Raw genomic sequence first — 72,089 nt, 5'->3', positions numbered from 1 at the left:
CAATAGTCCCTAGTAGCCATAACTAACCCCTCCCCCCCCCCCCCCCCGGCAATAGTCATTCACCCTCCTGTAACTTACCTGTACAGGGGGCATCGGGCCTGGGCCAAGCCGACTGTGCATGCCCGCACTACAAGAAAATGGCTGCTTACAGTCAAAGCGGCCATTTTCTTGTAGCGCAGGCATGCACAGTCGGCTCTGCCCAGGCCCGATGTCTGGCAGAGTGAATTCAGAGCCGGAAGACGCCGCGGGGACGCTGCACGGAGAAGACTTCTAAAGGTAGGAGAAGAACCAGCATTGATTGGCCGACTATATAACATTTGGCCAATCAACGCTGGTTCTGCATCGAATTTTGCCATTCGAATAACGAGTGGTACTCGATCGAATACTACTCGCTCATCTCTAATAATAATACATCCATTTTTGTTCCATAACTTGTTATGAGTTATCTGTATTGTATCCCTATTTCTTCCATTATACGTTGAAGAATTGACTATTTTTATGTTGAAGAAATGCAGATAATAAAATAGAACAAATACGCACATGTGAAGCATTGTCAGCATGGAACGTGTTTTTTTTTTTATTAACTCAATTGACTTCTATGGGATAAAATCGGTCCCATTGTGAATACTTTGGAACATGCTGTGGATTGGAAAAAAAAGCCATATATATGAAATCTATGTACATTATAAAATAAAGCAGAAATGTGAATAACACCATTTAACTAGCAATATTTTTTATTAAATATTTTATTAAAATTCAATTAACACAGACCCATAATAAACGAGAATGTATGAATGAAACTATCTGGATACATAATCAGCTACATAAATACACCAATACCTACACACACATTCATCCTCTTACCCTAAATTCACACGACCGTGGGTGAAAAACTATAGTAAAAAATGTCCATTTTATCATTTCTGAGCACCTTGACCTCTCCATGTTTTTCTAGGCATTGACGCTGTAAGCAATTATTTTACTTTCTACGCTTCCATTTACAATGCCGTACTGCACAAGTCATGATACATTAGTAAATTATACTTATACCTTGCCATATAACTGTCTACTTGTGCTGTCAGCTGTCATGACAGCTTTAGATGCATGTAACACAAAGCCAGGTTAGGGAGACACATCTAGGGAGATTAAAGGACTATACTAATTCAATTTGCATTTTACTGCACGTTGCAAAATGTAATATTTTTTTACTGCTTGCCGCTGCGTGTATATAGTAGCTTCTTACTTTGCTTTTCCTTCACGTTATTCAAGGTCATTTAGATTTATGATCTCAGTACTTATAGTCTTTTAATAGGACATGTTTGATGCTGATGAAAAAAAATCAGTGTAGATTTATTAATGAAATGTGTTTGACCTTTCTGCGTATGTAGCAGCGCCGTAGCGTTCCCTCATTGCTGTCATGATACAAGCTGGGAGAATTTGCATATTTTGTCTGGAGCAAATCTTACGTCTTGGTTCCTGAGCTTTCTTTAATTTCTTCACAGCATGTTGGTTATCTTTTTCTTTCAGGGGTGGGGGGGTCTTTAGGGCTTGAGAGCTTTAATTGGTTAACCTACATCCTAATTTGGGCTGCTCATAAACCTCAGCCTTTGTTGTAGGTCCAACGGCTGCATTATGTCACTGGCAACTAAAAACATTTGTAAAGTTCCGGAATGCGGCAAGACGTTTTATTGGTGGCGCAATAAAAAAAGCAAATTGAATTCACAAAATAATGCATTTCTGGGTGATTAAAAACGTACAGTGTTAATTAAAAACACTGTCTAGGTGTTGCCACACAGTCCGTGGTGATGGTGCCAAAGACTGGAGAGGTCTGCCAGACAAGCAAAAAGTTCAGTGACCTCAAAAAATTAGCCTGGACCATCAAGTTTTTGTACATTTATAGTAATATAGACTATCATTGACTTTTAACACTTAAGTTAGTTTTTTTGTTTGCTATGGTGCACCAATTCCCTGCTCCTCTTGGTGGCCCAGTCACCACTAGGTGTGATTTATGGCCCCTTCTAACCTCAAAACTGAATATGAGCCAGATGTCAGCAAGAGGTCACTAAGACACAATAGAAGCGGGAACTGATGGAGAAAAAACCCCATACTTAAATAGAGGCACATTAGTGTTGCACAGGAACTGTGATCACCACTGTATTAAAATAAGGCCTTCATCCATCCAGTACAGTCATGAGAGGTATCAGGAGAGGTGGGTGCACACCTAAAGAAAAGTGTTCCAAGTAATTGTCCATGTCAGGATGGTGAACGCATTCTTAGATTTAAAATATGGAATGGAAGGCCACAAGCCTCGTAGGGGAGGAACCGTGGTCACCGGTCCAGACTCAGAACACAACCAGATAAGAATCACTCAATGTTAATTAGTAGAACTTCACAACGCGTTTCGAGTGCTTTTACTAATTAAAGATTGAGTGATACTTATCCAGTTATGTTCTGAGCCTGTACCAGTGAGCGCGGTTCCTTCCATTCCACTGCGTTTGTCCAGTTCATTGGTATACGTTGGTGATTGCCGCCGCCACCCTTACCTTTGGTTCTTCTAGACACATGGTTGTTGGTGTTTTGACCAATTCGCAACATTCGAAAGTAGGGGACAACTGGTTGGATTTACATCCCTTTATACATTATTTTTCTAACACCTTACCCAACGGTGCTCCCCTATAGTATGCTCTTGTCTTCTGAGTCTTCACTATATTTAAAATATGAGAGGACCAGTATTAAAAAAATTGTGACTTTATTAATAATTGGGCAACAGATTTAAGTTCCTTGGGCCCTCAAGATAAAATGATTATGGGGTCCCATCTTCCAACAGCCCCTAGGAAACAGACTATAGTACCCTACACATTTGGCCAAGTCTTCTATTGGACCATTGTGGTCTTGAGCTTGACTCAATGGAAGATCCTCATATTCTCTGGAGGACAAGTTCAACACTGTCAGCAGTGAAGGAGCAGGTGATAAGACCACCAGAGGGATCAGGTTTACTATATATTTCCTTATTGAAGGCATATTGGTATGATATTGGGAGACGTCAGGCTCTGTATGGACAACTTTGCTCATACAGCTACCGTACCTATATGATAAGCTAGAGAAATTAACTTCTAAGTGTACAAATTTCAGTGTCAATATATGTGATGTTAAATACATTTGTGACAAAAGACACTTAAGTCTTCTATATATAATACCTTTATTGGTTAACCATAAAAATTATGTTATATTAGGGTTATATGAGTGAATACAGTGAATGCACTGTAAAAAAAAATTCTAGTCCCCAACAAACCTTAACCTTTTTTGTCACTGAAATCTCAAGGTATCACATTTTACACATTGTTTGGCCAGTCCAAGACTGGTTGAATTCTAGCTCTATCCTACCAACCATTTGGGTGTTTCATCCTTTTGGACTTCTTTAGTTTATACAATTTATTGTTTTATTTGATTTTTTTTTTTTAATTAACCGGTTTAATAGCCAGACTCTATGTAATAAGAGGATACACACTAACTTGTCCATAGACTTTAATAGTCAAAGATATTCCTAAATAGTATTCTTTTGACATATATATTTGTGTGGTGTATGAAGGGATCCTGATTTTAAAGAGGACCTTTCATAAGTTGGGGCACCTACAGTTTTATATACCGCTGGAAAGTCGAATTCAGCTCACTGTCAGCTTTCCCGATCTGTGCCCCCGGTGAAGAGCTATCAGTGCTGGTACTGTAGCTCTTCACTGTCAGAAGGGTGTTCCTGACAGACAGTCAGGAACATCCTTCTTCACAGCAGCGCCTATAGCGCTGTACAGTGTGAGCGGGGAAGTCTCACAATACGGCGCTATAGGCGCTGCTGTGAAGGACGTTCCTGACTGTGAAGAGCTACGGTACCGGCACTGATAGCTCTCCACCAGGACACAGATCATGAAAGACGACAGTCTGCTGAATTCAGCGCACTGTTGGTTTTCCAGCGGTATATAAAATCGCCTGTGCCCCAACTCATGAAAAGTCCTCTTTAAAAGTAAACTCAAGTCCAGTATTCCAAACCAGGGGGGATGACGAGTTTTTGACAAGTCCCAGACCATAGAATGTTCTTGCATTCATAGTCATATCCACTGGCAACTTATCAAGACAAAAGAAAACTGTCGCCAGTAACTTATAAAAAAATCTTAAAAATACACAAAATTACTCATATTTGCAAAAATGTTTAAGTTTTACTTGTCTACAAATTTAAACATAATTATGTTGATGGGAATTTTTTTTCTCAGTTTCTTCAATGACTTTTGAAACAAGACATCACATTGCAGCAAGTCATTTAAAAATCTAGATGGTCTTTCAAGATCTTTTTTCTGAGGAATACACTTAAAGATAGATCATCAATATGGAGGATGTCAACACCCATCCCCTGCACTGATCACCTGTTCGTGACTGCTGCCAGGCCCAATACTATACAGTGTACAGAGCAGGAAGCAGGTGGCTCGGTACATTTTATAGTTGCCGTGCGGCATTACATCTGCTATATTTGGAGCTGTGCGCACTTGCCACATTGTAGGGAACCATCTGATTCCAGAATATCCTACTAAGGCTGGATTTACATCTGCCCTTGCTTCCCATTTGGCGATTCCAACCCCTATTCCGCATGAAAAATACAGAGAGAAAAGTCTTCTCTCCATTTTTCAGGTGGGCCATTTGAAGAACAAGACCTGAATGTTAGTGTGAACCTAGTGTTAGTAGCAAAAAAATATGCCAACGCAAACTGAATCGGGTTGAGCGATCAGGATCGGAAAAGATCGGATTCTGATCCTGCTCTGTTTTGGCGGGATCAAAGTCTTACATTAATTCCCACAATGCTTGACTACTGGCCAATCATTGTGGGAAAGCTAACAACATGGCCAGTAGCCAATCATTGTGGGAACGAACGTAAGACCTCAATCCCACCAAGACAGACCGGGATCGGAATCTGATCTTTTCCAATCCCGATCGCTCAACCCTAAAACTGAACCACCGTAAGCCAAAAGGACTCTATTGGCAAACATTGGGTGCATGGATACTTATGGATACATTAGGAAAATGTGTTGGGAGCTTTTCCACCATACATATCGAATATGTTCACAAAAAGAAATATGTAGAGCATTATAAGACTAACCAAAGATTGAACATAAATTTTTACCGAAATTTGCTCTTAGTAATAATGTAACGCTAGACTATATCGCCGCCCATATTTATATACATGACCGTGACTTTATGTGGTATATATTTCACAAGACATGGACATGAAATAAGTGAATTCTATTCCGCTATTGACAATTGAAAGCGATACCATTCCCTATTCTTTATCTCCGGGTTATTTCTAGGTAACCTACAATTGAAGAACAAAATCTCCGGCTCTCCTCTGGGAAGGATTTGTAGTGTCTTTTGTTCTATGAACATTTGTTTTTCTTTTTTATTTTACTGTTGAAAAGTTGTTGACATGGCTTTAATATAGATTCTCATCATGTAGTGGGGAGTGATATAAGTCAGAAGCGTTCAGCAAGTAGTGGCACTCAGGACATTTCCCATAAAGCAGAGAGCATTATAACCCTCTAATACTTGCAGAGCCAGACATTTCACCACTGAGGACCAGGGGGAATCTGGTTTTGATAATTCTTTTGACAAGAAGGCTGCAGAGCCAGCAGGCCAGCTCCCTGGGGTTGCGATAAAGAAATGAAGCGCTGATTTTTCAACCTTTGACACCTACATGTGGGGCACTTAAAGGGATCTTTGGCAGGGGAGCCAGTCTTTTTGGCTATCTTTTCTTAATAAGAAGATGAAAAGTAAAGACTACAATTCCCAGGATGCCTCTGTAAAACAAATAGCAAAACAGTTTTACTGGATAAACTTCCTTTTATTGTATAGACGGAAATAAAAATCTTGAAAGTAGAACAAAGTAGAAAAATACGTATAGGTAGAAGCGATGGATTTCTCAGATTTTTAGCAATATAGTAATGTAGATTGGGACGATTCTTGTATCTGTGGGAAGGTGTTTGTATTGGAAGTGATCAAGTAAATTCTAATGTACATTATTATACTTGGGGTGGGGTGGGGGTGTTATGGCAAAATAGTTAGGTAAAGGGGAATGAAGGCAAATTATCTTAATATATTCCGGAATAAACATCTATTGGCTTTGTGAAGAGATGCCGCTTTATTAGCCTCATCTCCTTGGACAGTCCAATGGCCCCTGTCCTCAAAATGACTACTTGACTACTTTAATGGGACCCTCTTCATATGGGCACACAGTGTTTCAATGCGAGGCACTGATGGACAGAGTTTGCATCATGAGTATCTCCACCATTGGAATCTGTAGGAAAATTGGGCAGTAAGTGTTTACTTTTCCTCTTGTGCCACCACTGGGGAAACTAAGTATTACACGGTGTCCATTCAATGAGTTCTTTGTGCAATGTAGGACAGGACAGGTCTTCCAGAAAGAGAGATACTCTTTTAACATCATTCTCTCCTCTAGCCAAGAGTAGGGATAGCAACCAAAATCTTACTCCAGCCAAATGTATTACTCCTAATGCTAGGTTCTCACTAGTGTTTGGTTTTCTGTCACATGAGGACCCAAAGTTGGAGAGCCTGTTTGCTTAAAAAGCAGTTACCCACAGGACACCGATGAACGCCATAGACTATAATGGGGTCCACCAAGTTTCCGCCAGTTTCATACTGAAATGGAGGACTTTCCTCTCTGACGATTTTAGGCGGAAACTGTGACGGGGACTCCAGCGCAGATGTGAATCTAGCCTTAGCCCTTTAGTACAGGGCATACAGATACAGTGAACAATGCACTTACTTGCCTAGTGCATTGTGTACTCTATTGAGGTGCTGAATAGTCCTCTGGATGATCATGTGATCATTCGACTGAAGTGGTTAGTCCCTGATTTCTATGTCTAAATCTATGAGAGCATAATATCTGAACTTTCATAGACTATGGCCCAGTTCACATCTACGCTCGGGCCATTCCCCTCCTCTCAGTGCAAGCAGCACTTTTCTCTCCGCATTTTTTGTGTGGAAACTGAGTGGAAACCACACACAACCCATTACAATTCCTTGTTTCCCAAGGTAACTACTTTTTTTATGCAGATTAGGTTTACATTCGGGGAGTCCCCAAACCCAAGCGGGCTCCCCAAATGGAAACCCATGTGCAGATGTGAACCGAGCCTTACATGGAAAAAGTGAGTACCAGTTCTGTACCGATTACATATAAATAGCAGGTCAGTCTGCTGATCACATGACCATCCGGAGGACTATTCGTAGAATGAATGCACCTGATGAATGAGTGTACCATTCACATTACAATGGTATGCCCTGTACTACAGGGCTAAGAAGTAATGGCGTCAGTTCCGTTATAGGGTACTTTATATAAAATTGGGCTTATTAAACTGGACACCCCCTTTAAATGAACAATTTCCCTATTAAGATGATTTATATCAGTAGATGAACTCCTAACCTACCCTGTGGTCCAGACATTGACACCTCTGTCCAGTCACACTGACCATTCATCATTCTTAGAACTGCTCATTGTTCTTTGCCCCTGGAGAGAGTCCACCGCCTATAGGCAACACAATAGAGCATCATGTGGCACCAAATATTAAGACTTGTTAAATTTCGTGTGGCTAAACCCTAGACTATGTAATGCCGTATTATATATCCAATAAATACATGGACTGAATGATTGTTCTGGTGCCTCCTATCTTTGGTCCCATAAGCGTTGGGGCGTCATATAGCGCCATTTACCGCCATGCCTCTTGCGATACACATAATCATGTTACATAAGCCTTAGGTGATATTTTTTGCTGGCTCGGTGTTTGTTAAGTTGCAGGCACAACTAGATTATAATACGCCGAGAGCAGTTCTAGGTCAAAAGGCTAATAGAGCAAAGCTAGTTTTTATTTGTCATGTGGGCCAGTTGAGCGCAGTGAACAGCTGTATTTCTTGGTGCTATCAGTACCTAAGCCTAAATGGCTTGTCTCTTGTTGCCGTTAGTTAATAATGTTCCACTGCTTGGTTTCAGATCAAAATATTGTCATACTGTCCGGTAATTTATGGCTTTGCTGTATTGTGGAGCCGGATAGCGGTGGAATTGAACTGCGCTGGCAGGGGAAGTTAAAAGGCTTATTCGTAAAAATGCTCAAATTAAAATTGACAGACAAATCTTTTTTGTTTTATGAGCTGCTTGCTCGGGCAGCAGAAAAAAGCAACAGTTTGGTCTCTTTTGACCCATATTCTTCCTCGGAGTCTTTTTAAATGGGTTATTCCAGCACAATGTCTCTTATTGGAAAGATGTTTGCCTGTTACAGACTTGGCTCTGCCGCTTTGTATAAAACAGCTCTCTAAAGTCTGCTCTAAACAGACTGTTTCTTCTCTTAAAGAACTAGTAAGCCTCACATTTTCCGATAGAAGGCAGCGAACTGTATCCCGGAGCTGTATTATACTGGATTGTTTTTTGGAGATATTGTTTTTATAATAAACTCAGCTTGATCTGTATACTTTTAAAGCGCCATTAAACCAAACCTTTCCTGTAACCTGCAGGGGCTAAGGTTGTCAGAGCTGGACCATTAAAGTACCATTAAACCAAACCTCTCCTGTATCCTACGGGGGTTAAAGTTGTCAGCCCTGGACCATTAAAGTGCCATTCATGCTCCACTTGCAGTCCTCCTTTAACCCGCCATACTAAACCACTGCTAATATATAGGCTGTTTTAACCAAAGCAGGCTTTAAAGGGGTTGTCCGGCATTTCTTTTTATGGCCTATCTGATCTGTAGGGGGCCGACAAGTGGCTTTACATGGATCAGTTGTACAGGGCGACTCTACTCTACAGAGCTGGAAGCAGTTGGCTCCGGTCCCTATATGGTGGCTAAGCGCCATTACCGCAGCTCAGCTCCTATACAGGACACAACGTTGGAAGAGATCTGTTATAGTTCATCTGTGAGGCCTTAAAAAAAAATCTGATCAACAACTTAAGTACATCAGTTTGGAAGAACACTAAAGTTAAAGAGGTTTTCTGTTTAAAAGAGTTATCTGGTTTCTATCCATCATTATTAGATCTGCAAAGGGGTATAACACCTGGGACCCCCACAGATCACCTGGCCCGAGACGTTGCATTGCTCGTTTGCTGTACATACAGTTGCGGCAAGCGCTGTAGACTTAGACATATACTTCAGTAGGACAGCGCTGCAATACCTACACTCACCACTAGAGTTTATGTGTCGAGTTTTAATTCTCCTATAGCCATCATTATTAGATCTGTGGAGGACCTGACACCCAGGACCCCCGCAGATCACCTATCCCGAGACATCGCATTGCTCATTTGTGGTACATACAGTTGCGGCAAGTGTAGGTAATGCAGCACTGTTACATAGACATCAGTAGGACAGCGCTGCAATACCTACACTCACCACTAGAATTTGCATGAAGAGTTTTAATTCTCTTGTTACTGATCAGCTAGAATTTGCCAAACTGTTTTATGGCGATGACATATTTATATCTACCAAAAATTGCATGACATCAATTAATAACGGCAAATTGATACATGATGACTTTCTTCATGTTTGCCTGAATGGTTATTGTAAATACATTACTCCGTGTATTAAGTATTTCATACGTTTACCGCAATAAATATTCTAATTAATATTAATATCAGTAACAAAATTCACTATTAAACTCACAGCCGGCTGTTTCTCAAAAATCCCTAGATATGGGAATTATCAAGAAAATTACTCATATTTCTTTGTTACGCTCATTCACAGATGTCTCCATTTCATTGATCAAGATTATTGAAAAAAAACAAAACAATTGAAAGGTACATAATAATGGAAAATAAGGCATGTACCTGAACGATATATACCGATATAGATACAGTATGTCTGTCATTTTAAAACCTAGAACAGGATTTTTGGTGTCATATGAAACCTGAAATTCTAAGATTTCTTATGACATCAAGTTCCATGTACATGACTTCCAGAGATATCACAGATGGGATTGGAAACTGCATATAAACAGGCCAGTCCTGACTGTGTTTTCAATTGGAAATTTTATAGGTAGAACTGCGGCATTGTGTCGTATGAAAACTGAGAATTTCATCTTTCAAAGGACACAAAGAGCACTGTTCTATGTTATAAAATGCTCAAGATTTAACCATTTAAAGTGACTTCTGTGAGTCTCAGCTTCCCTGCATTATCCAAGAGCCGCTCCCGTTGTACACATAGTAAAAGCAGTGTATGGATTTCACTCTGAATATAGAAACAAGGGAAAGAATAAAATCGTGCATGATCTCACAAAAAGGTTCTATGTAGAGATGAACAAACACTGTTCGGATCAGCCGTTCCGAACAGCACGCTCCCATAGAAATGAATGGAAGCCTGGCACGTACACTTCGCCGGCGGCCGGTCGCCGTGCCAGGTGCTTCCATTCATTTCTATGGGAGCGTGCTGTTCGGAATGGCTGATCCGAACAGTACTCGCTCATCTCTAGTTCTGTGATTGTTAATAAAGAATTTCAGAATGTATTAACAGCACAATTGTTGCTCGAAAATCAAAAGTTGTCAGACAATTTAGTAACCCTTTAAAAGTCTAATATGAAGTACAAAGTGAGTAACAAATTTATTATGTATTTCCAACATTTGCAAAAATTTTTGCAGTGGGTGCGGTTCACATGACGTTTTCGGCCTCTATTCCCATCTTCTATCTCTCTGTCTTATCTCACCCTATAGGCATACTCATTTTTACAATAATATAACATGTTGCCAAGTTTTGATATTGTTGGTCAAGTCCTCAATTAAAACACCATTGATCATAGGAATCAATAAAGATTAGCCCGATCTTTGTTCTCGGCCGTGCTCGATAATTTTGCTCATGTCTAGTTAATCAGAGCTACAAGTACTAATGACCCTTTAGAATGTAATAAGCCAAGTGTCCTCCGAGCGGGGAAACAATGAGGACATAAATCACCCTCTTTGTGTATGTGGGTGGTAGGGCGCAGTTTTGAAGGCTTAATTAAAGAGGTGAATTGTAGATAGATCCCAAATTTTCACCTGTTTTAAACTTCCTGTACAGCAAAGTCTTATTGGAATTACTGCAAGCTGTTCTACAAGGTGCTGAAAGGAGGTTTCTTTTGGTGTAGGGTGTGATGGCCTCGCTGGTGTTACTGAGAAGAAATCCAGTAGTGACCTATCCATGACACAAGTGCAAAACTGGAAACAATTAACCTTTTCTTTCTTCACTACTTCACAAGGTATTAAGCCACATGGCAGGTTTCCGTCAGAAATTCTCATTTCAGCGCACAAGTCCCTGAGTGTATCCACTTCTCTCAAGTTGTTAAAAAGTTTATTCAGCTGTTTCTTGGTTAAAGGGATACTATCATTAAAAAGCCATTTTTTTTGTGACTACCACGCAGGAATAGCCTTAAGAAAGGCTATTGTTCTCCTACCTTTAGATGTCTTCTCCGCGCCGCTGCTCGGTTGAAATACTGGTTTTCGTCTGTATGCAAATCAGTTCTCTCACAGCCCTGGGGGTGGGGCCCAGCGCTCAAACAGCACTGGGGGTGTTCCCAATGCTGCGAGAGAACTCTCCAGCAACGCCTCCATCTTCTTCAGGAACAGGCTGTTTACGCATCTTCTTCCAGTGCTGGGGTCAAACTTCTAGGCCTTGGGCTTTGGGCAGAGCCGACTGCACATACCCGCGACCACAAGAAAAATGGTAGTAAGTAAGCAGCCATTTTCTTGTGGCCTGTGGGCATGCGCACAACCTCTGCAGACTTTCTGCTTCCATTATACCTATAGGGAGACCACCACCATCGACATGCTGCGATTTCCAAAACTGCAGTGGTAAAATATGGCCTTTATGCCATGTGGGGCCCCGGCTTTAACTTTTTTTTTCCATGCATGGTGTGAAGATAACAAACAGACATTTACATAACTGATCATCTACCCTTATGGGTATGGACTGCTTTAGCCAAAATAAAATTCGGTATTTGTCACCAGTCTTGTATTAGATTATAAAATAGGGTCACAGCAATACTGTTGCCTATGGGTTGTGCTTGGTTTTGCAGTTTAGTCTTATTCACATAAATGTGACTGAGATGTAATCCCAGATACATCTGATGGGACAGGGTGGCGCTATTTCTAGAAAACAATCAGACCTTTTTTTCCTAATTTCACACAACCCCTTTAATGGCTTTTGTGCTTGTTCAGGTTATCAGTCCTGGCCTGTTTTCTATGAGAGCTCAATGATCCTTTGTCTGTTTTTCGGCTTTAGGTTTGTGAAGCTTGAAGAACAGATCATCCAGTGCACAGAGCTGAGCGGCCGGAGACACATTCAGTCAAACAGCTCATTAAATTTATTGCAATGAAATAATTGAGTAATGTATTTACACATGCATCCGTTTGGTAAGATATCGGCTGCAACATGTTGGCCCGACCCTAAGTAAATTACTTGCGGCACATCTGCCAATTTCACCTCATTACATATTCAGATTTGATACCGCTTTGGAAAAGGTATTGTAAGAAAATAAATGGATTCATGAGAAGCAACTCAACAAATAGAACAATGGGAGTTATAATTTATAATATGTTTCATGTCTGAAAATTGAAATATTATGGCAAACCAATTTTTTTGGTTTAGCTGCTCTGGATAAGAACACTTCAATACTTTTGTTTAATGGAAATCCAAAGGAAGAAAAGCAACTGGACCTAATATTTCTAAAGTTGACCATTTTTCATTTGTACAAGCGATGCTATCATTAGTCGGGCAGCCATATGTTGGCTATGTGAACTCTATGTGTTTTAGCGGATTTGGAGTTTACTGCGCAGTGTAGACAATTTCCGAATTTCATCTGTCTTTTCAGCAATGTACAGTGTTGGCCAAAAGTATTGGCACCCCCTGTAATTCTGTCAGATAATACTTTTGTTCTTCCAGAAAATGATTGCAAGCACAAACTCTTTGGTATTGATATCTTCATTTATTTTGCTTGCAATGAAAAAACACAAAAGAGAATGAAAAAAAAAATCAAATCATTGATCATTTTACACAAAACTCTAAAAATGGGCCGGACAAAAGTATTGCCCCCCCCCCCAAGCCTAATACTTGGTAGCACAACCTTTAGACAAAATAACTGCGCACAACCGCTTCAGGTAACCATCAATGAGTTTCTTACAAGGCTCTGCTGGAATTTTAGACCATTCTTTCTTTGGCAAACTGCTCCAGGTCCCTGAGATGTGAAGGGGGCCTTCTCCAAACTGCCATCAAGAGATCTCTCCACAGGTGTTCTCTGGGATTCAGGGCTGGACTCATTGCTGTCACTTTACAAGTCTCCAGTGCTTTCTCTCACCACCATTTTCTAGTGCTGACCTGAAGTGTGTTTTAATGCAGATTATGTTTTGCTTTTTTGGCCTTTCTCGGCAAGCTCTTTGAGTAAGGATGATACGTTTGTGCCAAGAAGTTGCGCCCTGGGAAGAGTTCTAGACGGAAATCCCAGAATATGGCCCTGCACTAGCTGTAGAGTGACATTAGGGCAAAGGTGCACTGTATGGGTGATAGGCATCTGGAGTCCATATGGATTAGTCCAGTTCACCATGATACAGAAGTTTGTTGAGACCCCGTCTGTGAGTTCAGCTAGGAGAGTCGTCTCCGAGAACGCTAGAAATACCCATTGACTCATGTGAGTAAGACCCATGAAGTCTTCGATACTATTTTGTGTTCCTTATCTTGCATGTATCCACCTTAATCTAATCTTTATGGCCAGCTATAGAGTTTGTGCACTAATATATTTCTGCTCCCCATAAGTCTTTGGGGCTAAACTGTGTCTATGTAGATTTTTCTGTCGGTTTCTGAATGGAAGGGAAAACAATGTTGGTGTACTCCATTGGAGTCCCCATTGACAGAGGTATTGTACTGTATTCTACCTGAACAGCAGAGGACAGAGGTGTGCGGCTCTTTCCAATGTCATGAGCCTTTAATGGATGTATATGGCGAACCCTGGGGGGGGGGGGCAGACTTGGCAAAATCTTTGCAACACTGGGAGGACTCTATATGAGTGAACCTTTATGTTGGCTGTATTATGGCTCTATAGAACTCAATTGTACACTGAGCCTTTTTTGAGTATTCGTATCAGTAAAAATAAAAATCTGAAATAAATTTTATTTCTAGATCAATTTGGCTTCTATTTTTGTGCTTAAAGAACATACGGTAAATGTTGATAGAAGAAATACCTTCTTCACCATTCAGTCATTGATGTGGGATTTTAAGCCATTTCGTCATTCAGCGCTGATTAACGGAATGTCTGAAATCAGATTTCCAATTCTTCTCTCCTGTGGACGATTGAACAGCTTGTTACAAGTAATCTATTGTGCCCCAAATGTCTCTTAATAGGTATCTTTGTTTCTCTGATAACATATCAACAGCCTTAATGGGACTTGTTATCTGGTGGTGGTGGGCCTGCTGATCTGTAGAATACAAAAATACTAAGAGAAAATGTTTTGACTGAGAATGTGGAAAACCAATAAGGTATAGTAGCTGCAGCATAATCTATATCATTTACACTGTGTCAGATTGTAAATGAAATGTTTAATCTATAAGGCAATGGTTTCCATTGACAGTAGACCGTCTAGCAGCCCTACTACATCAGCAATGACTGTATAGATTATAGGGACTGTTGCTATAAATTGCCCATATAGTCACTAAGCGCTCGGCAGAGAAACCCATTATCCATTTACCAATCATGTTATCCAAGATAGATAAACACATTGTGTAGTTCATTATCAGTGACATTGTATCATTTGTTGCGTTGGCCATATGTTAGGGATTTTAGGAGGCCGTCTTTCTTTTTTAGTTGCTATGATTCCTAGGATTTCTCTATCTGCCATGAGCTTGTATGTGTTTCTCACGGTTGATCTGTGAAGGTTTTCATCTTGGATGACAAGTCCTTTAATTTACCTGACTAATCACAATTGATTTCTGTCATGATCTATGACCTGGCTTGGGCTTCCATTTTTGGAAAAAATTATCTAAATGTGTCCATTTGGCTGTCCATTATCTTTATGGCTCATGCACACAACCAAGTGTGCTTCCGATGTGTTGCTAGATTTTCAGGGGAATGTACTGAGATGACACTTTATAGGAACTTATGATTCATTCCCTTTGGTCCTATCCTGCTCCATATCATCGGAATTGAATGGATCAGAAGCCCGCATAGAGGTGAATACATCATGGAGGTACTCTGACACTGAATGTCATCTGAGTGCATTTCACTGCAAACTTGGCTCCACATTGGAAGCACACTTGGTCAGGGGCATGGGGTCAGACAGTTTCAAAATGATGTTCCTCTTCCTGCATTCTTTGGGTAGTAGATCACAGTGGTAAGAAGAAAGGAGGAGGGCTTGTGATGAAGGACATTTGGGGCATTTTTTGTGGTTAATGGACAATAGTGCTGATGCAAGATACCTAACTATCAGCTGTGAGCAGGAGACCTCACCACCTACCAAAGAACTACCACATGTTATCGTGATAGCTGCATATGTCCCCCACCTCTGCAAAAACGTTTCTGCCTGTTATATCTACCTGCTGTGACCCCCCTCCTCGTGTCCTCCAACCACGGTCGGCTGTATTATCAACATCACTCCGCACAGAGAACTAAATGATCCTGCAGTGTGTCTGTGTTTCTTTCTTTTTTAGTTGCTATGATTCCTAGGATTTCTCTATCTGCCATGAGCTTGTATGTGTTTCTCTCTTGTTATATACTACTGTACCATCTATGAAACTGTATCACTGAAATTTTGCCATTGTGGGACTATTAAAAGATTATCTTATCTTATTAGAAGCTTTGATGACATCATTAGCTGGGTTTGACCAAGTAATGGCAACGACACCATAATCAGATTAAAAACCCAACATCTAACTGTAGGTGTTCACATTACGCATCACATTTATATAAGCCAACTTGTATAACCTATTGCCAACTACCAATCTGCTCTGGTTGTAATATCTTCTGGCCGTAGAGACAGGGTCATATATCCATTTTCCCCTGGGGCAGCCTGGCAGGAAAGGGCACCCTATCCAGAAGGTCAGACCACTTCTCCTATATGGGTCTGCAAATAGGGCTTATGTACGGCCTAGGTCCAACAACTGTAATATGGCCATGTGGCTTTATCTTTGTCAAGCTGGCCTCACATATAACATGATCAGTTGACCAGTAGCTATATGACCAAAAAACCCCATACATACAGTCCTATGAAAAAGTTTGGGCATCCCTATTAATCTTAATCATTTTTAGTTCTAAATATTTTGGTATTTGCAGCAGCCATTTCAGTTTGATATATCTAATAACTGATGGACACAGTAATATTTCAGGATTGAAATGAGGTTTATTGTACTAACAGAAAATGCGCAATATGCATTAAACCAAAATTTGACCGGTGCAAAAGTATGGGCACCTCAACAGAAAAGTGACATTAATATTTAGTACATCCTCCTTTTGCAAAGATAACAGCCTCTAGTCGCTTCCTGTAGCTTTTAATCAGTTCCTGGATCCTGGATAAAGGTATTTTGGACAAACAATTCAAGTTCAGTTAAGTTAGATGGTCGCCGAGCATGGACAGCCCGCTTCAAATCATCCCACAGATGTTCAATGATATTCAGGTCTGGGGACTGGGATGGCCATTCCAGAACATTGTAATTGTTCCTCTGCATGAATGCCTGAGGATTTGGAGCGGTGTTTTGGATCATTGTCTTGCTGAAATATCCATCCCCAGCGTAACTTCAACTTCGTCACTGATTCTTGAACATTATTCTCAAGAATCTGCTGATACTGAGTGGAATCCATGCGACCCTCAACTTTAACAAGATTCCCGATGCCGGCATTGGCCACACAGCCCCAAAGCATGATGGAACCTCCACCAAATTTTACAGTGGGTAGCATGTGTTTTTCTTGGAATGCTGTTTCTTTTTGGACGCCATGCATAACGCCTTTTTTTATAACCAAACAACTCAATTTTTGTTTCCAAAATGAAGCTGCCTTGTCCAAATGTGCTTTTTCATACCTCAGGCAACTCTATTTGTGGCGTGCTTGCAGAAACGGCTTCTTTCTCATCACTCTCCCATACAGCTTCTATTTGTGCAAAGTGCGCTGTATAGTTGACCGATGCACAGTGACACCATCTGCAGCAAGATGATGCTGCAGCTCTTTGGAGGTGGTCTGTGGATTGTCCTTGACTGTTCTCACCATTCTTCTTCTCTGCCTTTCTGATATTTTTCTTGGCCTGCCACTTCTGGGCTTAACAAGAACTGTCCCTGTGGTCTTCCATTTCCTTACTATGTTCCTCACAGTGGAAACTGACAGGTTAAATCTCTGAGACAGCTTTTTGTATCCTTCCGCTGAACAACTATGTTGAACAATCTTTGTTTTCAGATCATTTGAGAGTTGTTTTGAGTAGCCCATGATGCCACTCTTCAGAGGAGATTCAAATAGGAGATCAACTTGCAATTGGTCACCTTAAATACCTTTTCTCATGATTGGATACACCTGGCTATGAAGTTCAAAGCTCACTGAGGTTACAAAACCAATTTTGTGCTTCAGTAAGTCAGTAAAAAGTAGTTAGGAGTATTCAAATCAATAAAATGATAAGGGTGCCCATACTTTTGCACCGGTCAAATTTTGGTTTAATGCATATTGCGCATTTTCTGTTAGTACAATAAACCTCATTTCAATCCTGAAATATTACTGTGTCCATCAGTTATTAGATATATCAAACTGAAATGGCTGTTGCAAACACCAAAATATTTAGAACTAAAAATGATTAAGATTAATAGGGGTGCCCAAACTTTTTCATAGGACTGTATACACACTGGATCATGTATAAGGGTCAATGTGGAGGAAACCACTGCCAGACTTGTTTGGCAGAAGCTTATCTGCCTGAGAACAAAATGAGCCGTATGTCCTCTGGCATCTACTATCTAAGGAGAGTTTGGAGGCCCCCATAAATATTAGGTTTGTATTGGCTCAACCTGACAATCTCAGTTGATAGAAATCTAATATGTACAGTGTGGCCATCCTTACATTTATACAGGCTCTGCCAGAGAGTAAATTAGGTCCTGCACAGAGATCAATAGGACTCCTGCAAATATTAAGCTAGATTTACACCTTTTATGGTCATTCTTGGATGTATATGCAGAGAAATGAGATATAGGGCCAAAGGGTATTAGCCAAATGTAAGACTGGGTGTTTAATCAAATTAATTTGATTAATTTGCTCTTAAGGTGTCTGATAATTCAGTTTTTTAACAGAATCATCTTGTTTTTACAACCTTAAACCGTGATCTGAGCTAAGTGGGCGCTAAGTAGCTGTGTGATTTGTGCTGTTTCACATAGTAGAGACCCAGCGGCTGTGCCCTTTTGGCTATTTTAAAGAAGACCTTTCACTGCCTTCATCAATTCATCTGTTATTTGTACTGATTCCAGCGCAGTTGGAATTTTCTCTCTAGCCCCCACCATTCCTGAGCAATAAGCACTTGTAGTTTTGGTGCCTGATGTTCTACTTAAGCACAGTAATATCAGGTGGGCGGTGTTAGGCAGAGGGTGTGATTCAGAGATCCATTCAGAGGCAACCAGTGTCAGAGCTCAGAATCACACCCCTTGTCTACTGTTGCTTGACACCGCCCTCCTGTAGTACAGAGTCTAAATAGCATATCAGGGACCAAAGCTAACAGCATTGATTGCTTGGGAACGGTGGGGGCTAGAGAAAAAATTCCAACTGTTCTGGAATCAGTGGAGCAGCAGCTATTCATAGATGTAATGAGCTGGACTAGTTGGAGGCGGTGAAAGGTCCTCTTTAAATGATCACACAAAGATATAGTTGTAGTTTCACCTAGACATACTGACATACAGTACGTTGTACTCATTGGGAAATACCAGAAAATAAAAAAAATATACTGTGCACAATTGTCTTCCAGTGTATTAGTGCACTTTTCCTTTAGCAATTAAAGTTAATGTTTTATGAATTAGCGGTATAACATTTCCATTAACAGTGTGAAGGTAATGGCTTGAAATTAAAGTTAAAAAAAAAAAAAAAAGATAATATATTGTCTGTAACATTGAGGAGACTTTTATAACGTTTCCTATTATGAAGTGAAAATGCAAATCAGATCTCTGCAGTGCAATAATGGATAATTAAAGTAATTGTTCTTTAGTCTTAAGTATGTACTTTTAGCAGTGCCGCCAATTCAGTAGCTACAGAAGTGCGAATGTAATATAAAGGTAAATAAAAAAAACATTCTGTGACCTCACTGCTTCTTACAACACAAATGACTTCTATCATTTGTACAAGCCACATTAGAGCAAACCATTCGCTCACCTACGACCACTATGTAATTCACCGGACCTAGACATCTAGTATCGGAATGGGGTTTTTCATAATGACCTTGATATCAGGTCAGTAATAATATAATAAAATACAATTTATAATTTATAATAAAATAAAATTGGCGAAATGATGACCAAAATCTAGGGTATTATCAATAGGAAACATATCATCAGGGGGACCTGTCACCTTTCCTGACATGTCTATTTGGTAAGGTCTCGTTCACATCTGCGCCCCGGGTCTCCGTTATGCAGGTTTCCGTTTCCTGCCCTGAAACTGGGCAGGATACGGAAACCTGCAGTGATTTTTCAAACCCATTCATCTGCCCAGGACCCCAGCATTGCAGGGGCCCCCTGTCGGTGGAATAATTTCCCTATTAATATAGGGAAAGTCAGTGGCGTAAAAAGGAATGGCGGGGCCCCATGGAGAACTTTTGACATGTGCCCCCCCCCCCCTCGACCGACCCCCTCCTACGTATTCCTGCGCATTTTATTATACCTCATAGTGGCCCCTTCACACAGTATTATCCCCAATAGTGGCCCCTGCACACAGTATTATCCCCAATAGTGGCCCTGCACACAGTATTATCCCCCATAGTTGCCCCTGCACATAGTATTATCCCCAATAGTGGCTCCTGCACACAGTATTATCCCTCATAATGGCCCCTGCACACTGTATTATCCTCCATAGTGGCCCCTGCAAACAGTATTATACCCGACAGTGGCCCCTGCACCCAGTATTATGTCCCACTGTGGACACCCATAAACAATTATTATACTCAGGGGTCTTTTCAGACCCCATAGTATAATAATCAGAAACCCAGGGGAATAAAAACATAAAAAAACCTACTGTTTCTTACCTGTCCCTGGCTCCTACGCTGTCTTCTCCGCTGCCATCCATCATCAATGACGTCAGACGTCACGTGACCCGGGACGCAGACCGGGTTCATCAGGGGTGAACCTGTCCCTTTCGCCGCCCGAGGCGAACTACAGAAAGCCGCTCCCCCCCCGCCGGGAGGAGGGGGCGGAGCGGAGGGGGGCGTGGTGCCGTGCAGGGGGCGGGGCTTAGCACAGTTCGCAGGCAGAGAGCAGGCACGGAGAGGACCTGCTCTCTGCCTGAGCGTGAGAGGAGGCTGCTGGAGCAGCGCTGCTCCAGTGGCCTCCCCAAACCACCGCTCGGTGCTAAGCCAGTCCAGGACAGCTTGTCCTGGACTGGCTTAGGTAACCAAAAATGCCGCCCTCCCTGAGGCCCTGGCATAGCGCCGCCTGAAGCGGTCGCTTCAGGTCGCCTCATGGGAGGTGCGGCGCTGGGGTTCATGTGATGTCAGAGACGTCAGTCAACTAGGAAGGAGGCCTGGCAGGATCATGGAGAGGTAAGTAACAGTGTTTTTTACATTCCCTTACCTCTCCCGGTCTGCCAATCATTATACTCGGGGACCCCCGAGTATAATGATAGCAGCGGTAGAGGGTGTCACCGTACCCCTAATGTCCCAGGCCCTGTGGCAGCTGCCTCTGCTGCTATGGCGGTAGTTACGCCACTGGGGAAAGTATATGTCAGAAGGATGTGTAGCTGCAGCATCGGCTAATATATTGCAGCCAGCGCTGGAGCTGCAGCAATTGCTAGAGGACTCTCCACTCAGCGCTCTCAGGAGGCTTCATTCCCCCCCCCCCCCTTCTCTGGCTGTCCTCTTCCCACCAATAATAGGGCGAGGAGAGCCCAGGAGGCGGGGCTTATTGTTATATAGAAGATGGCCGAGATCCTGCCGTCTGCATAGTGCACAGAAGAGAAGGAAGAGAGCAAAGCTCAGCAAAGTGAAAGTTAAAAAAATGAAAACACCAGGTACTTGCTGGAGTAGTAATATCAGGCATTTGGGGTGATTAATTTAGTTTTAGGAACTCCATGTGCCTCACATTAATGTCAATTAACCCCCTCATGTCCCTCACATTAACCCTTGTATGCTTCACATAAGGGTTACTAGTATGTGAGATATATGGGGGTACTAATAATGAAGATACCTTATTATTACCTCCATATGTCTCACATATTAGTAACTCTTATGTGAGGGACATGAGGGGGTTAACTGTTCTTAATATGGGGCACATGGAGTTTCTAAACTGTAATGCACAGAACCATTCTTTTTATCCTCAATTGTTGATAAAAGTATGGACTATTATATTTATATTTACATACTGCCGTTGTTTATGTGGCCGTTTTGTCCGGGCCAAATTGAAGACCTGCAAATTATGTTGTAGGTCCTATATCTGTCCTATACCTAGAACTTTCATGTCCTCAGAAATGGGTGGTATTATATACCACCATAAAGATGCAGTTCACGGAATTCACTGCACTGCCAGCTTTCACGGTATGTGCCCCTGTGCTGGAGATATCGGTGCTATTAATTTCGGCAGTAATATCTCTCCACTCTCAGAAGAGCGAGTCTTATAGCTCAGCATCATTTCTGGACTGTAAGGAACGCCTTCCTGAATGTATTCTTCCATAGTCTTGTACTGTCAGAGGGGCGTTTTCTACCACCCAGTGATGCCGCTAGGCTAGAAGGCTCACCTTTCCAACATGTGTCCTGGTATAGCGGACAGCGGGTGATGTGACAGAATGTAGTCCTAGTCCTAGTATAGCGATCAGTGGGTGACGTGACGGTATTTAGTCCTGGTATAGCGGTCAGCGGGTGATATGACAGTATTTAGTCCTGGTATAGCGGTCTTATTTTTTAGTGTATAGAGAAGGGCATCTGCCTTGTTGCTTTTGCACCTGATCTTTAAAGATAAGGCACAGAAGTAACTAGTTTGCCTTGGCAAAAAAACCTTACAAATTTACAAACAACCACTTAAAAAACATTAAGAACACCCCTGTAAGTACCAGTAATAGGCCTGCGGCACATTGAATTAACAGAATGTGACTATATTGTATGTACAAGTGGGGCCCCACTTTTAATTTTGCCCAGGGCCCCCACTTTATCTAAAACCGGCCCTGCACGGACCCCATAGACCATAATGGGGTCTGTGTGTACTGCAAGCATCACTTTTCTCTCCAAATGATTTGTGAGGAAACCACACGGACCCCATTATAGTCTATGGTGTCTGTGTGGTTTCTTAGCTAACCACTATTTAACGCGTATAGGTTTCCGTTCGGGGGTCCCCAAGTGGACTCCCCAAATGGAAACCTGTACGCAAATGTGAATTGGGCCTTAGGAATTTGTGACTGGTGCGGGTTTGACTCCCAAGAATGTGGCTGAGATGCAGTACCAGGCACAATGTATAGTTGTGACAGTGTTCTTGCATAAATTGCGCTCTATAGGTCTCCATGCCCCATGGTACTACTTAATGGTGGATATCCCATGGAGTCACATCTTCAGTAAAATTAAAATTCCATTTAATGGTTTCCCCTCTGCGTGCCCCAGTTCTGTTTTGCACCTTTCATGGTCAACTATGTATTTAAAGAGGAATATGGTAAATGTGACTATTTTGCATGACATTTTTACTGTTCTTTGCATCTTTTCCAGCTTTTCTGCTGACCTGCAGATGTTGGTGTTGAACTATTTTCCTGGTGTATTTCCAGGCACTGTCAATAGGGTGGGCAGCTGGTAATGTACTCAACAGACCCACATATGTGCAAGGAGGATGAGGAGAGTTCATAAACATTCAATTTCTTTATGTATTTCCACAGGTAGTATCCTACTCTGCCACCTGCTGTATACAGGTGGTACTGCAAGGACTACTTTTTTACTGTCATTTTTTATATCAGTGCCTGGCGGTGTATTTTTCTTTAATACTGTTGTCTTTTTATATTATTGCCTATAGTAATACTAATGCAAGGATTTTCTATCCTTCTTAGCACATATAATGATATGTTTCTAACATGCTCCATTTAATTAACCTAGCATGAAAACTGCTAATTCCTTTCTGGTTGACCAAACCTTGAATCTAATACCGGACTCTCTTATTCTGCAATGTGATCTAAGAATCATTGAAGCCGCGCAGTGTTAATTATGTGTGATCGCTCCTCTGATCCTTCCTATATACCAGCACTACCAACACTACGCACCAGCACGGTATGCCGCCTAATAAATTATTTGGAGAAAAGTTCATTAAAAGGACATCTGTGCGCCTCTTCTGCCGTAATTGGACAGTGCGGAGATTTTTTTCCTTTTAATTACGATCACCTTTCCTAGCAGTAAATTCAGGACAATAATGGTTAATGATATCAGCTCATTTAGAAGATCATTACTGTATCATGCAGACAGCAATGTTACTCCTGCTGATATCCAGAGCAACTGCTGTGAACTCAACAGAACACAATAGAAGTGATCATTTGCAAAACATCGAGGCTGTAGTTAACCAGTTATGGCTTCTGCCGAGAATTGTCCACCTGAAAAATCCATAGTTGGAAAATAATGGTGTCCCAAGTGAAGGTCGTCTCTGGTTGAGGCATCTCCTCACCTCTGATTCTGCATCAGGGACTGGGTCTCTTCTTACTCAAGATCCCATTGATCCCACAATTTATGTGATCCACAAATTGCGTCTTCTGCCTACTAAAGCTGTGGCCATACTAACATTGGTTGACCATTCGAGCAATCAATTCCTTGCAAACTGAAGTTTTCTCACTGCCGATTTATTTATTTATTTATTTTGGAGGGGGGGGGGGAGGGGGAGGACTGGACATAGATCCGACAGATTGGAAGAATGGAAATCCAAACAATATTGTGAGCCTAGTGTAAATGGCAATTTAAGCTCGGCCCAGCACTGAATTATGGACAGGGAAATAAGGGCAATTGTTCAGGGATCTCCAACACCTACCGTGTTTCCCCGAATATAAGATAGTGTCTTATATTAAATTGTCATCCTAAATATAGGACCTGTCTTATTTTGGGGAGGGGGGGCGTCTTATGACAACCGTCAGTCATCCAGCACTTCCTTAGCGGAGCTCCGGCATGACTGCCGGTTGTAGGTAGTGTAGGGGAAGGGGGATGTATCCTACTTACCTTCCCCATCTTCGTAGCAGCGCTTGTGCTGCTATTCTTCCCAGCAGCAGAAGTGGTGGGCGGGGCTTAGCTAAGCTTCCAGCGGTTGCGCTGGAGAGCCTCACTTCCCTGGCATTGCAGCCGGCTGGATGCTGTGCACTGTGCTCCATTTGCACAGGAAAGCCGGCTGCTGCCTCTGCTGTATGCTGAGTATGCACAGCGGGCATCTCCCAACTCGTCTGCAGCAGGGACAGTGGATACCAGCAGAGGCAGCAGCCGACATACCTGTGCACACGGAGCACAGCACACAGTGTTCAGCCAGCTGCAATGATTTTTTGGCATGCCTTATTTTCAGGGGGTGCCTTATATTAGGCAATTCTACAACCCCCCCCATGCCTTATTTTCGGGGAAACACAGTAGTACCTTACACACGTCCAACAATAGGATACAGTATGGCTGTGGAGTTGGAGTTAGATTCGGTGGCACACTTGAGTGACTCCAGTTTCAAAATTAAAAAATAAAATTTTTAATCATATTATACAGTTCTAGATATTGTATTATAAATTACAGTATATGTATTTTGTCATATATTTTCTTTCATAGGAATTCAATCACCCTCAGCCATCTATGAAGGGGTCAGTGCAGGAGTCCAAATTGGGAGAGAAAATAGAGGAGGTGGAGCAGAAATTTGATAGACTGCTTTGCTACCCAAATTATACAGTCCATCAAACTTAACTGAACTTGAATTGTTTTGTAAAGAGGAATGGTCCAAAATACCTTCATCCAGGATCCAGGAACTGATTAAAAGCTACAGGAAGCAACTAGAGGCAAAAGGAGGATCTACTAAATATTAATGTCACTTTTCTGTTGAGGTGCCCATACTTTTGCACCGGTCATATTTTGGTTTAATGCATATTGCACATTTTCTGTTAGTACAATAAACCTCATTTCAATCCTGAAATATTACTGTGTCCATCAGTTATTAGATATATCAAACTGAAATGGCTGTTATAAACACCAAAATATTTAGAACTAAAAATGATTAAGATTAATAGGGGTGCCCAAACTTTTTCATAGGACTGTACATTTGCACAGTCCTGAGTTTGGTGGGACAGTATCACAAACTGAATCACAAAGGCTGGGGTTTATGCACATTTGTGTATTCTATATAATTTTGGGGAAGAGATTAAATGTCTTGATTTTGGAGATGTCAATGGTAAGTATGCTTGATGTTGAAATGTCAATGGTAAGTAAGCCCACTATACATTAAATTGTCAGGGGATGTGGTTAACATTGGTGGCATCTGCCAGCGAACATCTTCATGGTGCGTGGTGACTTTGGCCATGACACAAAAAGATTGCTGTGCCCATCTGCCTTTATCGTATCTAACCTTAAAGTTACTGTGATACCATGAGGGTGTTAGGAACCAAATGCAGTATAGAACGGACAGTTAGCCCCGGGCAACCAGACTCCCCTGCACACGGAGGTAAAACAGCACTGAATATCCAACACCTTCCAAACCGCAGTAGAACCAAACCCTAGAGGCCTTTGCCAAAGCTCCTGATGGTGGAGATGGACTGGTGAATTCTGGGAACCAGTACCGCAGCCGTCCAGAGGGTGTCACAAGCACAAAGCACACCAAGTCACAGCAGGACGCAGAAACCCGTAAATCTCTCACCTAGGTGGGTGTAGAAACAGATGAAGCTGGTCAGTGGAGTTGAGTGCAGTCATAGGAGTTCGCCAGAAGATGGCAGAAGCACCGCAGAGTAGTCAAACAAGCCGGGTCATACAGAGGAGGTCACGTGGTACAGAAGGATGGAGCAAAAGGATTGTCAGGCAAGCTGGGTCATACATAGGAGGCAAACAGCAGATACAGAGTAGGAGGGCAGGAAACAAGGTCAAGGGCAACAGGAATGCAGAGTGGAGTTGATACCAGGGAATCTGAATAACCAGCGGCGAGCCAGAGTCAGACCTAAATAGCCTCCGGCTTGCTGCTTAACCCCCTTAACCCGGAAGTCTATTGCCAAGGCTTGGTCCTTCCCTTGAAGGACCTGGAAGTGTCAGACCTGGCACGCACAGACGAGTGGGCCGGCAGCCTCCGTGCACTGTAGCCGAGGCTCCGGTCCGGCTCCTAACAGAGGCTCATTTTCAACCTATTTATGTTAGTTTTCTGGCGCAGGTGAATGTAATTGTGGTGCATCTTTTATACGCGGCCCTTTCTTGCACCAAAGCTATGCTACATTGTTCATTCTGCTCCTTGCTCTCACTTTTTGTTTAAGTGAGTAAAGCGGGGTAGAGAGCAGAGTGAGCAAGGGAATGGACAACAAATTTATTATAACACACGTCAGAAAACTGGTGTGAGTTATACATAAAAACTATGCCAGCCATATGCTATTTCAATGTTGGGTCATAGAAGTGTACCTGGTTTGTTAAAAGGCCAGACATGTCTTGCAGAAGGAGGCTTTAATATTGCAGGCCTTCTGCCCTGTCTTTTGGGCTGAAACCTGATGTGGCGTAAACGCCAGGGCTTGGCTGTGGTGGAAATGCTGTGGCAAAAACTGTGCCGTTTTACAGTCCCTGCAAAGTGAATGGGATTCTAGCGAGTCCCATCCATGCATTGCAGAAGAATGCATGCACAGAGATGCTACAATTTGCAAAACTGGCGCATTTTTGGAATCACAGAGTCAAATATACCACAATTCGTTTCCACCACGGTTTTTCCTGATGAGCTTTTGTACTTCTGCCTGCTACATAGAGACTTAGCCTTACAGTCTTTAGGTGGCCAGGTAGTCTTGTACACAGACTATAGGAGGACTCCATCACTGTTACACTTTGCCCGTCAGGCGGGTGGGTACATGTTGAACTCCTGTGGTCTGTGCAGATGGTTGTGTGACCACCTGCAGACGGCAGAAGACAAATCTCACAGACAGGCAGGACCACAAAGCGAGCGGCAACAGATAAAAACCAATATCACTCTCTTCAGTCTGATCTATTGGACTATATTACCTTTATGTATATATAATGTACATCTAAGCATTTACATTATATTACAGAGATGATCACCTATACGTGTAAGCATGGACATGTGATTAAATATTGCTACATAATAGATTTTTATTAGTCCCACTAATTTGGTATATTGCAAGGTTGCAGACATCTAAACCTTCACATCCATTTTCTATATACATATACAGTCGGAGAATAGAGTAAGATGTCTTGTTTGTGGAATATTTTATTACTTCTGTATAAATGGACATCTCTTTGTGTCATGCTGTGAGTAATCGGGAAAGAATCTATTAAGTTGTATGATCAATCTTCTCTTTAAAGAATACACATACATGTTAAATATGAGCAGCGCTTTATCTCCGGATTGTTATGGAATTAAATTGTATCGGCAGGGGGCCCATAAGTGTGATTGTCCATAAATAAAGCTGGGGATTCCTGCTGGCTCCCGTACCCCATGAAATGTAATAGATGAAGGTGTAACTATTATATTTATGTCTTCGCTTTTCTCGGGGTAATTATTTGTCTTCTTAGATGTAAAAGACGTTTCCATAAATAGTTTCGGGTTGTTGAGTTCCAGGCTCCATATTTTGTACTGATAAATTGTAATTATGAATATACATGCCAGGATACAATGACGTTCCGTCGGATAGTAAAGCATATTATTAAAAAATCATTTTATGGAAATATTAACTCTTTAAAGGGTGTTCCAGTTCTAAGGCTTACAATAGCAAACACTGTATAGTCACCTCTTCGTTTGGACAGGCGTCCAGCGGCGAGCCTTCGGGCTGATTCTCATACTTTCTAAACCATGACCATGCCGGCCAGTCACTGGCAATTCTCCAATTGAATGGGCCACCATCTGCTTAAATGTGGGTCAATGGTCAGGCACATCGGGGACATAGGCAGAGCCTCATACTAATTCAGGAGCATCTTGCACTAGTGGGGGAACTGATTAAGACTACCATGGGAAAAGCCAGTTTTAATAACTTACTCCCTAAAGATAATAATACATTTCATAAATCAAAAAGTAAAAACTTATAAAATACAAACTAATTATATAACTCAACAATCATCTTGGACAGTATAATATCGTTATGCCCTCCACTAATTAGAAAAAAAAGTTACTTTTTAACTTTATTCCATTATGCTAAAAAATACTCGAGTATAGGCCGAATTTTTCAGCCCAGTTTTTGTGCTGAAAATGCCCCCCCTCGGCATATACTCGAGTCGACAAAAAAAAAATAAATTTTTTTTTAGGAGGGGGGGGGGTCCTATGAACAGCCACAATATCAATGTATAGAGTCTCCCATAAAATAGTGCAAAGACAAAAAAAAGATTTAATTTTTTTTTTTTAAATAAAAGTTCTTAATCCCTCCTTTCCCTAGAATACATACAAAAGTAGAAAATGACTGTGACACACAAACACATTAGGTATCCCTGTGTCTGAAAGTGCTCGGTCTACTGAATATGGGGATCTGCAGTGCTCCTGTTCCTTCGGGAAGGGGTTAATAGGAGCACTGCAGATACCCTATATTCAGCCAGGCTGAATTACAAGTGGGGGAAGAAAAAAACAGTCCTCAAGCTCAGGGAAGGGGCAGCTAGACACCCCCTCCCCTTCCCCAGCACCCAGCATCTACTGCACCCAAAAACTCCGACCATTTTAATTTTTGAAATTTTCCAGAAGCTGCTGCATTTCCCCCCCTTGGCTTATACTCGAGTCAATAAGTTTTCTCAGTTTTTTTGTGGTAAAATTAAGGGCCTCGGCTCATATTCGGGTCGGCTTCTACTCGAGTATATACAGTAAATAAAATACTACCACATAGTAACAAAAAATGATGCACAAGCAAAATTCAACCTAGTAAAGTACAAATAGCTTTGTAGCCTCATGCTAAGTTCACACTAACATTCGGGTTTCCCTAAGTGGACCCAATAAATGGAAACCTAATCTGCTTAAAAAGTAGTTACCCACGGAAACCCGCGGACGCCATAGACAATAATACGGTGCTCCAGGTTTCCGCCCAGATTCAGTATAAAAGTAGTAGATAGAAGGACTTTATGCAGAACTTTTCTCTCCGTCTATTTTAAGCAGAATGGCGGACGGAGTCCCTGAATCCTAGTGTGAACCTAGCGTTACAAATAAAAATGTAATGACTGGTGGAGTGCAAAGAGGCAAAGCAATAAAAAATCCTTTAGGGTCTACAGGCCAAATGACTTGGACATTAAAGGGTAAAGTATTTTTCCCATGTTCCTTTGCACAGTGGAGCACTCATGGCTTAATAAGACTCCACACACCTAAATGGTGGTCTCTCCATATGGAGTGACGATATCCCCTCAACCCTGTCTAAGCCTCTCACCTCTGCCAGGTCAGTCCTCTCTGCACCAAGCTGATGAGATGCAACACATTGAAACAGCTGTCCTTGGCTGAGAGACTGTACCTGGTAAAATCCCAACATCATTGCAAACAAAGGCCACTGAGAAGGTGCGCTTGACTGAGACTCTGTCTTCCTAATTACATCATGGAAGATAGACTTGCACATTCTCAGTGAGCGCCCTCTATTGGTGTGCATTCTTGAGGCATTGGCTTCCTAATTACATCATGGAAGTCAGATTTGCATTTTCTGCCCACCTAACATGTCCTAGTAAGTGCACCTTGTGTTCCCTAGTTCCCTTTTCTAGTCCATTATGTCAAAGTTTTCAACTGTGTTTACAAAATTTGTTTCTTGAGTACCTTGATAATAGTGACAGCTACATATTTACTTATGTATATGTATCATGTGAGCATCCGTGTGCATACACCTTGCCTATACCCTGTTAGTATGTCCTTTCTTTTAACACCTAGTTGTTTGGGAATATTTTTGTAAATGTACCTCTGACATGTCCATATGGTCTGTGACCTCAGCCAATTCACAAAGACTGTCTTAGGCCCCACATGGTGTAAACGCAACAGAAAAAAAATATGTTTTAGGCCGGCGCCCCACGGGCCCAAAACGCCACGATTTGGCCACGGCGGAAACGCTGCAAGAAAAATCGCGGCATTTTACAGTACTTGCAAAGTGGATGGGAATCATGCGAATCTTATGCCCACTTTGCGGAAAAAATTGCAGTGCAGACACGCTGTGATTTCCAAAACCATTGCAGTTTTGAAAATCACGGCATGTCAATTATATCTACAGAAATGCCGGCGGCTTTCCCATAGATATAATTGTAACAGAAAGTCCACAGAAGAAAACTCAGTGAGCTTTCTGTTCAAAGCGCTGTGGGAAGAACCGCAATGCGTTAGGTTAGGCTAGGGCCCCACGTTGCGGAAACACAGTGTTTTTTGTTGCAGATTTTGCTGCAGGTTTTTGAGCCAAAGACAAGAATGGCTACAAAAGGAATGGGAGATATATAGGAAGTTCTTATATTTCTACATTCTTCTCAATCAACTCCTGGTTTGGATCAAAAAAACACAACAAAATCTGCAACAAAAAATCTGTGTTTCTGCAATGTGGGGCTTCAGCCTAAAGCCTTATTCTGGTTTTCTCCTTTTTCGTCCTTTCCTATGTGTGATATATCCCTCTGTATCCCTATAGAAGGAGATTCTTTGCAGCCTTCCATGGGCCTATACTTTGGGAGATGTTTCTGATACAGTAAAACATCTTTGAGACGACAAACCAAGAATGCATAAAAAAATGGTCTTTAGAGAGGTGGTCTTCTCGAATAAGATGTCTGGTATAGAAATAATGTGGTCTGGGTAAGGAGGTGGTCTCATGGAGAGTTTTCAATATATATACCTCAAGAGTGACAATATGGACAGAGTCTCCAATAAGCGTATGGACACTGAGTGGATATCGCAAAAATGTGTCTAATAATCTTTTAAAATGATATACACAAAGCCATTTCCCTGTCCACGCCGCAGCCGCCGCCTGGTAATATTTCATGGTACGAAGAGCACTTTATATTTTTTTAAATGCCTCAGCCTTGAACTTGGCAAGTAAAGGATATCACAATGGCGGCCATAAAGCAAGCTGTAGAAGAGCCTGTCATGAATTTTAATGACCATGCTAATTTAACTCATTAGAAAATTGCTGACTGCTCACCTGAAGGCTCTTCTTCACTTTTGAGCAGATCAATAATGAATCAGATTCTCTTTCAGATAAATCACTCCGACATATGAAGTGATATTCAAGTTCTGGTTTTGTGGCACCATTTCAAAACCTGCAAGTGTGAATATACCCTTAAACCAATGTAACTTCAGGCCCTGTTATACTCTGGGGCCTGAAGTTACTCCATAGTATAATAACTTACTGCAATGTATGTGACAGAGGACATTTTGTTTAGGTCCCTTGCAGATGACCGTGGTGTGGGTCAGTGTGCTATCCGTGTATTTCATGAATACCACACTGACCCATTATTTTCTATGGGCCTGTAAACACGGTCCCGTATGTTCTACATCATGTAGGACAGGTCCTATTCCTGTCCTGTTTTGTAGCCTGTGCTTCGTGGCTCCTATTCATTTAATGAAAGGAGCCACGAAAGCACAGTTGGCACATGGGGACATCCCCGTGTCCACCATGTGCAGCACAAGCTTTCAATTCACGGCAGACCTTTTGCAGCACGGTCATCTGCAATCGGCCTTAGTCTGAGAAAAATTACCAATTGATCACTTTAGTTAAAAAAATAAAATAAATTTGGAATATTTGTCTCAGAATGAATCGGTTCACGCATCTCTAGCCTTCAGTAAAGAGAATGCAATGCTCATCTGAACACTGCGGCCTCTTCAGCTAGATAATCTGTGCAGTTCTGGGTGTTGGACCCTCGCTGATCACATATGGACAGGTCATTAATATGTAACACTTTTAGGCCAGGGACCCATGTGGCGTAAATGCCATAGTTTACCCACAGTGTTAACTCCACGAAAAAACTCAGTGTTTTACAGTCTCAGCAAAGTGGATGGGATCCTACCAAATCCCATCCCCATTTTGTGGTAAAATACGTGCAGTGGATATGCTGTGATTTCCAAAACCGGAAACTGCAGAATGTCAATTATACCTACGGCTTGTGGTTTCCCTATAAGTATAATAGAAGTAGAAAGTCAAAAGAGGGAACCCCTTGTGAATAAAAGGCATGGGCAGCGTAAGGGGGACAACCGTGACCCCTTTAATTAAACAAATAAGAGCCGCAGAAACAGGGCCGCAAAATCAGACAGGAATAGGACCTCTTCCATATTTTGCAGCCTGGACTGTCGGTTGGCATACATGACCATGTAGGTCAATGTAGCACGGATAAACCCAAATAGCACACTCCATATGGTTGTCTGTAACTAGAGATGAGCGAACAGTAAAATGTTCGAGGTTCGTTATTCGTTTCGAGTAGCCCCTCAATATTCGACTACTCGAATTGAATATTGAACACCATTATAGTCTATAGGGGGAAAATGCTCGTTTCAGGGGTAGGCAACATTCGATCAAATTATACTTACCAAGTCTACAAGTGAGGTTCGGGCTGGATCCTCCGAGAAGTCTTCTATGTGCAGCGTCCTCGCGGCGTCTTCCGGCTCTGAATTCACTCTGCCAGGCATCGGGCCTGGGCAGAGCCGACTGCGCATGCCCACACTACAAGCGGACATGCACAGTCGACTCTGCCCAGGCCCGATGCCTGGCAGAGTGAATTCAGAGCCGGAAGACGCCGCGGGGAAGCTGCACGGAGAAGACTTCTAAAGGTAGGAGAAGAACAAGCGTTGATTGGCTGACTGTATAGCATTCGGCCAATCAATGCTGGTTCTGCATCGAACTTTTACATTCGAATAGCGAGTGGTACTCGATCGAGTGCAAGTATTTCGAATACTGTAGTATTCGATCGAATACCTACTCGATCGAGTACTACTCGCTCATCTCTATCTGTAACCCCTTGTTCACATCTGCACACCGCTTGGCAATGTTTTTGGCATTCTGTTCGGGGGGTCCCCATGTGGTCTTCCCTGAATGGATTACCAAACACAGATGTGAACGAGGGGGTTTAAGGTGACTATCTAGTGGCTATGGCACCCAACCCTGTACATGACAGCATGCAGAGATTATCCTGCTGGGTGCTCATGATCAATAATTTAGAGAATGGGATTGGAATGACAGAAAAGGAAGGGATCCAAAATTATCGATGAGGTCTCCATGGAGTGTTTTAGGATCTGATCCTCACCTTCCATTTGTTACCTTGACGCTCTTTTGTCTGCATACATTTGCTCTTCATTCCTAAATTCATTGTATGTTATCTTGGATTGGAACTTATTGCAACTCATTTCACAGCTGCTGACTGTCGGAGACACAAGCCTTCAATCATGACTTGTGATGTGCAGTGGTTTAGTCTCCAAGATGCATGCTCGCTGACAAGTGTATTTTATTGACTACCACAGTTTGTCTCTCACATTTTATGAACGTGATGAATTTATAAATCCCTGTTTCTATAAGTAGGAATTGGTGTGGTAGTTGATGTGAGACATCATTTATTTGACAAGGAAATATGTGACTATGTCATGAATCTTCATTTAATTGAAGGAGTATGAGTTTTAAACAATAGATTGAGATATATTTTCATCTAAAATGTCACATTTTTGTTGTTTAACTTATTTGCCTAAAAGGTCCATTTATCAAGTCTGCTCAAGTGGTGCAATCCATGGCAGGTCACAAATTACGTCATCTTCCCTACTGGGATTTTTACTCCTTCTGGTAAAGTCATCTTTATGTACATGGTCCTCCAAGCTTGTGTTTCGGTGATATATTTAATGACATGTAAACTACAGTATATTTAGTTAGCAAAATATAAGACACCATTGCATTGTCCCATATGCTTGCATAGGACAATGCTGCAATGTTCATAAGAGTTGCTATAGAAAAAAGAAATATGAGCACTAAAAATAATGCTGGGAGTCTCATAAAAACAGCTGATCGGTGGGGTTGTGATGGCCAGATGACCTATCTTTACAATAGTGGATAACCCTCATTCAGGTTAAGCCAGAGAAGAAAGACCACAAAGAGAGTCTCTTGTCCTGGAGGACTTGCCATGTATGTAGTCTGATTTCTACAGGTGTAATACTTCATTTCCCCTGCGGTGGTGCTGTTAAGAAACAGAACACTTGCTACTAAATTCCCTCACATATCCTTTATCAGCTTACTTGTCAGGGAAAGCTTCAACAGCATAGTCTTATACTATACCTCTAGTATAGTAGTCTCTTCTTGTTTCAAATAGATAATAAAGGAACTTTTTATTGAAATGATTAAAACAGCATAAAAATGGATAATAGACCAGAAATCGTAGGAATGATCCTGGTGAATTATGTCTTCTCTCACAACATAATGTGGGAGTAGCTTTGTTGTGAAATCAATTATTGTATCAATTATTTAGATCTTCATTTGAAAACATATGGCATCAAAACATCAAAAAATATGACCACAGTTGACACAGACAGGGGCATACCAAGTAACAATGGAGCCCCATTTCACCATGACCACCGTCATTACAAAACATGAAAGCTGTTTCTTTTGATATCCATAATACACAGAGATAATCCACAATAGGATATTACTATACCGTGATAAAGAACACAGGGATAATACACACAGTGATGTCACAGTGCAGAGATAATACACACAGTGATGCCACAGTACAGGGATAATACACACAGTGATGTCACAGTACAGAGATAATACACACAGTGATGTCACAGTACAGGGATAATACACACAGTGATGTCACAGTACATGGATAATACACACAGTGATGTCACAGTACAGGGATAATACACACAGTGATGTCACAGTACAGAGATAATACACACAGTGATGCCACAGTACAGGGATAATACACACAGTGATGTCACAGTACAGGGATAATACACACAGTGATGTCACAGTACAGGGATAATACACACAGTGATGTCACAGTACAGAGATAATACACACAGTGATGTCACAGTACAGGGATAATACACACAGTGATGTCACAGTACAGAGATAATACACACAGTGATGCCACAGTACAGGGATAATACACACAGTGATGTCACAGTACAGGGATAATACACACAGTGATGTCACAGTACAGAGATAATACACACAGTGATGTCACAGTACAGGGATAATACACACAGTGATGTCACAGTACAGCGATAATACACACAGTGATGTCACAGTACAGGGATAATACACACAGTGATGTCACAGTACAGTGATAATAAACAGTGATGCCATAGTATAGGCCAGGGATAATAAACAAATTGATGTCATAGTGCAGAGATAATACACATAGTGATGTCACAGTACAGGGATAATGCACACAGTGATGTCACAGTACAGGATAATACACACAGTGATATCACAATACAAAGATAATAAACAGTGATGTAACATTACAGGGATAATAAACACATTGGTATATACCACTATGTATGATGGGACATACCAAGTAACAATGGGACCCCAGTCTATCATGACCTCCTTTAGTACAAAACATGGAACTAATTCTCAGATAAATCTGCCGCCGATCTGCAACATTTCAGCAGAAGGTCTGTGGCAAAGATCCAAGGGTACATATAGTCTTATAGTCTTGAAAATACACATTGTATCCTATTAATATTATAGAAAGTTTGTGAGTTTGTGGGTTTGTGTGTTTGGATGTTTGTTCCTCAATCACGCAAAACCCGCTCGACCGATTTGGCTGGAAGTTTCCACAAACATAGTTAATACACCCGATTGCGCAATAGGCTACTTTTCGTCACAATAGCGCACATTCGTTTGTGCCAGGACCCCCACAAAACCCAAACTCACACCACCATCTCTGCAATCTCACACACTTTGGACCATAGCAAGCCACAAAATTCCTATTGCCCTCTACAGCCTAGCCCCTAACCCCACACAATCTCATATACATATACTTTACCACTTTGCCCCTCACCTTAACGATACTCCAGGAGGCACTCTATAACGCTCCGGAGCAGCCATGTTTGCCGACTCCCACCGCTCTGACAATCCGCGACACCGCCCACCCATGTCAATACCCCTAGGCGGTCTAATAAATGCAAAATCAAAAACAAAAAAAAGGAAAAAAATAAAAAAAATAAAAAGTGTTACAAATTCAAATCAACCCCCTTTCCCTAGAACACATATAGAAGTAGTTAAATACTGTGAAACACATACATGTTAGGTATCCCTGTGTCCGAAATCGCCCGCTCTACAAAGCTAGACAAATATTTTGCCTTAACGCTTAACGCTGTAGCGGAAAACATACTGAAAAGTCCAAAACAGCTGTTTTTTTCAAAAATGGAGGGGGCCCGGTTTTGGCCCGCCACTGTGTGCCGGCCCCCTTGCGCCCGCAGCAGTCATTCAGGGCCGGCGTCAGCGCACGGTATAGTCGGGCAAGTGCCGGGGTCCACAGTGCCTCTGGGGGCCCCCCCCGGCACTTGCCCGCCCCAGCACTTGCTGGTCCCGATTTCAGCTCATCGGCGTCCGACGGACGCCGATGAGCTGAATACATACGCGATTAAAGCAGGAGCTGTGACAGCTCAGCTCCTGCTTTAAATGCTGCTGCCCGGCTTCGGCGTGTGTAGGCGCGATGATGTCATCACATCGCGCCTACAATTATGTCAGTGGAGTGAGCAGAGAGAGGAGCGGCGGGGGAGCGATGGAAGAGGTAAGTGAAAGTGTTTGTTTTGTGTTTAACATTAAGATGGAACATAATGAAGGGGCCCATGAAACTGGGGGGCAAATGAAGGGGAGGGGGGAACGGCATGACACTGTGGAAGATGAAGGGGGTGGGGAGAGAATGGCATGACACTGGGGCAGATGAAGGGGGGGGAATGGCATGACACTGGGGCAGATGAAGGGGGGGAATGGCATGACACTGGGGCAGATGAAGGGGGGGAATGGCATGACACTGGGGCAGATGAAGGGGGTGGGGAGAGAACGGCATGACACTGGGGCAGATGAAGGGGGGGATTAGCATGACACTGGGGCAGATGAAGGGGGGGAGAATGGCATGACACTGGGGCAAATGAAGGGGGTGGGGAGAGAATGGCATGACACTGGGGCAGATGAAGGGGGTGGGGAGAGAACGGCATGACACTGGGGCAGATGAAGGGGGTGGGAAGAGAACGGCATGACACTGGGGAAGATGAAGGGGGGGAACGGCATGACACTGGGGCAGATGAAGGGGGGAGAATGGCATGACACTGGGGCAGATGAAGGGGGGGAGAACGGCATGACACTGGGGCAGATGAAGGGGGTGGGGAGAGAACGGAATGACACTGGGGCAGATGAAGGGGGGGAACGGCATGACACTGGGGCAGATGAAGGGGGGGAATGGCACGACACTGGGGCAAATGAAGGGGGGGGAACGGCATGACACTGGGGCAGATGAAGGGGGGAGAATGGCATGACACTGGGGCAGATGAGGGGGAGAACGGCATGACAATGGGGCAGAGACGGGGGGACATGAAACTGTGGGCAGTTGAAAGGGGGAGAACAGCATGAAACTGGGGACAGAGATGGAGGGGGGGGACATGAGACTGGGGGCAGAGGAAGGGTGTATATGAAACTGGGGGAGAGATGGAGGGGAGGCATATAATTTACGGGTGACTGTAGGAGGATTATACTGTGTGGGAGCACATGAAAAATGAATGAGAATAGGCGGAGTCAACAGGAAAGTAGGCGGGGCTAAATTTGTTGCGGCGCGCATTTTATCCCCCTTTCTCCTCTTCAAAAGTTGGGAGGTAATACATAATTGGTATGTCACAAAATAAAGTAGTTTTAAAATGGCGGGGGGGGGGGGGGGGCAGACACTTAGGCTGTATGGGGCCCCAAAATTCCTGATGGCGGCCCTGACTGAGAGCCCCGCTGTTGCAGGAGCATACCTGGCCCTGGAAGATCTGCCCACTCTTCTGGGACATCGGAAGGTCATCCCTTTTTGTAGGAGCCTTCCCGACATTTCAGGACAGTTGGCTGTATATTGGTATGTGGAGTATTTTCCATAGTTCATGTAAAAAACAATATGTTTCATCATTCTACTTCATTTTCTTCATCAGGACAGTACAGAATTTGCGCCTATGAGCTACTGCTGGGCTTCTAGATTGCTTCAGTTTAAAGGGAAAAAAAAGTACCTAGCCATATATTAAATGTTAGCCGAAATATGTATTATATTGTTTACTGCTTCTTGCTAAAGAAATATCATTTCACGCTGATAGTATTTCAGAGAATATGCTGTTTCTACTTGGGATGTTATAAAAGAGATTGATGACCTGCCCGGGGGCTAAAAGATGTTTTTACATTTTTTTTATCTCGTAAAATTACTTGTAACTCGATTCCGATCTGTACATTGTATTGGCTGCTGCTTTTGCATTAGCCAATAAATCATCTAGGGTGGAAAACTTACCATTTTATCCAGTCTGGTATTATTAAATCGCTCTGGAATATATTAATATGTTAAGTCTATTGGAATGTCCAAGATAATAGCTGTAGGTACTGAGATGATATATTAATTTATGTAGCAGTGTGTTGGGAACCTTTACAGGTATCCTCAGGTGTGATGAATGAATATTGGAATGTATATTGGGAATCTTGCTGTTTTACTTGCTTAAAGGTTTAATCCAATTTCAACAGTTTCTATATATATTGATATAGCACTAGCATATTCATAAGTGGTGTACAGAGCATGCCCTCACTCCCGTTGGTCTCCATCCCCAGTGCATACCTCCCAACTTTTGAAGAACTGACAGAGGGACAAAATGTGTGGCGCGCGTAGCGTGCCGCGGCAAATTTAGCCCCGCCCACTTTTGTGTTGACTCCGCCCACTCGTTAATTTTTCATGTGCCCGCACACAGTATAATCCTCCTACAGTCACCCGTAAATTATATGTCCCCCCTCTATCTCTCCCCCAGTTTCATATACACCCTTCATCTGCCCCCAGTTTCATGTCCCTCCATATCTGCCTCCAGATTCATGTCCCTCCATATCTGCCCCCAGATTCATGTCCCCACATCTCTGCCCCCAGATTCCTGTACCTCCATCTCTGCCCCCAGATTCATGTCCCCCCATCTCTGCCCCCAGATTCATGTCCCCCATCCCTGCCCCCAGATTCATGTCCCCCATCTCTACCCCCAGATTCCTGTCCCTCCATCTCTGCCCCCAGATTCATGTCCTCTCCATCTCTGTCCCCAGTGTCATGCCGTCCTCTCCTTCATCTGCCCCCAGATTCACGTTCCACCTCCACATTAAACTTACCTTCTCCTCCGCTCCCTCGCCGCTCTCTGCCCGCCTCTCTCGCTGACACATGCGGCTGAAGGAAGGAGCTGACACAGGTCAGCTCCTCGCTTCGCCGCTGCCCGCCTCTCTCGCTGACACATGCGGCTGAAGCGAGGAGCTGACCTGTGTCAGCTCCTTGCTTCGCCGCTGCCGCCGGCTCCTGGCTTGTACATCGCGTCTACAAGCCAGGAGCCGGCGGCTGCAGCGAAGCGAGGAGCTGACACAGGTCAGCTCCTCGCTTCAGCCGCATGTGTCAGCGAGAGAGAGACGTAGCGGCGACGCGAGCAGCTTCAGCCGCATGTGTCAGGGAGAGAGGCGGGCAGCGGCGAAGCGAGGAGCTGACCTGTGTCAGCTCCTTGCTTCAGCCGCATATGTGTTCAACTCAGATCTGCGAGGACGCAGATCTGAGTTGAAATCAGGACATACCTCCCTCCAACCGGGACCGCGGGACATGTCACCCAAATCGTGACGGTTGGGAGGTATGCCAGTGGAAGTCACAATCTAATGCTAGGCTCACACTGGCATTGGGCTCTTCACTATTCAGGTCTGCTGGGGGGACCCAAACAACTGAGAGCCAGACCTATGGTTCAACAATTGACGGCATCGACTGTAAAGGAGTCTACCAGGCTTCTGTTGGGTGTCCAAAACTAAAACAAAGTATGTTTTGGGTGAATAGGGGATAACTGGAGTACCCATAGATAACCCATGCAAACAGAGATTTAACGCCTCCCTGTCACTCCAGTATCTGCCACTCAGGTCATTTAAGGGTTTGAGACCTCTGAGACTGAAGTGATGCAGATACAAGGCAGCCATTTCCACCCTTCCCTGCCACACCCTGACTTCAGGTTCACACCTGCATTCAGGTTTCTGTTCGGGGGTCCACTTGGGGACTCCCAAAGACTCCCCAAGTGGAAACCTAATCAGCTTAAAAAAGTGGTTACTGACGAAAACCCATGGACCCCATAAACTATAATGGCGTCCGCCCGAGGAGAGAAAAGTGCTGCTTGTAGGACTATACTCTCCTTTTTTAGAGCGGAATGGGGAATAGAGTCCCCCAGTGAAGACCCAGCACAGGTGTGAACCTAGCCTTAGGAGGGCCAATGCACTGACCTCTAGTGACATTTCCTGCTGTCCTGAGTTGTCACCCTGAGCAGCTGGTGGGCACTATGAAGGAAGTCATCAGCCACAATAACTGGCCAAGGTGAGTTACAAATTCCCTGGAACTAAGCACGAACATGGAAGGTAATAACTAGGTCATCCGTCAGAACTGAGGGAACAGGGTACAGGTGACCCTACAGAAAAAGTTATGGATCCTCTCCTGTTGTCTTGGACTTTCTGGATGATGACCAAACTCCATCTATCTAAAGTAAAAGTAGTGTATGTGTATGTATTTTAAATATAATGTGTGACTTATGTATTTATGTACAAGGGGTAGATTTATGAAGACTGGTGTTTTTAACGCCAGTCTTTGTAACCCCTGAGCTACCGGAAGGTGCGTCTCATTGATGTCGTGGTGCTCAACTCCTCATTTACATTTCACCTTTCCTGGCCTCCTCTGTGAGTTGTCCAGTTCATAAATAGAGCTCAATTCACATCTCTGAGAACACTTACTGTTATCTGCAGCAGGATGTTTGTGTTGGTGTCATTTATCTCCATATTCACTCTGCTTTTCTTCATCTTCCACTGTTCTCTCTCCATAGGCTTCTATAAACTGCAGGAACTGTAGGAACCAAGTCTGATAAGTGGAGAAAATTGTGTTATTTTCTGAAAAAATACATTATAATTTTTTTTTTACATTTGGCTGTACTGTTCTTTTCTGAAACAAACTGAAACAACAGTTTAATACACAGTCTTACATAGAAATTGGCACACATTCATAAAAAAAATCTGAGGTTTGTTCATCACTACACTACTACACTTTCAAGGCACCATGAATGGAATGGCCTCAGGCCTCAGGCAGAGCTAACTGCGCATGCCCGGGCCACAAGAAAATGGACACTTACACTGTAAGCTGTGTAAGCGGTCATTTTCTTGTGGCCCGGGCATGTGCAGTCGGCTCTTCCCGGGGCCTAGATAATTGAAAAACCAGGATGGAAGAAGATGCGCAAAGAGGCAGGTTCCTGAAGAAGATGGAGACGTCACTGGAGAGTTCTCTCGCAGCATTGGGGATGCCCCCAGTGCTGTTTGAGCGCTGGGGCCCGCCCCCAGTATTGCGAGAGAACTCATTTGCATACCGAAGAAAACACGGTTTTCTACCGAACAGCGGCACAGAGAAGACATCTAAGGCCGGGTTCACACGGAGTATTCTGGCCGCAGGAGGATTTGCGGGCCGTATACGCTCCCATTGTTTTCAATGGGAGCCGGTACCGTAGCCGCGGCGCTATTTTGGTCTACGTACCAAATGACGAGCCAGAATACTCCGTGTGAACCCGGCCTAAAGATGGGAGATGAATAGCCTTTCTTAAGGCTATTCCGACATGTTATTGAGAAAAAAGGGGTATCCAATGATAGGATCCCTTTAAGGGTACCATGTCCACAAATCAAGCTCTGCCTGAGTCTGCTCAGACTTCAGGACTTTGTAACACAGACCCATTCAGAGTTCTCCTTCACAGTCCAATTCTGGGTTTAGGCGGGGTATTTAGACTTAGTATTAACACTAGTCATTTGCCCGAGATTGTTTCTGCAGCTGGGCTCCCTTTGTTCATGTATTTACTCCCTGTACCTCTCCGTGTCATTGATCATTTTATGGATTTGCTATATCAGCCCCAAATTATAGTAAACTAAGAGCAAGGAAGAGTGTTAAACATACCAAAAAAAAATTAGCAGTTGGAGTCTTTTGATCCCCTTCTTGTCCACCATGTCATAATTGAGACTTATGATTGGTCACAGTGGTCACATGGGGAATATGAGCAACATTGTGTCCCAGTGCTCTAGAACCATTACACCAATGTCAACATAAAGATGTGGGAGCATTAGAGTGAATTGATGGCCGTCATTTTTCAGAATCTGAGATTTTTGGGAAATTCATAACACATTTGATTTGTTAGGAATAGACGCCTTCATCTCTAGTCAGAGCTTTAACCCCACCCATTGATACATGACTAACATGGTGAGAAACACTCTATAGAGGCACATGCACATGATCCTTCATCCTTACAAGCCATACACAAGGAAGCCAGATGTACTAGTGTGAGATTTTGGATATTGTGCCTGTGAAGTGAGACCTTCGGTGTCATGCCAATCACACAACAATGGGCGTGATTAAAGCTCTGAAGCTACAACTGTTTGATGCTGTGGACCCGCCTCAATGACTAGATGGGTAATGATCATGTTGGACAGAAGTGTTTTTGTACTGATTTTGACAATTGCATGACTAGATACGTGTTGCAAGTACCGTAATATCTCACCGAAATATTTTTTATTGAAGAAATGTATATTTTATTAATTTCAATTTTTATTTTTCATTTTTTATTTTCAGGAAAAAACCTAGATATGCAGCAGCTCCTATGGGCTGTCTCAGACAAGTGTTGTCAAACAAATCAGATGCGCCAATAATCCACAAAATATAATGTAAACCAAAAGTATAGACATAAAAATGCTGAAACATAAGAATCCTTTGTCTGGATGGAGCTCAAGTAGGTAGAAGTAGTTCACAAGAACACTGATGCTCCAATCACATGGGGACTTTAGTTGGACTTTTGGTCTTCTGTTCTCCTGATCACTGGGAGACATAACATTGGGCCCCCCAGCAATCTGACTCTTATCCCCCATCCTGTGGCACAACCCTTTGAAGCAATGTATAGTGGTATTTACTTAGTAGACAACTGTTTTGATATCTGGCTGTCCAATTTTTCTAAATCCTTCTCCCTGCTCTGCTTACTGAGATTTATGATGGTCTATGAGAAGTATTCTGTCATTGGATCTTTAACCCTTTAATGAAAAAGTAACAGTAACTCAATATATAGTCAAATAAGGGAGGCTGTGGAGAAAAATGTAGCTGAAGGGTTGACAGTATCCTTCCTGTCTCCTGGACTAGTGGGCTCTGTAGACAGCGGTGAGCACGCCATTGTTGCAATTGTTTTGTGATTTTTTTAAATTTTTTATTCTTTTCACGCTTTTCCATAAAATATTAAGTGAACATACATCATGTGATGTCTACAAGTCTACAAGCACTGACCTTCTTTACCTTGCTTATGTTTTTTGGAACGTGATCAATTCTGACATTGATTTTTACGTACGCCTCTAAATTTTGCTTTCCTTTTCATGCACTAGAATGACTAAAATCACTTTTAGAGAACCTAAAGGGGTATTTTGTTATCCTTTTAGGCATGCGATACTATCACAGTAATGATTTGGATATTGTACCTGTGAAGTAAGACCTTCGATGTCATGCCAATCACACAACAAAGGGTGTGATTAAAGCTCTGAAGCCAGGGGCGTAACTACCGTGGTAGCAGCAGTAGCAGCTGCCACAGGGCCCGGGCCATTAGGGGGCCCGGTGACAGCCGCTACCGCTGCGGTTTTTTTCAATAGGCAGTTACGGGCCCTATTCACTTGCCGATCCTGGCTGGGCCGGGATCGGCAAGTGACACCGCGGGCCCCACAGAGGCTATCATTATACTCGGGGGTCTTTGCAGACCCCCGAGTATAATGACCAGCGGATCGGGAGAGGTAATAAACATAAAAAACTGTTACTTACCTCTCTGCGATCCTGCCAGGCCTCCGTCCTACTGCTGTCTGACGTCTCTGACGTCACATGAACCCGGCATGCTTCCCGGGTCATGTGACGTCCGACGTCATTAACGAAGGACGCGAGAGGAGGACAGTACAGCACAGGAGCCGGGGAACAGGTAAGAAGCAACAGTGGGGGTTTTTTTTAATGTTTTTATTCCCGATTTAGTCTCCGATTATTATACTCTGGGGTCTGAAAAGACCCCAGAGTATAATAATTGTTTATGGGTGTCCACAGAGGGACACTATTGGGGTTAACACTGTGTGTGCAGGGGACACTATAGGGGTTAACACTGTGTGTGCAGGGGACACTATAGGGGTTAACACTGTGTGTGCAGGGGACACTATAGGGGTTAACACTGTGTGTGCATGGGACACTATAGGGGTTAACACTGTGTGTGCAGGGGACACTATAGGGGTTAACACTGTGTGTGCAGGGGACACTATTGGGGTTAATACTGTGTATGCAGGGGACACTATTGGGGTTAATACTGTGTGTGCAGGGGACACTATTGGGGTTAATACTGTGTGCAGGGGCAAGTAAGTAAGGGACATAATAGAGTGCGGAGGAGGGGGTCAGTCGAGGTCTTCGGCGTCAGTTGGGATGGGGGGGGGCCCCATGTCAAAAGTTCGCCACGGGGCCCCGCCATTCCTAGTTACGCCACTGTCTGAAGCTACAACTGTTTGATGCTTTGGATAGGGTTGTAGTACAGGGTTGCAGTAGGGTTGTAGGGTTGTAGTGCAAGCTGCCGATTTCCCTGCATTCCTATATCTGTATCCCATTGTGTTGTCTGTTCTTTGTACCCGACACCTCTCCTTCTCTCCTGCCAGTCAAACCTCGGCTCTTAACGGTTCCTAACAGGCTCATTCCACGATTACAACCTAAAACTGAATAAGCAAACTACATGTAAAGTGTCGCATCAATTTTACTGCAGAATAATGCATTTTATTGATCTGCAAACCTGATTAAGACATGTCACTTATTTCTTTCCTCCGGCTTTGCTCTTCCTTTGAGATCTGTAATGGCGCTGCTTAACATTTATTAATAACTCTGTTTCATGAATACAGATGCCACCGTTTATGGAAGTCGTTGACAGAGCAATCATATTGTGAGACACACCAGGCTTATGTAGTAACAGCTGTTGTAGTCATACATGCTGCTGACATCCACTGGGAAAGTGTGTTTGCTGCTATCTAGGGTACACAATAAATGAGAGGCTCAATAAAACACAAGCTAACATTTTGAAAATTCCTGCAACTCCGGGAACTTTATTGCAAATTGCAAGTCCTTTGATCTCTGGCCAGTACTTAAATCTTAATTATTGGACTAATTGCACAGCCCATGTTCATTTTCGGCGGTAATCCTTTAGTGATTAGCTTCTCTGTTCAATGACGGACCGATCCTTTAATTAAAAAGGCTATTAACCTTAAGGTGACTGCAGAACACAAATGACCACGTTGTAGGTGTAATTCATTGAAAGCATCTATGAGATAAGTTTCTTTTTATAGTTTTTGGAAGTATTTTTTTGCAAATTCCATTCCACAGGATGGAGATCTATTATTCTGCCAATTGATGTCTTCGCCTAGGGAATCTCATCTCACCGGCCGACAGCTGGTCTCCGCTTTATGGGGTTCTCTGGGATCTTATAAATGCTGTTTTGGGGAGTCATGTCTGTCTAGAGGATGATTTTGTTAATTCACATTTCCTGTGGGATTGATTAGGCATTTCTGATTGCTATAAGGGGGAACCTATAGCTGTTCTGTATGTATCCAAGACAGCAGGTGCGACTCCCGAAGGGGGCAGTTAGAATTAAAGCTGGCCATAATCCTTCATAACATCATTCTATAAGACAGAGTAATTAGGTTACAATTACATATTATTAAATATTATTAAATTGTTTTTTTGTAATAATCATATATTTTTTCATATTTTTTATTCCAATACCAGCTGAACTTTACAGATAGCCTTTCCTGTCTCCCCAGTATTCAGGTACCCCCAAGACTTGCACTAGGAACAAATTGTGTAATAGTAAGACAGTCACAAGAGAAAGTATATGAAATACATATTAGCATAGCAATGAAAAGATAATGGAAGGAAAAGGAAACTTATCATTAGGCCAGGAAACCCATGGATATGCTAATGGGCGAAGATGTTTTTTGGCAGATGGAGCAGACTAATGATAAATTGACAGGCAACGTATGCTAACCCCCCCCCCCCCCCCCCGAATATGTAACTATATCTATCCCTAAGCTCTTGCACTAAGGGTCCATTAAACAGGGAATTTTTTGGCGCTGATTTTGAGGCTGAATCCACGTGGAAAAAAAGCCTCCCATTGTCTTCAGAAAAAGTAACTCATTGAAGTCAATGGGAGGCTTTTTTTTCCACATGGATTCTGACACAGATTCAGCGCCAAAAAACTCCATATGAATGGACCCTAACAGTAGACATCACTGATGCTAGGTTCACACTAGCATTTGGTTTTACGTTCTTCAAGTCCGCTTGAGGACCCGAAAAATGCTTAAAAAGTGGTTACCCACCGAAACCCTACAAACTTTAATGGATTCCAAAGGGTTTCCACCAGAAATCCATGGAGACAAAAGTCCTGCTTTTAAGCAGAATGGGGAATGGAGTCCCAGAACTTTAGTGTGAACTGACCCTGAACCTTCTGATCCAAAGATGAACATAGCTAGTACCACGGTCCAAGAACACAAACATAGCAGAACTGATGCAATGACTTACACAAAACAGGTACAATATACTAGAATAAACTAGAAAACATGAAGACATTGTGTTGTATCTGAAGAAGAAGACTGTTCACCCTGAAACATGGAATAAAGCATTGCCAATTGAATGAATTGGTCACCATTGTTCAATAACCGATCCTCTTCCATCTCTTGGTGCGGCCTCCACTCCTCTGTTGCTTTGAGGTCCCCCCTCACTTTACTCTTCTCTGGCCAGTAGAACCTTTCCAGTGACTTGGGTGAGCCAGCTGCAGAAGACATCTTTAGATACATAACACAGTGTTGTGTCTATCTATCACCATAACCTAAAAGGAGAGTTCCCACTTTGGAGTTTGTAGGATGGGAGTTCACCTATTTTCCTAGGCCATACTGAACTACTCCATAGGAGCGCTGTCTTTTTGTTCTTTCTCCCTAATCTGGAAATACCAGTAACAGTATGGCAGGCCTCTGCAATCCTGATTCTCAAGATCAGTAGAGTCCGATAGCTGGCATAAGTAAGTTGTCATCTTGGCATGACCATTTAAGCCTTGCCTTCAAATTCAACACTGAACATAAATTACATTTAAAACTTCCTGATTTATTCCCAGTACAATGACAGGGAGTTTGTAACTCACAGCCTTATATGTTATCTATGCCAAGAATATGGGCTTCTAGAATACCGCTACATTATGACTTTGGTATCAGAGGGGTTTTATGATCATGGACTGTATAAAGGGTGCCGAGTTACAGCTAGTAATGGATTATAATATGACTGTAGTCATCCCATAAGCAAGGGTACAGCATCCTAACGGCATATGGTGCCCCCTCCTATACCCTGAAATAAAAAGGCCTTCAGCTATACTCACCTGATCCCTGGGTTTGGCAGCCTCCAACACCTATAGATGGGAGTCCTGTTATAAATGTTGATATGGGGCCCAGGAGCTTTACCTTACACCTCCGTCTCTATTATATCCTTTTAGGTTTAACAACCTCAACCTACAATGGAAAACATTAGCAGGTATTGTCTTGCATTCAGCTATTTAAAGCCATGAAATTATAGTTTAATCCTCCTCTAAAATCCAATGGAATCTGGAAAACAAATTAGAACTAAGGATAATGGTAAATTCTCTAAAATAACAAAAAGGTAACATAAATACCAGGAGCTGAAGACATGAAACCTGAAAACTGTCCAGCAAAATAGCCTCGTAAAGCCAAAGCCGGCAGCACCAAGCCCTGCGGGTTAAAGACTTGCCACGACGCCAGATGCCGCAGTAAGTACTACTCTATATCTTCAGTATTTGGCATCTGGGTCTTACAAAGAACATCCATCCCCAGTGTGTGGCCGGGGCGATTGCTTTGTTTCGATACTTTTCTTATGGAGGGCAAAAAAAGAAAAAGAAAATTGATTTTGCTCTTTCATCTGCACATAAAGTCATGTCCCTTGGCAGGCATTATCCGGGTGCCGAATAAGCTGGCCAAAGCGTATCCTTTTTTTTTTAATAGCCTAGCAATGATCTCAAATGCAGATGTAGCATAAGTATATTGTAAAGTACAGAATGGCCTTCATTTGTCTAAGAATCTTCCTGTTGTGTAAATGTGCTCTGGTGCGCTACTGTCAGCCTTATAAAAGTCCCAGCAATTCACACCAGTCTGGCTAATGGACACCAGCCAGACACCACCATTATTTCCAAATATCCAGGGGCCATCCGTAAGGCCTAAGCGAGGTGTCTGCACCGAGACTAACGCGTTTTACTCATTTCCTCTGCTTTCATTATCCTACTGTAAGTGGAAAGGAAATCAATTTAACTCGTTACTAAGAAATATTTGTCATTATTAGTAATTATTTGTTGTCTTTGTATATTTATACATTCTCTTTTATCTCTGTGCTTCATATTTGCATGGGTTATTATAGGGTATACATACATTCCCTATGGATATTGTTATAATTTTTTTTCTATATATTATATATTTTTCCAAGTATTTTATGGGTTTTTTTTACATATTTTGGTAGATTGGAGCTGATGAAAGGAACGGTATACTCTACAAACACATCACCTGTATAAAGTTGTGACTTTATTCCGCCATTGCATCAGCTCTTTTACTCTATGCCTGTATTTTTCACTGATTATTAGTTTATCCGACTATTGGATTATTAATGATTAGACGGACATTACTATGTAACAGGATGGGGTTGGTATTATATCCAAGCTTAAAGGGGTTGTCCAGGATTAGGGACATTATGGCCTGTCTTTAGGATTAATTGGTGCGGCCCCTGCGCTGATCAGCTGTAAAGGGCTTCTTCCACTGCCAATATTATACACAACACAACAACTTTCTCTACCACTTTCCTACTAAAGTGAGATTGTTACTATGTTTTATGGTTTTTCAAAAAGTTACATTTGATAAATCCGGTGTACAGACAGTTAGATAGGCTGACCACACTCACCTTTCCACTCACATTGCAAAAGGGGTGACATGTTAACAACTAGGAGTCCTGATCTGAGGTTGCAGAATGTCAACTAGGGTTGACATCCATTTTAAGACTAAGGCCACATGTTACGGAAAAGCTGCTTTATCTGCTTTGCAGATTTTGCTGGTTTTTTGAACCAACGTCAAGAGGGGCTTGAAAAGGAATGCACTAATACTTCTCCAGTCCGATAAATTCACTCCTGGCTTTTACTCAATAAACCACAGCAAAATCTGCAACAAAAAAAAGCAGCTTTTCAGCAACGAGGGGCCTCAACCTAAAGGGGTTTCTGGGATAAAACTTTGATGTCTTAGTCCGTGCAAATAGTTTCTTCAGATACTGAGTTCTGTGATCACTAAGGATATAGGAAGGAACGTGTATTAAATGCACATTGGGGGATCAAGGAAAGGATATTATCACCAAAATATGATCGAATCATGTGCATTATCTTTTGACTAAGGAATTGCTTTTTTTTTGCACTGTTATAAGCTATGATGTGTTGATTATGACTGTGCACAACTATGCATTATTCCTGAACAGCGACATCATAGTGTATGTTGTACCTGTAATATGACATCACATTGTATGTTATCCCTGTACTGTGACATCACTGTGTGTATTATCTCTGTACTGTGACATCACTGTGTGTATTGTGTCTGTACTGTGACATCACTGTGTATATTATCCCTGTACTGTGACATCACTGTGTGTATTATCCCTGTACTGTGACATCACTGTGTGTATTGTGTCTGTACTGTGACATCACTGTGTATATTATCCCTGTACTGTGACATCACTGTGTGTATTATCCCTGTACTGTGACATCACTGTGTGTATTATCCCTGTACTGTGACATCACTGTGTGTATTCTGTGACATCACTGTGTGTATTATACTTGTACTGTGACATTACTGTGTATATTATCCCTGTACTGTGACATCACTGTGTGTATTATCCCTGTACTGTGACATTACTGTGTATATTATCCCTGTACTGTGACATCACTGTGTGTATTATCCCTGTACTGTGACATCACTGTGTGTATTATCCCTGTACTGTGACATTACTGTGTATATTATCCCTGTACTGTGACATCACTGTGTGTATTATCCCTGTACTGTGACATCACTGTGTGTATTATCCCTGTACTGTGACATCACTGTGTGTATTATCTCTGTACTGTGACATCACTGGGTGTATTATCTCTGTACTGTGACATCACAGTGTGTATTATCCTGTACTGTGACATCACTGTGTGTATTATCTCTGTACTGTGACATCACTGTGTGTATTATCTCTGTACTGTGACATCACTGTGTGTATTGTGTCTGTACTGTGACATCACTGTGTATATTATCCCTGTACTGTGACATCACTGTGTGTATTATCCCTGTACTGTGACATCACTGTGTGTATTATCCCTGTACTGTGACATCACTGTGTGTATTCTGTGACATCACTGTGTGTATTATACTTGTACTGTGACATCACTGTGTGTATTATCCCTGTACTGTGACATTACTGTGTATATTATCCCTGTACTGTGACATCACTGTGTGTATTATCCCTGTACTGTGACATCACTGTGTGTATTATCCCTGTACTGTGACATTACTGTGTATATTATCCCTGTACTGTGACATCACTGTGTGTATTATCCCTGTACTGTGACATCACTGTGTGTATTATCCCTGTACTGTGACATCACTGTGTGTATTATCTCTGTACTGTGACATCACTGTGTGTATTATCTCTGTACTGTGACATCACTGTGTGTATTATCCCTGTACTGTGACATCACTGTATGTATTATCTCTGTACGGTGACATCACTGTGTGTATTATCCCTGTACTGTGACATCACTGTGTGTATTATCCCTGTACTGTGACATCACTGTGTGTATTATCTCTGTACTGTGACATCACTGTGTGTATTATCCCTGTACTGTGACATCACTGTGTATATTATCCCTGTACTGTGAAATCACTGTGTGTATTATCCCTGTACTGTGACATCACTGTGTGTATTATCCCTGTATTGTGACATCACTGTGTATATTATCCCTGTACTGTGACATCACTGTGTGTATTATCCTGTACTGTGACATCACTGTGTGTATTTTCCCTGTACTGTGACATCACTGTGTGTATTATCTCTGGACTGTGACATCACTGTGTATATTATCCCTGTACTGTGACATCACTGTGTGTATTATCCCTGTACTGTGACATCACTGTGTGTATTATCCCTGTACTGTGACATCACTGTGTGTATTACCCTTGTACTGTGACATCACTGTGTATATTATCCCTGTACTGTGACATCACTGTGTGTATTATCCCTGTACTGTGACATCACTGTGTGTATATTATCTCTGTACTGTGACATCACTGTGTGTATTATCCCTGTACTGTGACATCACTGTGTGTATTATCCCTGTACTGTGACATCACTGTGTGTATTATCCCTGTACTGTGACATCACTGTGTGTATTATCCCTGTACTGTGACATCACTGTGTGTATTATCCCTGTACTGTGACATCACTGTGTGTATTACCCTTGTACTGTGACATCACTGTGTATATTATCCCTGTACTGTGACATCACTGTGTGTATTATCCCTGTACTGTGACATCACTGTGTGTATTACCCTTGTACTGTGACATCACTGTGTATATTATCCCTGTACTGTGACATCACTGTGTGTATTATCCCTGTACTGTGACATCACTGTGTGTATATTATCTCTGTACTGTGACATCACTGTGTGTATTATCCCTGTACTGTGACATCACTGTGTGTATTATCCCTGTACTGTGACATCACTGTGTGTATTATCCCTGTACTGTGACATCACTGTGTGTATTATCCCTGTACTGTGACATCACTGTGTATATTATCCCTGTACTGTGACATCACTGTGTGTATATTATCCCTGTACTATGACATCACTGTGTATATTATCCCTGTACTGTGACATCACTGTGTGTATTATCCCTGTACTATGACATCACTGTGTGTATTATCTCTGTACTATGACATCACTGTGTGTATTATCCCTGTACTGTGACATCACTGTGTATATTATCCCTGTACTGTGACATCACTGTGTGTATATTATCCCTGTACTATGACATCACTGTGTATATTATCCCTGTACTGTGACATCACTGTGTGTATTATCCCTGTACTATGACATCACTGTGTGTATTATCCCTGTACTGTGACATCACTGTGTGTATTATGTCTGTATTGCGTCCTATGATTTCTTGTTATTCTTCTGAAAATCTATATCTCTGTAACACTGTTTCAGGGTGTTTTACTGCATTTCCAATACATTGTGAGTTGCATAGCTAGGGAGTGCATATTCAGGTTAGTAGGGCTTTCTATTTAAGGGGACAATTGTCAAATTGATGCAGGAATCAAAATTATGAATTTATTTTTATATTATAATTATATTTTATATCTTATAATTCTGTGTTGTTTATTCCTCTTGTTATTCCTCTTATGGATGTTACTATTTTGGAGTGTGCCCTATATTTTCATGATCATAATACAAAATGGGTACCAAGGGGCAGCCACTTTCACAGATCCCAAACACAGTTGAGCTTGCTGAGGAATCTGTGAAAGCAGGTAACAATAGAATATGGCCTAACCCCTTTTTGCATAATGTGAATAGGATGCAGTTGTATGATGGCCTCTGAAATGTTTTTTTTTTTAATATACAGGAAGTTGTCATTTTCTTTGTACTTTTGCTAAAAGATCTTGAAATGGGGAGCAGATTTTTATCTTTGTTTTTGTATTTATGATTTTGTTTGGTACATAGAAATCTGCCAACCACTTTATGGGTATGGCTCAAAATCTATCTATCTATCTATCTATCTATCTATCTATCTATCTATCTATCTATCTATCTATCATCTATCTATTATCTCTATCTATCTATCTATCTATCTATCTATCTATCTATCTATCTATCTATCTATTATATCTATCTATTATATCTATCTATCTATCTATCTATCTATCTATCTATCTATCTATCTATCACATAGAAGATTGCAACGATAGACTGTTTGGGTTAGAACTGTAGAACAAGTGGCCACAAGGGGGACACATTTCATTTCTGTCAATAGAACCATGAGGAAAATACAATTGAAGAGGCATCTACTAACCTAATAGTATATAGAGTTGTTTCAGAAGTGTTAGAATTTTCTCATAGTTCTATCTATTGTGTGTGTGAATGATACATTTATTACGTGAGCACAATAGAAATGGGTTGTGTAATATAAGATTCGTCAGTAGTTAGTTCTACACTTTAATTTATAGATAACACATCCGTACTTTCTAACAATAACTTGGGAAACATATCTATGATATTAGGGAGAGTTATTCCTATCATTTTTATTTTAAGTTTCCATATCCAGATCATATATATGTGCTAGGAGTTGATATAGTCTGTAGGTAGTATACATACCTGCCATGTGTCCCAGACAGAAGAGGGCTTATTGCTTAGGTTAAACCCCTACAACAGAATGTATTTCTGAACTTCTCTCAATGTTTATAATACAGAGGAGGGGGCAGAGGTTTAAGCCGAGGCTCCTTGATTTTTGAGTACACCCCCCACCTACCAGATTACATTTTTAATGCTAGTAATGCGATCTTCTGTGCCCCCTTATGCCCCATGGCCAAGTGACGTCCATGACTATAGCGGCGGGAGGACGTTGGAGCGCTGTGTGTGTATTAGGAATCCTGTGAACATGTTGGGTGAGTTCGCCAGTGTAGGAGATCTGAGGGCTGCCAGGACGTGAGCATGGGTGTAATATCTTATAGGCGTTCCAGCCCAGATCTTTTCCTGTCTTGGCAACTGTAACTTCATTCATGTTTGGGAAAACTTCTGTGGAGTTTGTTAAGGTCTGACATTTGTGTGTGTGAAGAAAAGCTTAGAGAGTAATAGGAGATAATCTTTCTGCTTACAGACTACAATTCAGAAGGATGGTGACAGTATACCATTGACATTGTAGGTTCTAAGGGGTTTATACACAATTATTAAATGTCTTGGACATAAAGGCTTTTTTCATACAAGTGTCAAAAATAGCCATATTGCGGTCATTTGTAAAACACAATGGGGCAAATTTATTTATAAGACTGGTGTATTGTATGACAGTCTTAAGAAACGACCCAACTGGTGCAGCCTCTTTATATATATATACTGTATGTTGGACGTCCTGGTGCCAGAATGGAAATCTATGCCAAGCAGGAACTGTAGGACAGAAGCTGGCATGAGTTATATTAAATCAGTCATGTCAAGGTATCCCTGCATCAGCACGCCCCGATTCAGGCCTTGCACCAAACAGACATCTCACTATCATCTCTCTATGGCAGAAAACTGGCATAGAGTGGAAAATGAATCCCCCCTTCCCTTGATTTCAATTTAATTATTCATAAATCCACATTTTTGATTGTCCATTTTTGGCAATTTTTCAAGGATCCCTCATAGAAGGGGAAGGGATGTGTTCAATGTCTGGTTGCTTATCCTCTGGTTCTCCCAGCAATTAGGAGAACTGGTTGCCAAAAGTTCCCCAAGGCAAAAAATGGACAATTGGTGCTCAATTCACTTCTATGGGGTTATAGCCACATCAACTCACCAGGTCACCAGAACTTCTTAGAAAGTCAAATGACAATAATTTTCATTTTTATGTCAGTACTGGCCCCACCATAACAGCAAAACCGTGTGACCAATAATGATATACAACTGAAAATTGCAATTTTTCTAAGAAGTGAAAGCATTGGTGGTGCCACTCTAAGGCCTTATTCATACGTCTGCATTTCATGTGCATATGGCGTCCATTTTTCAAGAATTCCATACCACACCATGAACAGCACACCACCTGAAAATCCGTGAAAAGCATGGACCGCAGACATGTGAGATTGCATGAGGGGGTGTTCCAATGAGGACTGTTGGAACATTTACGAAGAAAAAAAGTGAAATTCCCAGCAACGTGTTACTTCAGTTTCTTGGTTTAAAACTTAACTTTTATTGGAAAGAGGATACATCTTCATAAAAAGTCCATGTTACATGACATGAGTAGTCCGAAAAGCCTACGTGTTTTGGGGCAAGTTTAGTCCCTTAGGGCCCCTTCTATCATCCTGATAGCCTTCCAATGAGTAAGTGATTTTTATTCACTATTACACATTTACCTTTGCCTTTGGAACCTTTGCCTTTGGAACATTTAGCCATCCCCTTCTGGCCACTGTATCTATGAATAGCTTCTGTACCCACCAGTGTAGCATCTGCTGGTTACCATTATGTTCTTCTGATATATTATGTGATGCCACCTAATGTTACATTATATACTTCATATGCACTGTTGAATTAATGTGTACTGTGCCTTTAAGGTATGACATTGGGCATGCAAATTGGATGAGGTCAATGATCCCTTGTACAAAATTTGTGTAAGCTGTAGTGTTGCATCGCAAGGGTTGCGGCCAGATTATAGATCGGAGAAATTGAGAAATTTTTGAGAAATAAAGCGGCAAATCCTATAAACATGTTCCAAAGCTATAGTTGCCATTAATTTAATAAAGGCGTAGACTATTTGTAAGAGTTTACAATGTAACGAGAAGCCTTGTGTCGCTCCGTCACCCTCTGATTTCCGTCTATGCCCCTGACTAGGCTAACAAAATAAAGTAAAAAATGAGAACGACTTTTTTTTTTTCTGCTGAGAACGGTATAAAAGAATTTTTGGTCAGTTTAGGATATAGAATCATGTTTTTGGTAATAGGCACAATTGAAAAGGTTAGATCTGTAAATTTGTGCTCTAAGAGAGGATTAATTAATGTTGTATTATTTCATAATACAGATTTAAGCAGCGCGTTCCGCGCTCGCAAAATACACTGACCTTTTTCTAGATGCTCATTATCCTTAAATGTGTTCTCTTCTCAAACATTGTCGTCTCATTTATTTTGTTCATTGCTTTGTAATTTAAGATAATTCAGAGCATGGGGGTTGCAGCAGCCTCTTGGAAGGAAAAAAAAAATTGCGCAGTAAGGTGGACTAAGTTAAAAATAGAATAAAATTGAGTTTTTCTATGGCTTTAGAATACGGTCTAATTATTCACCAGTATCTTACTGTCATCTCTTCTGATGCATACAGCCATGCGGAAATATAAGTGACTTCTACTATTATACATAATGTAGCTGCTTAATTGGCAAGGAGAGGGTGAAAACTGGGGCAGCGAAACTCCTGAGAGACTGATAGGGCACATATTAGTGGCTTCATCACTGCAAACGTCTTCAGCCTGATTGAAGTCAGCAAATATTTCACAAGAAGCGTTAAAGAGGTTTCCCGTCCTGGTAAGAACAATTACTCGACAAGTTTGTAATGAATTTTTTGACAGTAATTATTTACAGGGCACTGGAAAACAATGATTGATGCTAATTCCTTAATTAGTACTGGATATGCAGTCACATTTTATCTTTTTAGAAGCGTTGAAACGCGGTGGGGCACCTGGAAATTCGTACTGTAAGACAGAGGTGGTTTGCAGGTTTGACAAGCCAGCACGAGTGTAAAAAAAAATTCCCATAATTCTACTCATCATTAAAATACATTTGTACAGAAATCCGGAGTGTATATCGTAACGTAAAAAAAAAATTATAAAATGAGATGCTCGAAGGGGTGAAGAGTGTCAGAAGGCAGAAGGAAAGGTAGTAGAATCTGCTTCAGGTTCTCATGAGACTCAGTCAAGAACGCTGGGATGACAATCGGCAGGGCTTGGGTGGGAGGTTGGTTTGGTTGCAACTTTAACGTACCCCAGTAGAAGCCGGAATAATCCAGTTTTCAGTGTTAATACCCAATTCTACAAGGGTCTATCATAGACAGGATGCAATGGTCAAAATAAAGCGAAACATGGTCAGAAGTGTTGCGTAAAGGTCTTCTGGGTGGCAATAGAGCACACGACTTGAAGGGTGAAAAAGAACATGGGGGAATCTCAGTGTGGGTCATTATTTATACTGGTTTGCTAAGCTAGACGCCTTACTGTATCCACCCTAAAAATGTACCGTACAACCAAGACAGGCGGTATTAGATTATAACATTTATTATCTATCCTGGTGAAACCAAGCTGACAGATGAACCAAAGCTACGCTACAGTCAGATTTATAATGGGAAGTCCATTCTTCTGGTCCATCAGAGGACAATAACAGACCCCAAAGATAGTGGACATAAATGGGAGTCCATGGGATGTGAATTGGTTGTCCATTTTTTTAAACTAAATTTGCTTATGAAAAACTAGGCGCAGATGTGAATGTAACCTTAACTGTAGGTTATTCCATTCTTTGTTGCATTGTTAAATAAAAGTGACCAAAAAAGATGGGCCAGTGATGTCATCCAACCTTAAAATATGAGGTAATCTTCAAATTTGGCCACAAACTGAGCATTTCTTAGGTAGTGCGTTACCTAACCTGACTCCAGCATCGTACCCTTGTAGGTATCCTCAGCTCTCATGAAGACCCGGTTTGCTGACTAGGTAATCGGATGATTCCTCCTGCTTGAGATGTCTTCTGCTGCAGCCCACAAGGATCAGGCTATGGCTTTCTTGCCCCAGCTGCCTGGTATTGTGTGGTTGCCAAGATAATTGGCGATTCGATGATGTTGAATCTTGCAGTCTATTTAAAGGAGAGACAGCCATTGATTCCTCGTTGTTAGAAGTTTCTTAGTCTGCCTCTTGCTCCCATGTGTGTTACTTAAACTCTTGACTCCTGATCTTGACATTGTTCCTGACCTTGGTCTTGTTCTTAGCTTGTGCTGTTTCCTGTTCTTCTGACTTATATATTTAGGAACATACAGTGTTACCATATCCTTTCCAGTATAGATAAAATACATCTTAATGAGAACCATGGTACTGCTGCAGCCCACAAGGATCAGGCTATGGCTTTCTTGCCCCAGCTGCCTGGCATTGTGTGGTTGCCAAGATAATTGGCGATTCGATGATGATGTCGGATCTTGCAGTCTATTTAAAGGAGAGACATCCATTGATTCCTCATTGTTAGAGTTTCTTCCTTAGTCTTCCTCTTGCTCCCATGTGTGTTACTTAAACTCTTGACTCCTGATCCTGACATTGTTCCTGACCTTGGTCTTGTTCTCGGCTTGTGCTTTTGCCAGTCCTTTTGACTTGTTATATTTAGAAAGATACAGTGTTACCAATATCCTTTCTAGTATAGATAAAATGCATCTTAATGAGTACCATGGTACAATACTAAAAAAATACATGAAATCCAGAATTCCTTTGCCTTCATAAGTATTCAGCGGAGTTTATTTATCAAGAGGCAAGCAAAGAGCAAACAAAGGAGACGAAGACTCTTAACTGTATTTATTTATGCACATTATGTTCACAGATTAGTTTGGATACTGTTAGCAATGCAAGGACACATTCATGAAAAAATAATCACATATTTATGCAGCTTCAGCAATAACCCAGAGGAATCACTCATTAATGGCACTATCTATTTCAGTTAATGAAGCGTTATGGCATGACAGGGGGTGTGGATAATGTTAGACTCTGTGATGAGAACATCTTGAAATAAACTTGAGTGACATCTGTGTGCAAAAGTTTATGAACAGTGTCAAACGTAACTATAACCCCTGAAGTGTCATAAGATTATTATGATGGGTCTGTGGAGGAGACAGCAATAAGATGTGATTCCTCTAGAGAAGGTATAGTACAACAGATAGAGAAAAATAATGTTACGGCGAGCATTTCAAGGCACAATTCCTATAGGCTTTAAAGAAAGGAACTGCACAAATGCGTGGCTACCCCCCCATTATGTCTCTTATATTCAGTTGCAAAATGGGGGTTCACTGTAGGAATCACTGTACGGATTCCGCATCGTTCTAAGCCTATCTTTCCAACAAGGAGTGATTGTCCATATTGGACAACCTTTTTAACGTCTTAAACCATTCATTTACTTTATAGAATGTTCATTTGTATTGCAAAAGCGATTATAGTAAAATCAGCCACTGGATAAAAGGAAAGTTTCCCAACCCAAGAACAGTAACCATAAAGATAAAATATGGAACTAAGTACATTGTTTTAAGAGAAACACCATGTCTGCCAATTGTAATACAGAGAGTATGGACCCACTGTGTCACTGAAAGGATTTGGCTTGGTCCACTTCTAAAAGCATTGTCTAAGTGGTGCCTTGATATTCACCCTTTAACCCCCCCCCCATATATAGGGATCTGGCCTTCACTGCAGGAAAACCACCTGCTGCCCTAGGTGGGTCAAGAGACACTAATGGACCATGTCAAAGGGACAGGCAGAAACATGGTCAGAAGACAAATTGACTTCAAGACTGGCACAGTTCTTAAGCAATGGTAATCCAGGCTGAGGTCAGGGCAGGTGACACAGAATCAGGTATGGTAAACAGGTCTAATGTCTGAAAACAGGTATACAGGAAGGGTAGAGAGAAACACTAGTCAGCTAGGAACATTTGTTGCACAGACACTGTCCTTTGGAGAAAGGTACCGTAAATAACCCACAGGAAGAACAGTGTGACGGACAGAGAGAGGACACTAGCAAGTGCGGCCAGGTGGAGTTGCACCAATTTTGGTGCTATTTAGTGTTGGCATTAAATATTTAGCTAACACAACCTTAGGAACAACTTTGCTATCTGAAAAAATATGTCTAGTTAGGCACTGTATGTCTAAACCACATAAGCCCCGAAGGTTCCTTGCAAAGAGCCCCATCTTTATTGTTACAACCCTATTGGATACATCTCCATAAGTACTACCTTTGACAAATATACGCCTATTATCTTCTGTCTGGATTAACTGTCTATGATATGTGTGATTTTATGTTCCTATTTAATGTCTGCTCCTTTTTCCTCACATTTGGTATGTCACGCTGACCTTTTGTGATATATTACATTAATACAGACCATACCGGCTTATGGTGAGGTCCATTGATGGGAGAGGTATGAGATTGATATGACTGATCTTATACAGCGTATGCCCTCTTCTTTCGAAGTAGTTTATAGTAATATTTTAAGAAGAGCTTAAACATTACGACTTCTGACTTTAGAATGCTGAGACTTAAGAAAAGATTGCTAAATAAACTCGACTTAGCAAATAAGTTGAGATATGTTTGCACAATGCTTTAAGGGTTTTAGTAAGCATTTCTACAATCAGCATTTCACACTGGTTTAAAGTCATTATCACAACAGGTTTTGGGTATTTCCAGCTGTTTCTTCCTCTTTATATAAAGCAGCGACTTTCTTAGAAATATTCACCATGGCCAAGGCTTTTATATTCTGTTTATGTAATGTTTAAGTCTGTGCAACAGTTTAATATATTAATCTGTTCCCGATTCTGTAATTGTAAATGCAACTGAAATAAAAAAAATTATTATGTCATAAGCAATGTAGCAATGCAACAGGAAACAAGGCATATGGTCATGGATCACCATGGCTGGCCTCAGTGGCCTAAAGGTGGTTACATCAGTATCATATGTAGGGTGGGATAAGCCATGCGGAGTCCCCTCATCTTTCATTGGCTCTGCTCCTTGTATGGAGTGTTATAGATTTATAGAAAATCTGTTTTGGATTATATCCTACTTGTCATGTTGTAAGGTCTGCCAAAGTATCGGACATTGAGGATGGTTATCTTCCAACAGGTGGCAGTCAAGGCATAGTTTTTGTTTTTTTGGAAAGTTGTAGTTAGCATAGAAAGTCTTTAGACTAAGAGTCCATGCAGAGCAGACCCTGGGCAATGTCCGGCCCGCGGGTCACATCCGGCCCTCTGACTGCTTCTATCCGGCCCGCATAGCTAGTGGAAGGTTTTGCAAGGACCTGTGATGATGTCATCACAGACTATCACCAGGGTAGGCTATGACTCGTTAGTGGGCGGAGCCACACGGGACTGTGTGCTTTCTGCAAGCTGCCAGCAATGGAGGTTGCTGGATGATAAAGAGAGAAGAGACAGCATGTGTGAGCAAGGGGGGGGAACTAGGGGCAAATGTAGGGGGGCAGTTAAACTGAATGCATATGGAGAGGGGGCATTAAACTAGGGGGCAGATGGAGGGTGACATTAAACTGGGGCAGCTGGAGGAGGATATTAAACCATGGGGGTAGCTGGAGGGGGACATGTCTGCATCTAGTTGCCCCCAGTTTAATGTCGCCCTCCAGCTGCCCCAGTTTAATGTCCTCTCTAGTTACTGCTGGTTTATACTGGGGCACCAGGAGAGGGACTTAATACTGTGGGACATATGGAGGAAAACGTTATAATGTGTGTGTGTGTGTGTGTATGGGGGGGGGGTATAATGTTAGGGTGACTGTAGGAGGATTTTACTTTGTGGGGCACATGGAAAAATGATTGAGAATGGGCGGAGTCAGCGGAGAAGTGGGTGGAGCTAAATTTGCCGCGATGCACATGGCCCTCTAGAACCGCTACAATTTCTCATGTGGTCCCATGGGAAAATTAATTGCCCACCCCTGATATAGAGGCTGCTTCGATCTCCAACAAGAAATGAGTAGAACCCACCAGAAATAATGTGGCACAATGCCAAGGTGAGATCTTCTGCCACTTTGTTTTAGCGATTTTGGGGTTCTCAGTAGAGATGGGCGAACCTTGGAAGATTTGGTTTGGGTTTGGGTGGTTCATCCAAAGATTTGATGTCTCAAGCGTTATGAAAGCCTCTCACCACAGGGCCATTTTAATACATTAGGGGACTCTGTTGAAAATTTTGAAAGTGCCCCCTGCTACATAATTTAATTTCCCCTACCCATGCTCAACATAAAGCCCTCTGCCCCCTCAACCATCTATGTTACAAAACTCCAAAGAATACTCACCTAATCTGGTTCCCAAGGACCTCTCTGCTCCAGCTGTAATGATGTTTGAGGCTTGGCACTCCCTGCCGCAGACATCACCAGCCAAAGGCAGAATAGTGGAACACGGAGCTCCACTATCATATTCAACCGCTATCTGTGTCCTAAGGACACAGAGTTGAAATGACGGCCTACTTTCCCGAACAGCAGGACAGCAACCGAAATGTGGCTCAACATTCCCCCCAGGGTGTGCTACATTACCCAGGCAGTGATGGAGGCAGCGCCGCACCTCCCATGAGGCGACCTGAAGCGACCGCTTCATGCGACGCTATGCCAGGGCCCAAGGGAGGGCGGCATTTTTGCTTACCTAAGCCAGTCCAGGACAAGCTGTCCTGGACTGGCTTAGCACCGAGCGGTGGATTGGGGAGGCCGCTGGAGCAGCGCTGCTCCAGCGGCCTCCCCTCACGCTCAGGGAGAGAGAAGGTCCTCTCCGTGCCTGCTCTCTGCCTGCGAACGCCGCTAAGCCCCACCCCCTTTGTGTCGCCCCGCCCCTCCTCCTGGGGGGGGGCGGCTTTCTGTCGTTCGCCTCGGGCGGCGAAAGGGGCAGGTTCACCCCTGGATGGAGGCAATGATTCTGAAACAGAAAAGGGTATTTGTGACTGTGCTTAAGGTTCAGTAGGGACTGTCATGGTGGAGGAGTGTAGAACTATTTCTGAAGGAAAACAGCTACGGTATGTTTTTTTTAATCTTGGGATCCTGAGAAAACCACCTCTAGGCTGAGGTCACACATTCTGGAAACTCAGCATAAACAATGTCATTTTTTACAGTTCCACCAAAGTGAATTCATTTAATTTAATCTCATCCACACACTGCAGAAATAAATGCAGCACAAAATGAAGCAATTTCGGAAAAACGCATGCTTTTTTGAAAACTGCAACCTGCATATATTTTACTTCCATATCAACATATTTACAGATTTTGTTCTTAGCATGATTAAACCAGCGCTACCCACCAGGCCATCCTGATAACTTTACCTGCAGAGAGCTGTGATTTCCCCATAGACTTACACCGGGGGAGGTAAAAATGAAGCAGGGACCAGTGAAAATGCTGCATAATCTTTGGATGCGATTTTTCCTCAGCAAGTGGATTTAGCTGGGTTCTGTTACACATGGCCCTAGTCTTAGGCCGGGGCCCCACGGGTTGGAAACGCTACTATTTACCTGCGGGGGAAACGCTACGAGAAAAATCTCGGCGTTTTACAGTAACTGCAAAGTGGACGGGATTTTTGCAAATCCCATGCCCACTTTGCAGTAAAAACTGGAGCGTTTTTGGAAATCGCAGCATGTCAATTATATCTACGGAAATGCCAACGGTTTCCCCATAGATATAATTGTAACAGAAGGTCCGCAAAGGAAAACTCTGCAAACTTTCTGTTTAAAGCGCTGCGGGAAGAACCAGGATGCGTTGCCTCCGCAGTTTTTCCCAGAGTGCTTTATAGCTGCAGGTCATCCCATGGGGCCTTAGCCTTAAAGAGCTTTTCCATATTTAAATTGGTAGAAAACCAAAAAGGTCTACAATTTCACAATAATAACGCAGTTTGTTCATTAATAGAGATGAGCGAACAGTGTTCTATCGAACTCATGTTCGATCGGATATTAGGCTGTTCGGCATGTTCGAATCGAATCGAACACTGCGTGGTAAAGTGCGCCATTACTCGATTCCCCTCCCACCTTCCCTGGCGCCTTTTTTGCTCCAATAACAGCGCAGGGTAGGTGGGACAGGAACTACGACACCGGTGACGTTGAAAAAAGTAGGCACAACCCATTGGCTGCTGAAAACATGTGACCTCTAATTTAAAAGAACAGCGACGCCCAGCTTCGCGTCATTCTGAGCTTGCAATTCACCGGGGACGGAGGTTTCCGTCCAGTTAGCTAGGGCTTAGATTCTGGGTAGGCAGGGACAGGCTAGGATAGGAAGGAGAAGACAACCAACAGCTCTTATAAGAGCTAAATTCCAGGGAGAAGCTTGTCAGTGTAACGTGGCACTGACGGGCTCAATCGCCGCAACCCAGCTTTCCCAGGATCCTGAATGGAATACACTGACAGTGTATTCCCGTATACCCGATATATACCCCCGATACCCGTTCCAACGGTGTGCCCCCCCACCTTCACCCCAGAAATACCCTGCAAGTCCCCTAGCAATAGGATTGGGGCTATATACACCCACTATTTTTGCTACTGCCATATAGTGCCATTGTCTAACTGGGAATTCAAAGAATATATTGGGGTTACGTGCACCCACAATTTTTGCTACTGGTATATAGTGCCATTGTCTCACTGGGAATTCAAAGAATATATGGGGGTTACGTGCACCCACAATTTTTGCTACTGCTATACAGTGCCATTGTCTGACTGGGAATTCAAAGAATATATTGGGGTTACGTGCACCCACAATTTTTGCTACTGGTATATAGTGCCATTGTCTCACTGGTAATTCAAAGAATATATGGGGGTTACGTGCACCCACAATTTTTGCTACTGCTATATAGTGCCATTGTCTGACTGGTAATTCAAAGAATATATGGGGGTTACATATAACTTCAATTCCAGGGAGAAGCTTGTCAGTGTAACGTGGCACTGACGGGCTCAATCGCCGCAACCCAGCTTTCCCAGGATCCTGAATGGAATACACTGACAGTGTATTCCCGTATACCCCATATATACACCCCAAATCCCCGTTCCAACGGTGTGCCCCCCCACCTTCACCTCAGAAATACCCTGCAAGTCCCCTAGCAATAGAATTGGGGCTATATACACCCACAATTTTTGCTACTGGTATATAGTGCCATTGTCTCACTGGGAATTCAAAGAATATATTGGGGTTATGTGCACCCACAATTTTTGCTACTGCTATATAGTGCCAGTTTCTGACTGGTAATTCAAAGAATATATTGGGGTTACGTGCACCCACAATTTTTGCTACTGCTATACAGTGCCATTGTCTCACTGGGAATTCAAAGAATATATTGGGGTTATGTGCACCCACAATTTTTGCTACTGGTATATAGTGCCAGTTTCTGACTGGGAATTCAAAGAATATATGGGGGTTACGTGCACCCACAATTTTTGCTACTGCTATATAGTGCCATTGTCTCACTGGGAATTCAAAGAATATATTGGGGTTATGTGCACCCACAATTTTTGCTACTGCTATACAGTGCCATTGTCTGACTGGGAATTCAAAGAATATATTGGGGTTACGTGCACCCACAATTTTTGCTACTGCTATACAGTGCCATTGTCTCACTGGGAATTCAAAGAATATATGGGGGTTATGTGCACCCACAATTTTTGCTACTGGTATATAGTGCCATTGTCTGACTGGGAATTCAAAGAATATATGGGGGTTACGTGCACCCACAATTTTTGCTACTGCTATACAGTGCCATTGTCTCACTGGGAATGCAAATAATATATTGGGGTTATGTGCACCCACAATTTTTGCTACTGGTATATAGTGCCATTGTCTGACTGGGAATTCAAAGAATATATGGGGGTTACGTGCACCCACAATTTTTGCTACTGCTATACAGTGCCATTGTCTCACTGGGAATTCAAAGAATATATTGGGGTTATGTGCACCCACAATTTTTGCTACTGGTATATAGTGCCATTGTCTGACTGGTAATTCAAAGAATATATTGGGGTTATGTGCACCCACAATTTTTGCTACTGGTATATAGTGCCATTGTCTGACTGGGAATTCAAAGAATATATGGGGGTTACGTGCACCCACAATTTTTGCTACTGCTATACAGTGCCATTGTCTGACTGGGAATTCAAAGAATATATTGGGGTTACGTGCACCCACAATTTTTGCTACTGGTATATAGTGCCATTGTCTGACTGGGAATTCAAAGAATATATGGGAGTTACGTGCACCCACAATTTTTGCTACTGCTATACAGTGCCATTGTCTCACTGGGAATTCAAAGAATATATTGGGGTTATGTGCACCCACAATTTTTGCTACTGGTATATAGTACCATTGTCTGACTGGTAATTCAAAGAATATATGGGGGTTACGTGCACCCACAATTTTTGCTACTGGTATATAGTGCAATTGTCTGACTGGGAATTCAAAGAATATATGGGGGTTACGTGCACCCACAATTTTTGCTACTGCTATACAGTGCCATTGTCTCACTGGGAATTCAAAGAATATATTGGGGTTATGTGCACCCACAATTTTTGCTACTGCTATACAGTGCCATTGTCTGACTGGGAATTCAAAGAATATATTGGGGTTACGTGCACCCACAATTTTTGCTACTGGTATATAGTGCCATTGTCTGACTGGGAATTCAAAGAATATATTGGGGTTACAAATACCCTCATTTCTTGCTACTGCCATACAGTGCCATTGTCTCACTGGGAATTCAAAGAATATATTGGGGTTATGTGCACCCACAATTTTTGCGACTGCTATATAGTGCCAGTTTCTGACTGGGAATTCAAAGAATATATGGGGGTTACGTGCACCCACAATTTTTGCTACTGCTATATAGTGCCATTGTCTCACTGGGAATTCAAAGAATATATTGGGGTTATGTGCACCCACAATTTTTGCTACTGCTATATAGTGCCAGTTTCTGACTGGTAATTCAAAGAATATATTGGGGTTATGTGCACCCACAATTTTTGCTACTGGTATATAGTGCCATTGTCTGACTGGGAATTCAAAGAATATATGGGGGTTACGTGCACCCACAATTTTTGCTACTGCTATACAGTGCCATTGTCTCACTGGGAATTCAAAGAATATATAGGGGTTATGTGCACCCACAATTTTTGCTACTGGTATATAGTGCCATTGTCTGACTGGGAATTCAAAGAATATATGGGGGTTACGTGCACCCACAATTTTTGCTACTGCTATACAGTGCCATTGTCTCACTGGGAATTCAAAGAATATATTGGGGTTACGTGCACCCACAATTTTTGCTACTGGTATATAGTGCCAGTTTCTGACTGGGAATTCAAAGAATATATGGGGGTTACGTGCACCCACAATTTTTGCTACTGCTATACAGTGCCATTGTCTCACTGGGAATTCAAAGAATATATGGGGGTTATGTGCACCCACAATTTTTGCTACTGGTATATAGTGCCATTGTCTGACTGGGAATTCAAAGAATATATGGGGGTTACGTGCACCCACAATTTTTGCTACTGCTATACAGTGCCATTGTCTCACTGGGAATGCAAAGAATATATTGGGGTTATGTGCACCCACAATTTTTGCTACTGGTATATAGTGCCATTGTCTGACTGGGAATTCAAAGAATATATGGGGGTTACGTGCACCCACAATTTTTGCTACTGCTATACAGTGCCATTGTCTCACTGGGAATTCAAAGAATATATTGGGGTTATGTGCACCCACAATTTTTGCTACTGGTATATAGTGCCATTGTCTGACTGGTAATTCAAAGAATATATTGGGGTTATGTGCACCCACAATTTTTGCTACTGGTATATAGTGCCATTGTCTGACTGGGAATTCAAAGAATATATGGGGGTTACGTGCACCCACAATTTTTGCTACTGCTATACAGTGCCATTGTCTGACTGGGAATTCAAAGAATATATTGGGGTTACGTGCACCCACAATTTTTGCTACTGGTATATAGTGCCATTGTCTGACTGGGAATTCAAAGAATATATGGGAGTTACGTGCACCCACAATTTTTGCTACTGCTATACAGTGCCATTGTCTCACTGGGAATTCAAAGAATATATTGGGGTTATGTGCACCCACAATTTTTGCTACTGGTATATAGTACCATTGTCTGACTGGTAATTCAAAGAATATATGGGGGTTACGTGCACCCACAATTTTTGCTACTGGTATACAGTGCCATTGTCTGACTGGGAATTCAAAGAATATATGGGGGTTACGTGCACCCACAATTTTTGCTACTGCTATACAGTGCCATTGTCTCACTGGGAATTCAAAGAATATATTGGGGTTATGTGCACCCACAATTTTTGCTACTGCTATACAGTGCCATTGTCTGACTGGGAATTCAAAGAATATATTGGGGTTACGTGCACCCACAATTTTTGCTACTGGTATATAGTGCCATTGTCTGACTGGGAATTCAAAGAATATATTGGGGTTACAAATACCCTCATTTCTTGCTACTGCCGTACAGTGCCATTGTCTCACTGGGAATTCAAAGAATATATTGGGGTTATGTGCACCCACAATTTTTGCGACTGCTATATAGTGCCAGTTTCTGACTGGGAATTCAAAGAATATATGGGGGTTACGTGCACCCACAATTTTTGCTACTGCTATATAGTGCCATTGTCTCACTGGGAATTCAAAGAATATATTGGGGTTATGTGCACCCACAATTTTTGCTACTGCTATATAGTGCCAGTTTCTGACTGGTAATTCAAAGAATATATTGGGGTTATGTGCACCCACAATTTTTGCTACTGGTATATAGTGCCATTGTCTGACTGGGAATTCAAAGAATATATGGGGGTTACGTGCACCCACAATTTTTGCTACTGCTATACAGTGCCATTGTCTCACTGGGAATTCAAAGAATATATAGGGGTTATGTGCACCCACAATTTTTGCTACTGGTATATAGTGCCATTGTCTGACTGGGAATTCAAAGAATATATGGGGGTTACGTGCACCCACAATTTTTGCTACTGCTATACAGTGCCATTGTCTCACTGGGAATTCAAAGAATATATTGGGGTTATGTGCACCCACAATTTTTGCTACTGGTATATAGTGCCATTGTCTGACTGGTAATTCAAAGAATATATTGGGGTTATGTGCACCCACAATTTTTGCTACTGGTATATAGTGCCATTGTCTGACTGGGAATTCAAAGAATATATGGGGGTTACGTGCACCCACAATTTTTGCTACTGCTATACAGTGCCATTGTCTGACTGGGAATTCAAAGAATATATTGGGGTTACGTGCACCCACAATTTTTGCTACTGGTATATAGTGCCATTGTCTGACTGGGAATTCAAAGAATATATGGGAGTTACGTGCACCCACAATTTTTGCTACTGCTATACAGTGCCATTGTCTGACTGGGAATTCAAAGAATATATTGGGGTTACGTGCACCCACAATTTTTGCTACTGGTATATAGTGCCATTGTCTCACTGGGAATTCAAAGAATATATTGGGGTTACAAATACCCTCATTTCTTGCTACTGCCATACAGTGCCATTGTCTCACTGGGAATTCAAAGAATATATTGAGGTTATGTGCACCCACAATTTTTGCTACTGCTATATAGTGCCAGTTTCTGACTGGGAATTCAAAGAATATATGGGGGTTACGTGCACCCACAATTTTTGCTACTGCTATATAGTGCCATTGTCTCACTGGGAATTCAAAGAATATATTGGGGTTATGTGCACCCACAATTTTTGCTACTGCTATATAGTGCCAGTTTCTGACTGGTAATTCAAAGAATATATTGGGGTTACGTGCACCCACAATTTTTGCTACTGGTATATAGTGCCATTGTCTGACTGGGAATTCAAAGAATATATGGGGGTTACGTGCACCCACAATTTTTGCTACTGCTATACAGTGCCATTGTCTCACTGGGAATTCAAAGAATATATAGGGGTTATGTGCACCCACAATTTTTGCTACTGGTATATAGTGCCATTGTCTGACTGGGAATTCAAAGAATATATTGGGGTTACGTGCACCCACAATTTTTGCTACTGGTATATAGTGCCATTGTCTCACTGGGAATTCAAAGAATATATTGGGGTTACAAATACCCTCATTTCTTGCTACTGCCATAGAGTGCCAATGTCTCACTGGGAATTCAAAGAATATATTGGGGTTATGTGCACCCACAATTTTTGCTACTGCTATATAGTGCCAGTTTCTGACTGGGAATTCAAAGAATATATGGGGGTTACGTGCACCCACAATTTTTGCTACTGCTATATAGTGCCATTGTCTCACTGGGAATTCAAAGAATATATTGGGGTTATGTGCACCCACAATTTTTGCTACTGCTATATAGTGCCAGTTTCTGACTGGTAATTCAAAGAATATATTGGGGTTACGTGCACCCACAATTTTTGCTACTGGTATATAGTGCCATTGTCTGACTGGGAATTCAAAGAATATATGGGGGTTACGTGCACCCACAATTTTTGCTACTGCTATACAGTGCCATTGTCTCACTGGGAATTCAAAGAATATATAGGGGTTATGTGCACCCACAATTTTTGCTACTGGTATATAGTGCCATTGTCTGACTGGGAATTCAAAGAATATATGGGGGTTACGTGCACCCACAATTTTTGCTACTGCTATACAGTGCCATTGTCTGACTGGGAATTCAAAGAATATATTGGGGTTACGTGCACCCACAATTTTTGCTACTGGTATACAGTGCCATTGTCTCACTGGGAATTCAAAGAATATATGGGGATTACGTGCACCCACAATTTTTGCTACTGCTATATAGTGCCAGTTTCTGACTGGTAATTCAAAGAATATATTGGGGTTACGTGCACCCACAATTTTTGCTACTGCTATACAGTGCCATTGTCTCACTGGGAATTCAAAGAATATATTGGGGTTATGTGCACCCACAATTTTTGCTACTGGTATATAGTGCCATTGTCTGACTGGGAATTCAAAGAATATATGGGGGTTACGTGCACCCACAATTTTTGCTACTGCTATACAGTGCCATTGTCTCACTGGGAATTCAAAGAATATATTGGGGTTATGTGCACCCACAATTTTTGCTACTGGTATATAGTGCCATTGTCTGACTGGTAATTCAAAGAATATATTGGGGTTATGTGCACCCACAATTTTTGCTACTGCTATATAGTGCCAGTTTCTGACTGGTAATTCAAAGAATATATTGGGGTTACGTGCACCCACAATTTTTGCTACTGGTATATAGTGCCATTGTCTGACTGGGAATTCAAAGAATATATGGGGGTTACGTGCACCCACAATTTTTGCTACTGCTATACAGTGCCATTGTCTCACTGGGAATTCAAAGAATATATTGGGGTTATGTGCACCCACAATTTTTGCTACTGCTATACAGTGCCATTGTCTGACTGGGAATTCAAAGAATATATTGGGGTTACGTGCACCCACAATTTTTGCTACTGGTATATAGTGCCATTGTCTGACTGGGAATTCAAAGAATATATTGGGGTTACAAATACCCTCATTTCTTGCTACTGCCATACAGTGCCATTGTCTCACTGGGAATTCAAAGAATATATTGGGGTTATGTGCACCCACAATTTTTGCTACTGCTTTATAGTGCCAGTTCCTGACTGGGAATTCAAAGAATATATGGGGGTTACGTGCACCCACAATTTTTGCTACTGCTATATAGTGCCATTGTCTCACTGGGAATTCAAAGAATATATTGGGGTTATGTGCACCCACAATTTTTGCTACTGCTATATAGTGCCAGTTTCTGACTGGTAATTCAAAGAATATATTGGGGTTACGTGCACCCACAATTTTTGCTACTGGTATATAGTGCCATTGTCTCACTGGTAATTCAAAGAATATATGGGGGTTACGTGCACCCACAATTTTTGCTACTGCTATATAGTGCCATTGTCTGACTGGTAATTCAAAGAATATATGGGGGTTACATATAACTTCAATTCC

The sequence above is a fragment of the Leptodactylus fuscus genome, chromosome 8 (assembly GCF_031893055.1).
Source record: "Leptodactylus fuscus isolate aLepFus1 chromosome 8, aLepFus1.hap2, whole genome shotgun sequence".
Lineage (NCBI taxonomy): Eukaryota > Metazoa > Chordata > Amphibia > Anura > Leptodactylidae > Leptodactylus > Leptodactylus fuscus.
The sequence above is the reverse complement of the archived record's forward strand: the minus strand, read 5'-3'. Positions refer to the sequence as shown.